The sequence below is a fragment of the Juglans microcarpa x Juglans regia genome, chromosome 1D, assembly GCF_004785595.1.
Source record: "Juglans microcarpa x Juglans regia isolate MS1-56 chromosome 1D, Jm3101_v1.0, whole genome shotgun sequence".
In the NCBI taxonomy this organism is placed as follows: Eukaryota; Viridiplantae; Streptophyta; class Magnoliopsida; order Fagales; family Juglandaceae; genus Juglans; species Juglans microcarpa x Juglans regia.
The window spans coordinates 7,082,798-7,136,141 of NC_054594.1; the positions used below are offsets into that span (position 1 = coordinate 7,082,798).

At 37.5% G+C, this 53,344-nt stretch overlaps 2 protein-coding genes, 1 non-coding gene and 1 pseudogene across 3 annotated transcripts; 2 read left to right on the forward strand and 2 right to left on the reverse strand.

Annotated features, from left to right (window-relative positions):
- Nucleotides 1–1,661: 1,661 nt before the first annotated feature.
- On the reverse strand, nt 1,662–8,546 carry LOC121241237 (annotated as a pseudogene).
- Nucleotides 8,547–19,625: 11,079 nt separating this feature from the next.
- On the forward strand, nt 19,626–21,911 carry LOC121258495. Its single transcript, XM_041160057.1, has 3 exons — nt 19,626–20,529; nt 20,647–20,846; nt 21,348–21,911. The coding sequence occupies exons 1-3, from the start codon at nt 19,626–19,628 to the stop codon at nt 21,909–21,911; spliced, it is 1,668 nt and encodes a 555-aa protein (XP_041015991.1).
- Nucleotides 21,912–29,747: 7,836 nt separating this feature from the next.
- Nucleotides 29,748–29,854, forward strand: LOC121243910. The gene has a single exon (XR_005936329.1). It is a non-coding gene; the product is annotated as a small nucleolar RNA R71 (small nucleolar RNA).
- Nucleotides 29,855–39,707: 9,853 nt separating this feature from the next.
- LOC121258585 (mitogen-activated protein kinase kinase kinase 20-like) lies at nt 39,708–40,929 on the reverse strand. The gene has a single exon (XM_041160165.1). It carries the CDS (start codon nt 40,830–40,832, stop codon nt 39,708–39,710), a length of 1,125 nt encoding a protein of 374 aa, XP_041016099.1. The 5' UTR covers nt 40,833–40,929.
- Between the last annotated feature and the right edge of the window lie 12,415 nt (nt 40,930–53,344).

Consider the following 53,344-nt stretch of genomic DNA (forward strand, 5'->3'; position numbering starts at 1 on the left):
AACTGTTTTTTTTTTTTTTTTTTTTAATAAAAACAGATGGGTTTTCCAAAAACAAATTTTCAAGGGCCGGGCTGAAAACTTGATTTAATCGTAAACATCAGACCCAACCATTTGAGTCCAGACCAAAGTCCATCACAATGGAACTCACTGTTCATCTTCTTCCTCCCAACGGTTACAGTGTTCTTGTAACGGAAGATAAAAAAATATTTTAGCGGCTTGTAACCGCTGCCCCAAGTGGCAACAAAAGATCACAGCAGCGCAGCCTCACTCGGCGCAGCATGCAACACAGATACTTCCGTCGCCTGTGCCGAGGGCAGCACCATGGGCTACTACCCACCTGGTGTGTGCAACCCATGGTGCACTGTTGCACCTGCACGGTCGCACAGCACCGTTGCACCTGCACTGTCGCACAACACTGCACGCCTGCATCCACCCGGCGTTGCTTGTCACACCGCACAGAAAACAATGGAGGTTCCGTGCTCTGTGCGCGGCAGCGCTTGCAGCACCACCATGGTGCGCGTTGCTCTGCGCGCAGCAGAGGACCGCGCCTCCGTCGAGGTGTGCGCAGCTGTGCATATAGCTTGGCCATGCCGCTCCTAGATGCTTCTCGCAACTGCAGGTGCTCCTCACCCCGTGCCGCTGCACTGTACTACACGGCCTGGTAAGCCATGGTGCAGCGCAGAGCATGGCTGGTGCGCGCAACTGCATGGGCGTCGCAGCATACAGCCGGTGTGCTCAAGTTGCACTGCACGCAGCACTCTCATGGGTGCGAGATCACTCTTCCGTCGTACCACGGTGCAGGTACGTGCTGCACCATCAAGGTGCGCTTTACCCAAGGATTTTAACCGCCGCAGCACCCTGGGCAGCGAAACACCGTGGGCTATGCTGTACACGTCCGGAGAACGCAGCCAGGTTCGGCTACGACACCAGTTGCCGCAGCAGCCTACCTTGCGCTGCTTCATACGACACTCGCAATGTAGCTCCTCTATCATGGCAGTGCTGCTGTCTTGTGTGGCCTAACACCGATGTGCACCACCACCTCTCAAGCAGCCATGGTTACAAGAAGAAAAAAAAACTTCTACCGTGCGGGAAAAAAATTTCCGTAAAAGAAATCACAATACGCACATTAAATATAATCGGGAACCAATTTTGGCTCAGATACCAATATTAGAAAAACTAGAAAAACTAAATCTAGAAAAACTAAATCAGAATATACAGCAAAAACGATATTATCTCGTCGAAAATATCTCGGATATAATACGGTTGTTGGACAGATTTTCTAACGTCGTTGCTCGTCCACGATCGTTACATCAATGATAGAGTGTACTACGTGGTAATATTATAGCAACACTCACACGTTCCATAACCTAGATGAGAGGACTAGAGAGAACCATTTGAGAGAGATTTTTTGTTTGTGACAAAAGCGTCTCATACAAAAGGGGAGGGGCTATGTAAACAACCCCTCTAAGTGTAACCCCCGGCTGGCCCTTAATGGCCAGCCATCAAACCTCATGAAGTGGTTTAAGAACCACTTTATAACCTCTAAGAGAAGGTAAATGAGTGCCCACTATAAATATTCTTTCACTATAATGAGTATTATAAGGAGTAAAAACATCAATTAAGAAGCATAGTGAACAATTTGTATTACAAACTATATGGAAATGTAGCTATTGGATAGACTAATGACTTCGAGTCCTAAGGACCTCCTCTATAGCAGCCATACGATCCTCCATGTCTGTCAGTTGAGTCATGATGAGCATAATGATCCTCTCCATACCCACACGATGCTCTTCAAGTGCTGCACAAATTTCTGTGCGCACAATATTAGCCATGTTGGGAGGATGACCTATTGATGTCTGTGTAGTAGCAGGCCCCGTAACAACTGCAGTAGGCGGCTCCTGTGCAGTATTGTCACCTGGGTAGCCAATTTTCCAAAATCTGAGTTCCAATATCTCAAAAAAATAAAACAGGCTATTTCCCCATAAAATAATACATTATCAAGACTCAAGAGATTACAGCAGTCACATTCACAAAAATAAGATATGATCAATGTTTTCTGGATATGATGAACCGTGACTGTATAAACTACAATTACATAATAATCGCTTGAAACGCCCTAATAATTTATTACCTTCAACGTTGAAATTGGGCACAACAAGCTTCGATGGCAACAGTTGTAGCACTCTGGTATTGCCTGCACCTTTCGTTCGTTCCTTAGTTGCACCAAGACTTCCTGAGGTCCCAGCTTCATTTGCCAAAGCATATTGCAATCTATTTTCTGCATCAGACAAAGCCCTTTCATGTTTTCTCTCTTGAAAATGGCGCCAAGCTGATTGGATAAAACAGGCCGCCCATGTCCTCTAAGGTTGTGCATCCGGACCGGATTTTTTTCCAGTCCGGTTAAAAATCTGAAAATCCGGATGATCCGGGCGGATAACCACCCGGATTGGATCCGGGCAGATACAAAATTATTTATATCCACCCGGATCGGTTATGGATCCGGTATTTAACCGGTGTTATCCATAATCGGCTTTAACAAAATTTAAAACCTAAAAGCATAACCCGTATGTTAAACGCGCACAACCACTTCCTCTCTCTCGCTCTCTCCCCGTCCCTCTCTCCCCAACGAAACCTAGCATCCTTCATCAAATCCATCGCTGCCGGTGACTAGCAGTGGCCGTCGTCTGTTAATGTCACTTTCTTCTCTCTACTTGGTAGTTTCCTCTCTCTCTCTCTCTAAGTTTGTATTTTTAGATTTGAGATTATGTGTTTGTAGATCTGCTTTTTGGGTTTGTTTATTTTTAAAATCTTCCAGCAAAAGCGTTTCTGTAGATCTGAGTTCATGTGCTTATAGATCTAAGTTTCTGTCGGCTTATCTATGTTTTTCCTTTTTCTTTTTTTTTTCCTTCTTTCGGGTTTGGATTTGTGTCTATGTTGGTTTTGTTTTTTCTACTGAAAATATTTTTTATTTACAAATTTTGTATCCTATAACGAGAAGACAAGATCTGATGTTGCAAATTTTTTTATATATGTAAAAACTCAAAACCCCTCATTTTTACATGCTCTGTTTTCACCGCCACCTCCAAACCCCACATTCTAATCCAAAATCGATTTTGACCTGACAAGAAAATGGCTGAAAACACCCAAATCGCAAGCAGCAAAGAAGACCCAAAAGCACCCAAAAGCCTCTTCTCGCAAAGACTTCCAACCCTGTCATTCTCTGGCAGGTCTGTATGCACTTTAAATTTCTCCATGTTCTTTGTGTTTGGTTGCTGGGAGAGTTCGTTTTTGTAGATATGGATTGATTAGATCTGGGTTTTCGTTTTTGTTTTAACTCCATAACCATTTGGTTTGTGAATCTTGGTTGCCATTCTAGATTTGAACGTTTTATGGGGTTTTTGAAATTTCATAGTTAGTTCTATCTAGGAAACATTGTAAGTGGAACTCTATAGAGTTTTCAACTACATCTCCCAACTCTTTGTCATGAAGAACAAAATCTTTATAGTATTTTGCTGTCACTTAATGACCCAAAAAACAAAAACCTGGTGTTCTTCTCCATTTGACAGTGTGTTTATATTATGCATTAGAATTATCTGAAATTCCATAAGCCATGACATGTTGAATGATTGATCTAATTAGAAGGGATATATGTTTGACCTACTGTAACAAGAATGCTGTAGAAACAGGGTTGTGATAGGTCATGTAGTTATGGATCAAGAAACAGGCTTTAGACTCAAATGAAATGGAATTTGAAACCCACTTCCCCACATGTATAAAAAAAACTCTTTTAACTTTGGAGGTCATCAGAAAAACAAGTTGGCATGTGATGTCCTTGTTAACAAGACAGACAAGTTAAGCACTTACCCATTTCTATCCTAGGACCTATGCTATATGTGAATCTGGTTTCTCTGTTTTGTTACCTGAGAATGATCTACACTGTCAACAGAAAAGCAAATGAAAGGAAGAATTAAAACATTAGCTTTGTTGTGCTCTTACAATAATATTTATGCTTTGTTGTGCTTTTACAATAATATTTTATTAAAGAAAAACCTGTTTACTAGTTTACCTTGACTGATTTTGTTATCATGGCATCTGCAGAGCATTGGAAATGGCATTCCCCTTGGGGCGGCACTTGCTGTGGGGTCATACCTGAAGACAGACTCCTTGTCCTAAAGGATAAATATGAAAGTAAACCGTTTTCCACAAGCCTTTGCTATCCATGTACGAGTACAATGTATGGCCATGTTGGGGGTATGCAGAAGAACATGAGATAACTGTGAAGACTAATGCATTTTGATCTTTGTAAATTTATGTTTTAGTTTAATTAGTTGTGATGTATTATAATTTCTTTTGTTCTTTGTAAATTTATGTTTTAGTTAATTAGTTGTGATGTATTATTATTTATTTTGTTTTTTGTAAATTTATGTTTTGCATTGTGATGTAACAACAATATTATTTATTTTGTATTTTTATTTATTTTGTTTGTTAATTTATTTTTTTTATAAAAATATTTTATTAAAAGTGTTTAAATTATTTTTTTAAAAAAATCTGGACAATTTAAGCATATCATAATTTTTTTAAAGAAAATAAGTGCTTTAAAAATATTTTTTTCAGTTTTAAAGTCTTTTTTTAAAAAAATAAAACATTAAACCCGGATTAAATCCGGTTATAACCCGGATATCCGGATCCGGATCCCGGTTGAACACCCCTAATGTCCTCCATTGTTGGGAGTAGAACCTGAAAGTCATTTTTACACAGTTCCAATATGAAATTCACGCAAATGAGAAAGATTATCAGAGTCCCAATAGCGATTATAGTTCTCTTTTCACTAAACATTTCAATATCTTTCCAAGTTATTATAAATAATTCTTGTGACAATTAAAGTACAACAAAGCAAGAAAAAAACCATGGAATAATTATCCAAAAAGTTAGTAAGCATGGCCTGAAGACTTACTTGAAAGCGTGCTGTAACTCCCTGCTACGAAGTTTCAGAAACTGAGAGGCCAAAGACCTCAAGTCTTCTGCCATTAGAATGAAGGCTTCAACCTCTGTTCTAGCCACCACTGTTCTAGTTGAAATGGGGAATGCGGTCGAGGACAGGAAAGGTAAGGCCCAAGCAAGAACCTCTTCACCACAAAAGTCACCAGATTTAAGTTCAGTAGTGTTGAAAAAACCAGTTGTTCCACCATTGGTAGTAAAAGTGGTTAGAGTTCCTCGCACGATAAAGATCATCTCATCTACTGGATCCCCTTCACGAATAAGGTAGGTGTTCTTTGTGTAAAGCCCTGTCTTGAGACGGTCCAACATTGGATCCCACAGTTGTTGATCGATCTCATTCAACAGGGGAACCTTAAAGAAAAAATTATCTCGATGAACACTGTAACTAAAAAGAAAATGGACAAAAAGATGCACAAAACATTGAAGGAAAGTACTCACATTTAGAAGAAGATCCAAGCAAAGATGGCGCTTTATGTCCCTTCTAACATCCTTAGGAAGATTACGGATGAGATTCTCTTCCTCCACACCTCTTATTTGTAGTCATTTGTGCTGTTCATATCGTCTAACCCGCTCCCTTAAGTCGTTAGGGAGCATACATCAGGACATCCATTGTTCTGTATCAGTCTTCCTCACCCTCAATTCTTGTATTCTCCTCACTGTTGTAGATTGCAGATATATCTATGACAGCAAGAAACATGATATCACCTTAGTCCATTTTAGAACTATGAGTGTTCCGCAAAGAGGTTTTTAGTTAAAGTTGGGTGCATAGAATTAGAAGGAACAAATCCATATCGTATTTCAGCAAGTAATCTAGCAGTTAGAAGTTTAAATAGAGCAGCATAATTATTGAGAATAAACATGCCTCAAAAGTATTTGAAGATGGTTGAATTAAGCAAATAATTTTGCTTTATATTGATAATTTAATGAAAATCTGGTTTTGTATAAAACCATCGGTTGGAAGGTTTAGATAAGGTGCATATGCATATGGATTGACAAAACTAGACGTGTATGGAAATGATCTCATAATGCCTGAAAAATAGATTTCCAAGAGAATCCATGAGGACCAAAATCTTACCTGCATATTGCCAATAAGTACTAAGAATAAGACCAACCCAGAGATGGCTATGCAAACAACAAAGACTATTTCCCAAAAAAATGTGCTTGTTTCCAGATTTTGGCCTATAGAACTGAGAAAAGATAAGGAACAAGTTAAAAATGCCTTGCCATATGTTTACAAGCTTATGATTATAACAAGATCTATAAGATCTCCTCAAGCGAGAGAGATATACACATGATGTGGGTCTACAATATTTATAGAACATTTAATGTTGTCCGTAAAATCTACATACATACGCGCCTATAGCACACTTCAGTTAATGCATCTCTCCCCCACTTCAAATCTTCAAATTTAGAAAAGAACTTGCCATGATCTTTTTCCTTGAAATTAGATATTACTAACCTCAGACTGCGAAATCCCCACCAGAAGCAATAAGAGAATTTTACTCTGAAGTTTCTTGATTCTACAACCCAGACTTCAAAACTCCAGTAAATATTCCATAGTCAAAGTGATCAGTTGAGTTTTTAGTTTCATTTGGTTCGACAATACGGCAAGCCTGACTTACTAGACCAACAAAGCCAGCTTGGTCAAGTTTATTTCCACAGTAAAAATCTTTATCTCGACAACCGTTAATTTTCCTACACATGTTCTGCCAGCACGCATCCTGTCGTTCAATGCCAAAATAGTACCAAAATGCTCCAATTACCTAGTGTATCTATCACATATATTTGTTAGCAAACAACCTTGGAGTAGGATGAAGAAATGGAAAAACAACGACAAAAAAGAAAAGTTCTATAATTTACATGACTGGCAAGCATGTAGACGAAAAAGTTATAAGCAGCTCCACCCCATGCTGTCTTAGTTAGTCTGCCAGAGCTTCTAATTACTTCTACATATAGTGTATAAATCAGCAAAAGCCTCGGCACATATTGGGAGAAGATACGTACTTCAGCATTTCCTTCCCCAAAATTGGAACTGCATTTTTGAATGAAGGAAAGATAACGAAAACTACCACCTAAATATAGTCAGCAGAACACAACAGAATTGAAATTAGCAGCATCATATATGGTTCCTTCTTTTACACCAATCAATTCAATTCACAAAAATTCAGCGTGGTTACAGCCACCAAGAAGTTGTTTAAGCATCTCAAGAATTTAATATCTGCATTATTTGAGTGAAGTATCATTCTGAAGAGCTAGCAAAAAATGAACTAACAAATCAATTCTGCTATTAATAACAACCAAATAGTTTGTCAATGTGTGCATAATCCAATGTCCTAACATATCCAGATGCATACTTCAGACGGGCATAAGTTTTAGTACTTATCATGTGAATGCTCTCCCTTGAGATATAAAATTGTTTCACTTCCTCATGTGGTGTAGCAGCAACAAAAATGGAAGTTAAAACATATGAACATGTCTGAGCAAAATAGTTTGCTGAATGCATAAAGACCATAGGGTTCGTGTGATAAACAAGCTTATAGAAATTGGATTCAATCCCAGGAACTCTAAGACTTAAAACTGGGAGAAAGATAAGAGCATGAAGTGAATCAATAATATAAGTGTTGTAAGATCCACATCATGTATCTATCTATCTATATCACTCCACTCTAGGCGTTAGAATTCAATTAGGGATCCAAAACTACAAAAACTTTATATTGATTGAATATCTAGATGCATACCTGTGGTAATGGAAGGATTGCTAGAACGTCGACAGTGAAATATGTGGACAAGTATCTTTTTGCTATTGTCATAGGATCAATAATCAACTGACCCTTCCAAACACTCGGGAAGAAGGTAGGACAATCCAAGTTCGAAATTGAAAGTATATATGAATTGCATAAAAAGCATCTGTGACTGAACGAAGAACACAAACAATAATTGCCAGCGTTCTGTCAATATATAAGCATGTCTCCTCGTCATTTAACTTCAACACTGGGATGTAAAAGAATAGTGGGTCCAATGCCAATGATATCGCACAAGAAAGCACAAATAGTTTGTTCCACCTTTGAAGAAATTGATCCTGCGGATCATGGACTCTCATCTTCTTAGGGATGCTAATTGTCTCAGACACTCTCTCAAATCCTCTCCGAAAACTCTAAAAAATTCTGCCTAATGTGGATCTAGAACTGTTTCTTGAATATTTTCCATCGTTCATGGAACTCTCCGAACTCCAACTTCGAAACCTGTAAGAAAGCATTTAAAGTGTCAAATTCCAAACCAGAGGAAACCGAGCGAATAAACGGAGACTATTGCGGGAAGTACTCGGGCTCGAACAAACTAACCTTACAAAGTTATTTTGCCTAAAATCCATTCCTGCGGCTAATTAGAACTCCAATAGGAAGAGCCCAACTCGTGATTTTGACACACTTTAGTTACAGAGATCAAAAGCTGAAATCCAGGCCCTGCAGAAGTAGAAGTTCAGAAAATTCGATATTCTCTACAATGAAATTACAAAATGTTCCATGCTACGTAATGTGAAAGACGAATAATATAAGAGCACTATTAATGAATTATCCATCTGCACATGTATACAAGTATTTGTATAATATAGCTATAAATAATATTTCTATATATTATTTACTTTTTAGATCTTATTTTATTATTTTTTTTTCTCTCTCTCATTCTTCTCTCTCTCCACTAACGGCTAGAATTTAAAAAAAAAATTATAATAGGTGCTAAATGATAGAATTTGCTAATTGTAAAATAAATAGATACAAAATTAGAAAAATAAATAAATAATAATATTTTATTATAGAAAATGATAGAGATTCCGCTAAGAGATCCTGTTCATTTATGCCGCTCTAATTTTTTTTTATTTTTTTACGTAGTGATTAAGAAATGTTGTTTAATAATATTGTAAATTTTTTTAAAATATTTAAAAGTGATAAAAAAATGATCTGAAAAAAATATTTAAAATTGTTTTTTTGGATTTTTTTTTACATCATTTTTTTAACACATTTAAATATTTTTTTAAAAAAAAATTTACAATATTATTAAAAAATATTTTCTTAATTAGTACATAAAAAAAAATTGGGATGCTTGAAGGGAATCCCAATGAAATCTCTAATATTGTCCTTTTATTATTATTTAGCTCAAATATGTATAATTAGAATTTTTTTTAATATACAAAATAACTAATACAAGTGCTCCGAAAGAAATGTGATAATTGTTGCAATTTATGACTAATATTTATTACTTTTCCGAGCAAGGACTAGTCAACTCTGAAGTCAGGAGACAACTTTAAATGCGTAACACGATTTGATCACTTTCTACCATTGAGAGTACTTCCAATGAATTCTTATCTTATCCTTGAAAATATGAAGAACGTATTGGATGAGCATCCATTTTAAAGAAACATGTATTACAAAAATATGGATTTTACTCCCAACTTTCTGTTTGTTTGCCGAGTAGAGTGAAAGGAAATAGATCAGATGAAGAAATTTATACTGTTATCAACTAATTTTGTCGCCTTGCGCATCAGAAACAGAAAAAATAAAATAAAAGCCAACCTTCTCAACCAAGCGAAACTGGTGAACCAAACAAACTCTCAATATCACTGTAAACTGTAAAGGGTCTTGCTCTCTACGGTTAGTATTCTTTTCTTTTCTTTTCTAACCGTTTCTTATCAACCAAACAAAAACTGAAACAGAGAGTGATCAACGAAAATGCATAGAACGGAGCATATTTGGACTTCCTTACGTTTGTGTTGCTTTAACGGGTGTTGAGAAACCAGAAAAATGGTCTTCCTTATTCAAAGAAGTTCCGTGAAGAAAAGGCGGAGAGCTCGGAAGAAAGCTCGCGCGAGCGATGACTCTGAAGTCAGCCACCAAAGTGAGCCTCCATGAAATTATGAGTTCTGTAACTTTGTGGTGGCACCTTCATGGGTTCTACTTTCTCCGAATCTCAATATCAATCTAACGTCCGCCGCTATCAAAATAAAAATGCTTCTTCAAATAGATAATAACTTGTTCAGAAGTCCACTGTCCTTTGGACCAATTGGCACAAAGGCGACTTCTACCAGCAGTTGAACTTGGGTTCGAACACCCTCCACTTGTTTAAAAAAAAAAAAAAAAAAAAAAAAAAAAAAAAAACTTGTTCAAAAGTCCACTTTTGATTATTGTTATAAATTAATTATGCACACAAAAAATTCCAACTAGCGTATGGTGTACCGATAGTATAAGTTTTTATTTAATTTTTTTAAAGTATTTTTTTAAAAAAATATATTAAAAAACTAAAAATATAATATTAAAAATAAACATAAACAAATCCTTAAAAAAAATAAGGAAAACAAAACAATCGTAAAAATGATAGATAATTTTCCTTCTCTTATATATTTGTGTTTGTTAAAGTTATATATCGTTTTGTCTCATTGACTTTTTATTGTTGCTAATGCAAAGTATGCAACTTGAATCTAGACACATTACGTTCGGCATATCAATATAAAAATATATTTTCATGTAGCTAGCAAATTGTTCAAAACCTTAACTTATTTAATCCACAACTTGATTATTGTTATAAATTATGCACCAAAAAAATTTCAATTAGGGTATTCCATGAGATATTCTATCTTATTTGTCTCTTAAAATTTTAAAATAAATTCTGAAAGCGTTCATATTTATATTTCTCCGAGTTTTTATTCTATTGGTATATATACACATTTATTTTCTTTTAATAAATGCTGATTTTGTTTATAATGTTAGAAAATTATAAAGAAAAGGAAAATGTTTGGGCCACAGAGAGGTGGTTCTGTGTAGGACTCGGTCCAGCCAAGCCCCTTTTATAAAAAATTAAAAAAAAAATCAATGGATTTGATAATTAAGTTGAAAATATTTTATGGGTCAAGAAAAATTTTGAACAAATTGATTTATTTTTAGAGTTGTATCGAGGCTCAAAACTCAAGAAAAAATCTATTAATTATTCTTGATTCACTACTAGACATGAGCCCAAATTTCTTTTTTGAAATGAGTCAAAAAGCCCAAGCCCGTTAGATCTCATGCCAAACTTCTCCACTTGCATGGTTTCCATCACATCCCTCCATAGTCCATACACGTCAGTTTCTCTATCACTTTCATGACAACCATTCGTATAATGGATATATACTCGATAAGCAGTTGTGCATCAGTTTTACAAACTAGGGTTGCCTTCACCACGTTCACCTCACATGCACGTCTCTCCCTCTCTTTTTCTTTAGGGTTTCCAGTCAACTATGTACGTAAATATGCAGATCTAGATCTTCATCAGCATGTAGAAAACTACCATAGCACTCTGCCGCTACTGCCTCTTCAAAACCGAGCACTTAATTTTCCCTATCGTGAACTGCGATTGTTCCACCAAACCATTAGCCACCTCCACTCACCAAGGCCCAAAGACCCACCGCGCACCACCTTCCCCTTCACAATCTCAGTGAAGCAACAAGCTGTTGCGTTGGGCCGCCTTTCATGAAGTTCAGCAACCACGTGCAACTGTTACACCATGTTATGAACCCACTAGGTAGACCTTACCCTTGAAAACTACCTTACAAGGGAAGAGTGTTTAGGGACTTATAAACCATCAACCAATCTCATACTTAGTCGATGTGGGATCGTAACAACCACCACACTCCGCAGTTGACGTCCACGGCGATCCCGGCGCTCACACGGGCTGGCTGTGTGCTAGGTCTTTTCCTAGCTCAGGGTGAACACTACCATGCCAGCATCACCCCCCGTGCCACATGATTGCAACCATTGCAACATGGCCTTAGACGTGGGGTGGCTCTGATATCATTTGTTATGAACCCATAAGGTAAAACTCATCCTTAAAAACTAGCTTACAAGGGAATGGTGCCTAGGGGCTTATAAACTATCAACCAATCTCATACTTAGTCGATGTGGGATCGTAACACACCACGGCTGGCCACCATCATCCGGAGCCAAGCATGTCACAAAACCTCACCGTCATAGCCCAGCCGTGAGCCCACGCGGAGTCATCGCTGGCCATCCGAGAGGCCTCTGTTTTTAACTCCATGAAACAGAGCATCCACCTCTCCTTTTGCCAGCCATTGCAACCACCACACCGCCACCACAAACTTTCTGGCACCCCAGTCCGTCGCACGTCCTCAGTCTCATGGTGAGCTTCATCTCTCTCCCTCACGCTTTGCTCTCTCTTTGTTCCCCTTTCCCCCTCATGCATCTCTCTCTCTCTCTCTCAAAAGTCCCACCACCATTGAACCCAGCCGTGCCGCCGTCGAGATCCACCCAGACCGCCAGCACACGTAGCCTCACGGTAAAGATCCGTGCATGGCTCCTCTCTACGTAATGAAGTTTGTTTTGCAAAATAGAAATATTTTTTTGTCTCTGGTAAAGGGGGAGTTGAAACTAATATTAAGTTTATGCCCTTATTTTTACAATTGGGTTTGGGCTGTTTTGTTTATGTACGACTTTATATTTTATACAAAAAGTCTATTTGCACTTGAGAGGGGTAACCCCCGCATACACGGGCCAACATGTGGATAAATGAAACGCTGCGTTTCATTTGCAAATTCCCTTCTCTGCGTTTCAATTGTAGATTCCCTTTCCTTCGATGCAACACAAAGCAAATCTCTGCTCCCATCTCTCTGCATTCATTTTTACAGGCAACAAATGTACCCATCCCAAGTAAAGAAGCTTCGCCACCAAAACCAAAGCCAAATACCAAACCAATACCACCATAAAAAGGGCAGGTTACAAAAGAAAACAAAAAACTAAAATTATGAATGAATATATAGTAACTGACCATGCTCCATTCTCTAAACACATAAATATTTTAATTTATGCAGCATCAAACGAGCAGAGACTCGATTGCAAAGGTAAAGGCTACCTCCAAGTACTCATTTTATGGATTCTCATGCGTTTAGCCATGCAACAATCCACTACTTGAACCAACTATTTTACCAACTTTTCAAGATGTTTGGAGCTTAAAGTGTCAAACAACAGAGGTAGCTTGCTTAATTCGATTGCATCCTCAGCCTTCCCTCTTAAGTCTTCCCAAAGTTTCAATACTTTATTTGTTGGACTTTTTTGTTTTTCCCCCATATTTATAAATAAAAGCTATTATTGTGTAAGGATTAATAAAGGGAGAATTGGTTTCATTCATGATGTGTTAACCAGTTCTGCTGTGGCCAGTAAGCGAGTCTTTTTATTCATCATGGGCTTATCAACTACAAATTGAGGGCTCCCAAACTCTCCGAGGCTTGTAAGACGAACAGGGTTTACTACAACCCCAATATTGTTACTTCCCTTATTTGCCTTCTCAAACGAATCAAACCTTTTTGGCTACCCACAACGATGACCACCAGTTGGGGGAAATTCAATGGATTTCTTTGCCTGGCTACCCACAACGACGCTAACGATGGCTACCTACAACGACGACATATTTGATGGCTTCCTTTGTCATGGATTTGGCTGGGTTTGTTTTCCTGGAAAGCACACGGGATTAATTTCGATTTGGCTAGGTTTGCGATTTCAATACACATTTCCCTCTCATTTTTTTTTATAATATATTGGCTGGTCGATTCCCTCATGTGTATCCAACCCGTGTACCTGTAGAAGAACTATATTTTATAAGTACACTCAGTTTTATTTCAAAATAGTCTAGAAATTTTATTTTTACAGTAAATATTTAAAGGATTTAAATTATGTTCTTAAGCATTAATTTTTTTAAGCTAATTTTAGAAGTAAATAGTAATCGTGTAATTTTATTTTGAACGCTTTAAATCTAATCTAGTTTATTTTTATTAAATGAAATTTTATTATTTACTATAATAGATTTTTTTTTGTATAATTATATTAAATAGTATTAAATTTTGAGAAATGATAGTTGTAGTCGTGAGTGTGCAAGTGCCGCACAATCACTTTGAACAAGTGAATAAATATGGGACCCACAAAAAAAATTAGTTTTTTAATAGTGGACCCCACTCTTTTTCAAAGCAACTGCATGGCGCTTGCATACTCCACGACTGCGTGTAACATTACTCTTAAATTTTATAGTTAGATTTTAGTGGTAAATAATTTAGATTTTAATGTCTTAGCCAGAGAAACTAAGTGGATATCGATGAATTTTGGGAAGTGATGGTATTTTAGGGTTAAAGGTTTTAAGGAATTAAAATAGGTAAATTTTAGCATTTCAGGTTTAAATATCGAAATACGCGTTCGACTGAAAATTTATGAAAATTACGTGATTATTTTATAGGTGAAGAGTAATTTTTGTTTAGCATTATTGAGGAAAATTTATGAAAAGCGAAGAAGTTTAGGTAAGCGGGGTTCCTATGCTAGACTTTGCATAAAAATAAAATGGGATGAGATTGATTTTTGAAAAATATGCATGTTTTGTTATGAAAAAGAAATGTGAAACTACCTCAATTATTTGTTCTGCATTATTCATGAAATATTATATAAGAATAAAATATTTTCTAGCATGACTGGTGTAGACATGAGCTTATTTTTGGCATTTTATTTTTGAACTATGCAAAAGAGAGCGAATATGAAATTTTGTGCGTAAATTATGTTTTTGTGATCTGATTATGTTCTGTTGTGAAAATGTTTTGTACTCTGATATAAAATGATGTGATTTCTAAAACCTTTAGCATGACTATGTAGTTCTATATCTAATTCTATTTATGCTCTATTCAGTTACGGCTCTGCCACTAGCGATAATAGTGGTATTTTGTTTCTGTTCTATTCTGACCCAACCACGGGTAATAGTAGTGGATACAACCCTGCCACGGGTTATAGTAACGGTCTCTATTTAAGTGCACACCTTTTAGGTGACAGAGTGATTTATGTTCTACTTGACTATCTGCAGATGCACAACAATACCACGAGGGTTATACATGGCCTCTGTTACGATAAGATCCTCTGTTATGATGATGATGACGAATCAGATATGTTATGCCAAATAACTTTTGAATATTCACATTATGTTTCTGCTCGGTTGGCCACCGGGATTTGCACAACTCTACCATGGGGGTTGAACATGAAACTCTATTATGATATGATGTTTCAGTTATGCTGTGCCAAAAGAATTTTGAATAAGAATATTTTTGAATTTTCACTCTGATATTTTTTTATAACATGTTCTGATTCTGCATTCTGTAAATAAAAATATTTTGTTCTGTATTTTGAACTATGTAAATGTTCTTATTTACACACTAGTATATGTTCTCTGCTTACTGAGTTGTTGATAACTCACTCATTATCTCCACAATATTTTTCAAATAAATTTCATTGTTCAAGTGAGGATCAAGAGTAGAAAGTATGTGTAAGGCTACATGAGCATAGTGGATTAAGTACAAAGATGGTACTTGGGTTATTGGAGATTTTATTCAATGGTTTTGTTTTGTTCTATCGATCTGATATTCTAAAAGGCTAACATTTGTTTTTAAGGCTTGGTGGTGTCTTACTTTAATGATTTTGAGATAGTCGATTTTGAACAATGAGATATATGTGTAATTGAGAAATTGGAGTTTACATCTGTATTGTGAAATATAATTTTAATTGAAAGGTAGTAACTCTCCAACCCCTCGCATGACCGGGGTATAGGTGTGCTACCCGCATGGTGCGGGGTGGGGGGCCATGCGGGGAGGGGGCACCCTTCCCGGCACCATGCTGGTTCCCACGCTCAACCCATTAGAGTTATATTTATACATTAAAAAAAATATAAACTTATTAGAATTATATTTTGGATTGCCTAGGCCTCCTAGACCAACCATTATATAGGAGGCCAAGGCAATCCATTAACTTGAAGTTGAATTCAAGTTTTTAACACATTGTATATATTTATATACAATATATTTATATAAATATTAAAAATTATAATTTTTTATATTAAAAATGGGAGGAGTGCAAAGCGGGGGGCGGGGGCGGGGCGAACGGGGATGTGGCCCTGTTGCCCACCCCTACCGGGGCATTATATCCCGAGATATTTTCTCGATTTTTTTTTATTACTTAGTAATTAAGAAAGTATTTTTTAATGATGTTATAAATTATTTTTTAAAAAAATGGTCAAGGATATAAAACAAGTATAGAAAACAATTTAAAAAAAAAAAACTAATCGCCTTATCGGGAGACTCTCTCCAGCTACACCCTCGTTTGATTGACATCACAAATTCGAATCCACGTATGATTAATGGACCCACTGATTAGGTAAATATAAAATCTTCTTAATATGATTAATTAACTATTTTTATTTTGAATTTAGATTTTTAATAATTCTTATCTTAATTTTAAAAAGAGATAGATACATAAATGTCGAGCAGAATTTACTGATCATTTAAAAAGTTTTAAGAAAATTATTCGAACAACTATAAATTCTTTGGAACCTATATTATGTATCTACTCGTCTAACAACTAAAATTTTAGATAAAAACTCTAAAGTTTAAAATTTTAGATAACAACTAAAACGTTTAAATCCTTGCATTGATTCTAACTGGATTAAGTAATATGGCGTGGTGATTTTTCTATAAAGTTAGCATTAAATCTTTTTATAAAGAATTAATATAACCAATAACATGTTTCAAAAAGCAAACTATAGCGCTGTATTCCTCAGTAAAGAATTTGGCAAAGATCTATGGTTCAAGGTGCTAGCTGGTCGAGGACCAGTCCTCTCTCATGAGCAGGTGGGGTTTTCTCTCTATGCTTCCTAGGAACATAGAGTTTGTGTCTCTTGGATCTCCTCGATACATAGAGTTTGTTGCTTGTCTCAGTTGATCTTACACACATGGAAGAGGAGATTTCTCATCTTTGTAAGGGCCTCAAGCTCTCGGAAGAGGAACATCAAGAATACTACCTAACGGAGGAGGAATTTATGCCTTCTCAGGACATCAGCAACTTGTGCCTTGTTGCACTGGTAGTTGCAGACAGAGAAGTGAATAAAGAAGCCTTCAAAGATTTAGGAAGAAACAAGTTCCTGCTCGAGTTTCATAACTCCACCGTGAGAACCAGGGTGTTAACTGATCGACCTTGGTCTTTCAACAGAAACTTAATTTGTATTCAGGAGTGTAAAGGCAAGCTAGCCTTAAAAGATATCGAGTTTTCTCTGAAACCGTTTTGGCTCCAACTCCATGATCTCCCATTTGCTGCTATGAACAAAAGAACGGGTGAGAAGCTCGAGACCAGTGCAGGTAAGGTCATCATGGTGGATGTTGATGAAAAAGGAAGAGCATGGGGGGGAGTCCTACGTGTGAAGGTGATGAATGACCTCTCTAAACCTTTGACAAGGGGTTGTGTAATTAATGTAGGCGATGCTCGTTCCTGGATACCCTTCAAATACGAAAGACTACCCTCATTTTGCTACCACTATGGTATAGTTTTGCACACTCAGCTCAAATGCTCAAGACATATCTCAGATGATAGTACCCATACTGCGTCACCACTTCAATATGGCCCTTGGCTCAAAGTTGATCTATCTCAAAAGCCAAATCACTAAAAACACAATCAAGCAGTCCAGAGGGGAAGACCACAAGCAGTGGTTGGCAGGCCAGTGATGATCAAGAGTCTGATTTTGGCAGGAATAATTTATCTCAAAAGCCAGCTGATTTCTTCGCCAATAGTCCCGTGTGATCCTGTAGATTTAAACTCTGCTTTGGAAAAGGAAAGGGGAGATGAAGAACTTTTGTCAAAAAAGGATAGTGTCAGGTGTCAACAGTCAAAAAAAGCAACCCCAACTTGTCTCAAGGGGTCACCAATTGAAGTAGTCAGGACATCACTTTCCAGCAGGCAGTCAGACTCAATGTTTTTGGATACCAATATGGCCCTCGTAGCAGATACTCACCAAGTAAGTCCTTCACTTCTGTACTCCCAGTTAGACCAAAAGTTACAAACAAAATCTCCCTTTTTGTCAAACTGGAAAAGAAGAGCTCGTGGAAAGACAGGCTTGAATGCTGTGTCAAGCTTGTCCAACCCCTATGCTGGAAATGCAACCACCAAAAAGAAAAAAGAATCAAGGGCTCGACAATTAAACCCACGGGATCTTCAAAAAGACTCAAACACACTTTGGCAGTGGCTATTCAACAGCACTGCCCATCTCCATGATCACCTTATGCTGGAACTGCTGAGTGCTTGGGAACCCTCAGACAGTTAGAGAACTCCACCTTTTGGTGAGAGTTAAGTCCCTATCACTAGTTTTTTTAATAGAAACAAAATGTAAAAGAGAAAAATAGAGCTCATAAGAAACAAGCTAGGATTTGAGTGCAGTTTCATAGTGGACTGCATAGGTCGAAGTGGTGGCCTAGCTTTTTTCTAGAAGCAAGAAACATCTGCCAATCTGTTGTCCTATTCCCTTAGCCATATATCTCTCCAAGTCCAAATGGAAAATGCAAGAAAATCTTTCATTATTACTGGCTTTTATGGTCAACCTATTACTGCAAAAAAAAAAAAAAAAAAAAAGTTGGAACCTTCTAAGACTATTAAAAGTGAACCTAGATACTCCCTGGCTATGCATGGGAGACTTTAATGAACTTACTTCTCATGGTGAAAAAAGAAGTGGTCCTCCCAGACCTTTTAATCAGATGGAAGCATTCAGACAGACCCTTGCCTCTTGTGGACTTGGTGATCTGGGCTTTGAGGGCTCCCTTTTTACCTAGTGCAATAACCGTGAGGGTCCTAACTTCACAAGAGAAAGATTGGATAGGGAACTAGCAAACTGTGCATGGCAAGACCTTTTTTACTCTAACTCAGTTTCCATCCTCCCTACCATTTGTTCTGATCACAACCCTCTTCTCATATCAAGCTCCTCCTTTATTCCCTCTTCTATCAGAAACAAAAGAGTTTTTAGATATGAAGCTTCGTGGGCCAAACAGGAGGGTTGTGAGTTTGTGATCAAAAGGGCTTGGCAAGGCTCACTACAATCGGGTTCTAAGGCAAATGTCACTAGAAGGGGACTTGAGAGATGCAGAAACCAACTGAGAGAGTGGTATAATTTCTTTAGAAATTCTCATCAACAAGAATTAAATACCAAAATTGAACTGTTGAGATCTTTGCAAGCTTCCAACTCTGGGTTAGATAATGATCAGATTTGAATTGTACAGAAGGAATTGGATGTGTCTTTAGAGGCAATGGATCTTAAGTGGAGGTAAAGAGCCAAGCAGAGATGGCTCAAAGATGGTGATAGGAACACCAAATTTTTTCATAAATGTGCATCGATTAGAAAACAGAAAAATCTTATACAAAAACTCCAAACTGATATGGGACAGACCTTGACAAATCCGGATGACATTGGGAGTGAATTCCAATCAGCTTTTAGAGACCTCTTTACTACTTCCAATCCTACAGCTCCTGACTCTCTATTGGAAGACTTCAGACCAACGGTCACGCAAGAGATGAATTCTTCCCTAACAAAAGCTTACTCTAGAGAGGAGATTGAGCTAGCCATTTTTCATATGAATCCTCTGGGCTCCCCGGGACCAGATGGATTCCCTGCTATTTTCTTCCAAAACCACTGGCAAACTGTTGGTGATGATGTGATTGCTGCTGTTCTAGAATTCCTTAATACCAAGTCAAATGAGCAAGGCCTATGATAGGCTGGAGTGGTCTTTTGTGCAGCATGTGCTTCGAAGGATGGGGTTTGTTAAGGAGTGGATTGAGCTGGTTGTGCAGTGCATTAGTACTTTACTCTATTCTTCTAAACGGTTCACCTCAATTCCCCTTAAGCCTTCGAGGGGTATTCGTCAAGGAGATCCACTCTCACCCTACATGTTCATTTTATGCTCAGAAGTTCTCACTAATGCACTAAATCAATCTGAACAAAAGGGCTTAATATCTGGCTTCCCAATTACTAAAGGCTCTTTGTCTGTTAACCACCTCTTTTTTTCAGATGATAGTCTGGTTTTTTGTAAAGCACAGTTGCAGGAATGGAATAGGCTACATAACATCATCTCTTTGTATGAATCAACTTCGGGTCAAAGGCTAAATCTTGAGAAGTCTTCAATCTTTTTTAGCAAGAACACAAGGCAAGAGATCCAAAATTCTATATTGTCCACTGCTGGAATTAAAGCCTCAGGGCCTTTTGAAAGATACTTGGGCTTGCCTTCTTACATAGGAAAGAGTAAATCAAGGGCCTTCTTTCCAATCCTTGACAGAATCAAAGTTCAAATGAGCAACTGGAAAACTAACCTGCTTTCCCCAGCAAGTAAAGAAGTCTTACTGAAATCAGTCATTCAATCCATACCTACATATTGCATGGGCATTTTTCTAATTCCAAAAGGCATATTGAGGAACATTAATAAACTGATGCAGTCCTTCTGGTGGGGCATTAAAAAAAACCAAAATTCTAAGATGCATTGGCTAAATTGGAAAGGTCTTGGAAAAGGCAAACAAGTTGGGGGTTTGGGGTTTCGAGATTTTGAAGACTTCAATAAGGCTCTTTTAGCTAAGCAAGGGTGGAGGATCATCACTAATACTCAATCACTGGCCTCTCGAGTTCTGAAAGCCAAATATTTTCCATCAACTGACTTTTTTTCAGGTAGAGTCAGAAGAGGTGACTCTTTTGTGTGGAAAAGTATCACAGCAGGTAGACAATTACTCCACTAGGGCCTTCTATGGATGATTGGTAATGGAAACATAGTGAAAATCTGGTCAGATAGATGGCTGTCTATTCCAACATCTTACAAGTCTCAGTCTCCTCCCAAGGTACTTAGTCCTGAAGCTACTGTTAACTCTCTCATCGATCAAGACAGTTACTCGTGGAATCTGCATCTGGTTCAAAATGTTTTCACTCCTGAAGAGGCTGCTATTATCTCTAGAATTCATGTTAGTCCATGCAACATCAATGACAAGCAGGTTTGGAGGTGCACTAAGAACGGGATCTTCATAGTTAAATCAGCTTACCATCTCCAAGTTTCTATGAATGATCTCAGTAAGGGACAAGCATCAGACATTGACACCAAACACGCAGTCCTTTGGAATCTACTGTGGAAGCTTAAAGTCCCTAGCAAAATAAAAATGTTTCTCTGGAGATCAGCTAAGGAAATCCTTCCCACAAAAGTAAACTTGCACAAAAGGAAGATCATTGACTCACCATTGTGTCCTATATGTTTACTTCATCCAGAAACCGTATCCCATATTCTATGGATGTGTAAAGCAGCTCAGGATGTTTGGAGTATTAGCTTAAGAAGAATACAGAAAAGTAAGACTGAGGAAGCACCATTTTATGATTTACTTTCAGAGCTTCTATCCACACTTCCACCAGAGGAACATACTAAATTAGCTCTCACAGCTAAGGAACTTTGGTTCAGAAGGAACAAGTTCATTTTTTAATCCAAATTCACCTCACCTCAGCAGGTCTTAAAACTAGTCTCCACTAGCATTACAGACTTGGAAGAGCTTGAAAGAAACCAGCAGAAGACATCTTCTCAGATTCAACGTACAGCCAGGTGGTGCAAGCCTCCAAACAATTTCTACAAATTAAACTGGGATGCAGCCATTGACAAGGCTAAATGTAGGGTGGGTATCGGGGTGTCAATCAGAGATCGGTTGGGTCTCGTGACAGCAACTCTCATAAGCCCTTGTAACTCCTTTCCTGATCCACTCTTGGGAGAAGCATTAGCTGCCTTGCGAACAGTACAGTTTGGTATTGAACTTGGTCTGAAATACATCATCTTCGAAGGGGACTCAAAACAAGTGGTACATGGCATAAATGGCGCAGCTGAAGACTGGAGCACGGTGGGGTTGATTTATCAAGACATCAAGAAGCTATTAGGCACTTACCTTTCTTGGTCTGTTTGCCATGTTCCTAGACAAGCTAACACAGTGGCACATTGTTTGGCAAAAAGTTCTCTAGATTTATCTGAGGACTCAATTCATGTAGAGGATTATCCTCAATATATTCACAGTTATCTCATTTGAGATTTTAATATGAAGTAGCTTTTCTATAAAAAAGAAAGGTGCTAGCTGGTCGGTAACACTCTGGATTTAAGTTAGGATTACGCACGCTATTTTTCACAAGGAATGCACGTGTAAGCAAAACATGTGTATATTAGAGCAGAATAAGTAAAGGGTTTAGCTAGAAACTAAACACGTGTAAGCAAAACATGTGTATACTAGAGTAGAATATTAGTGTTCATCCATTAATAACAGTAATATTCATATGTCACAGTCACTTCCCAAATAATATTATACTATACCATGTGTTCATTACTTATGTCACGGTATGACAAACTGAACATGATTTGTCACCTAATTAAATAATGCATCTCTAAAAAAATACAACAACTACTAAAAGTGAGAGGCCTCAGTTTCTACCACTAGGGCGGGGTTAGTCTTTCTTCCTCAGGAACCTCCTCTAGGGTTATGTTTGCATCAATATCTATGATTCTGATAGACGAAACCATAGGTAGATTAAATTAGCTATGACAAAACTGTTAGGAATCACGTGAAACTCATCATATCCCATCACATACATATCCAAGGAACCACTACATCATTCAACTTGGGTAATGACTCAATCCGGCCACGTGCGAGCAGATTCACAAATTTCGAATCATCAAACACAGGTAATCACTCAACCCAATCACACACACACACACTGAACACACATGATCAACCAGGTAAATCTCGCTACCCGGTCAACCAACTCGAAGATACCACACATGTTACGCCCGAAGAATCTCTCTACTTGTCTATCAAGTAAGGCCAATACGAAAGTATACCACACCAATCATCAAGGGGACTCTCTCTACTCGTATGAAACTTGTGGCAACGTTAGCGTAATCGGATTATAATCTGCAATGGAGACTGATTTTCCTTTTAATTTGAGGCATTTAGGAGCATAATTTTGAGAAACAGATTACACTATTAGACTTGTATGAATATTTATGATTTTATGGTACAATAAAAATTTTCAAATTTTTCATGTGAAAATTAAGTCAACCGAAAAGTGCCACGTGGCACCTAAACCAAACAGTTACATCGCCATCTAAGATGTCCAAATCAACCTAGGACCACTAGGAATATCATTGGACACATGCCACCATCACAACCCTCCATTCGGAGCATCCTTTACATTTGTCAAGTGGAGTATAAATGTGTAATGTGGATGGAATGAAAAACCAAGCAAACAATATGCCTTATTACACAGTCACACTATTCCAACTACTCAAGTACAACTATGGCCAACCACCAAAGAGCGTTTGAAACCCTAATGAAATCCCAAATCCTTGAAGGGAAGCCGAAACCCCAAACCGTTGAAGGGTAACCGAAAAGAAACTGGTGGATCAACTCAACGTCATCTCACCCCAACCCTCATTGACCTTCATAAATCCTCAAGCATATTTGGACAACCATTGTTGTATCTTCCTCTAAATGCAATAACATCGGAGTTGATCGCATGAAATAGGTAGTTCAAACCTACCCCAGGCCTTAGCCTTCATGAATCCAAGCCCAAATTTTCCAAACCCTAAATGGTACTCAATTGACATTTATGCTTCCCTCATTGGTTTAACCATTTCTACAAGTAGCCATCCACTAATGTACCAAGTACATTCTCTCACACTGACATCCACTACTTTACACCATAGTACACTCATTTTACCAAACCAATTGCAATTGGACTTGAAATCCTAAGTGAAACCATAACTATACCCTAAATGATGCCAATAGAATTGGTGTTTTTGTTCTACTTGAGATACTCGTCAATTTCCTTAGCTTTTCACACAAGCTTCCCCCCATAGAATGACCACTCTATGGTATGAAATTATACCCCTAGTTCAGCCTAAATAGTGTACTTTATGGCAAGTCAAACACTCAAACAACATCCCTCATTTTTAGCACTTGACAGCAAGCATTCTAGACCCTCCAGCCGATTGCTTCCCCACTTGCACAAGCCAACTTCCCATCACTTGTCAGGCCTTCCACCTACTCCAATTTAGCCCTCTCTATATCCCACGCCACTCTCTCTTATTCTCCCTCACTTTGCATTTTTTTCATCCTCCTTCCTTGAGATCAAATCGAGAGAGAGTATTGGAGAGGAAGTTAGTGCTTTGTTCCTTTGGATTTTCAAAGTTGTAAGTTTGTTTTACTAACTTTAACCTCTTGTAAGTTTTTGATACTTTGAGTCTATGATTTATTGGAAGTGTGTTGTATATTTTTATTTGAACTTTGAAGGATGGATGATAGTATTTTGGTGATGAAGTGCTATTTTGAGTGAGTTTTTGAATGACTTGAGAGTTTGTGTTGATATGTTGAGTAGTCTTTGAAATCTTGGTTCTATGATGTAGTGCTTTGATATTTTTACAAGTTCTTGGTTGGGTTTATGGCATATGAAGTTTTAATAAAATATATTTGCATGTTCACTAAGGTGTTAGAACCGAAACCCTTAAGCATGGAAGTTATTGGTCTAATCCTTTCAGCTTTAGAATCTTAAATCCATGGTTTTGATTTCTATAAACACTTGTTCATAAAGGTTTGATTTATGGTTTGAGTTGGATTTTTTTTAAAGCTTTATAACTAAAGTTTTTGTTGGATTTTGATGAATATGCAAAGAGGAATGTTTCTATACAAAGTTTGGAGGATCTCTGTTTAATGGATTCTTTGATGTTGTGATTTGCTATGATATGTTGAATATGGTGATCAAGTTAGGACATGAGTATGAAGTGTATCGATGTATTATTTCAAGAATATATGCATAAAACTTAGGGATTTAGTCTTTTTGTTCAAGCCACGCATGTTTAAGTTTTGGGTCCTACGGTATTTGTGGAAGCCAGTTTTCATATAGTGAAAAAAATTGATTTTTCTTGCTTAGTCATGCCTATTATCATCAATGATTGAGTGATTAGTATGTTAGAGGTTAGGATTTATGAATTTCTAGAATCCTTAGTGTCAAAATTCAAGTGAAAAGACATCAACATCTTTCACTGTTGGGCAAGAAGCCAAAGAACATAGATGATGCTGAGTGGACCCTATTAGATCGACAGGTTCTGAGGATTGTTCAGCTGACTTGTTCAAAACAGTGGCACACAATGTTAGTAAAGAGAAACCCACAGTGAATCTCATGACGGCTTTGTCATGCATGTATGAAAAGCCGTCGGTGAATAACAAAGTGCACCTGATGAAGAAATTTTTCAATATGAGGATGTCAGAAAGTATATTTGTGGCCCAACACTTCAATGAATTCAATACGAATTACAATCACAAATCAACTATCTTCTGTAGAACTTGAGTTTGATGATGAGATCAGAGCGATAATTATGTTGGCAAGTATAAAAGCAGAATTAATGCACGAGGAGAGATTCCAAGGTCATTTCCTCGAGGACAACAGATTAAACATACTTAATCATGCAAATATATGAAAACAGGGTAGCTTAAAGAGGGCAAGTGGGTTTATAATCAGTAATGTTATGCATAGGAATTTACAAATGGATAAATGGAATATGTGCAATGACTATAAACAAAATGTTGGATGTGTAGCTCAGATTGACAAGATGATGAGGAGTTGGAGTCACTTCTAAATCAACAAATTTACGTAACAAGGAAAAACCTTAAAACTATGTGCCTAATTTGAAAAGCAATAGTAAAAAAGGTCACTCATAGTTGATAATTGGATTTTAGACTAAAGCAATAGTTTAAATGTTAATTAAATGAACACTTGGGATGCAAGTTTAGGGTTAGTTCTACCCACGATAAAGTTGGCCTCTGGGTGCATCTGCTAATATTAACTCATTCAAAAAATTAATATTTCAACAAACAAACATGCATACTCGGATTAAAACACCATGGAAAGAAAACCCCTCATCGTAGTAACATCCATTTTCATTTCAAGAATCTTGGTCTAAAGGATCTTCAATTTTTTCAAGGTCCTGTTGTGCCCTGAGCCTACAACAGGTCAAGAACAAGAGATCCTCACAAAACCATTTAGCAAACCATCGATAATAACACAATGAAAGAAATAAACAAGAAATCGCAGGAACCAAACATGCATCGAGGTGAACAATTTCCTCACCTGCAACCCAAGTTGCAAATCTAGCCTAGAATCATTATATAGATGATGATTGCAAGGCCTAACAAAAACCCTAACAAGAATGAACAACCAAAAACAAATAGAGAGTAAAATAAATCCTATAACTTTCACCAAATCGATTGGCCTTTTCCATCGTGCCTTCTCTCCCTCACACTCTCTTCTCTCTCCACTAATTAATTCTTCTACTCCTTTCACGGATCTGCTCTCGAAGGGATCCTTTCCTCTCTCGCAACTATCCATGCCCCCTGCAAAACAGATTGTATTAGTTAGGCTTTTATAAAGTCTCTTTGCATAAAAAGGCCCAATTTTAATCAAATGCACATATTATTATGTGGCCTTTAAACAAAATCCATCTTTTCAAAATGTTATGTTATTTCACCCCTTTGTGATGCAAATTAACCTTTAATCAAACCAATTCAACAAGTAAACTAAACAAGATGTCTCAGTAATCACCCCCCCCAACTAAACTTTTGCTAGTCTTTTAGCAAATAAGGTGTCACACAAACCAAAATAAAATTGAATTTCCAATCGAGCACTTGTTACCTTCCTTCTAAAAATAAGGCTCGCCAATACATCAGATTTAAAGGGTACAAGAATACAGAAGTTAATTTCACCAGACATGTAGTTCCAAAAAGGGGTTTATGCACTGAATTGTCAAGCAACCCAGTTAAGTAAATATCCAAAAAAGAAGTGAGTACTGCTGACTACTAAGTGTATATTTGTGGGTATAGATTCCAAGGTTGACCACCAGAATTCCTTTGATCAGTTAACTCGATGAGACAATTAATGAATTCTGGTGGTTAATGACTAAGTGTATATTTGTGGGTATAGATTCCTTTGACAATCCTCAGTCCATGCAAAACTAACATCATGCATTAATAGATGGCATAGAGGATTTGAGATTGAACTAAAATTTCTAATGAATCTTCTATAAAAACCAGCATGGCCTCAAAAATATCTAACGTCCTTCACATTCCTAGGCACAAGTAGGTTTGAAATCAATTTTACTTTAGATTTGTCAACCTCAATACCCCTTGGAGACATAATATGACCAATGACTATTCCTTGTTGTACCATAAAATGACACTTTTCCCAGTTCAGTAGCTGCTGCTTTTCATCACACCTGGCTAAAACAATTTTCAAATTAGCTAAACAAGAATCGAATGTCTTTCCAAACACTAAGAAATCATCCATAAAAATTTCAACTATGTCATCAATTAGGTCACTGAAAATGCTTAACATATATCTCTGAAAAATAGCTGGGGCATTGCATAAACCAAAGGACATTCTTTTAAAAGTAAATGTCCCAAAGGGACAAATGAAAGTAGTCTTCTCTTGATCCTCAGGGGCAATTTCAATCTGATAGTACCCAGAGTAGTCATCTAAGAAACAATAATACTCATGTCCAGCCACCTTTTCTAAAATTGGGTCAAGGAAGCATAAAGGGAAATGGTCTTTCCTAGAAGCTGCATTCAGCTTTCTATAGTTTATACACATCCTCCAAACAGTTGTCATTTTTGGGGGTATTAACTCTTCCTTTTCATTTCTCACAAAAGTGACCCCAGATTGTTTTGGTACCACTTGAATGGAGCTTACTCACTGCTTATCTGCTATAGGGTAGATAATACATATGTCTAGCAATTTCAAGACTTCATTTTTTACTCCCTCCTTCATTTTAGGGTTCAATCCCCTTTGCATTTCCCTAGAAGGTCTAGCCTCTTCCTCTAAATAGATTCTATAAGAACAAGTTAGCAATAGTCCTTTCATGTCAGCAATAGTCCACCCAATGGCAGACTTGTGTTGTGCCAGCACCTCAAGTAGCTTACCCTCTTGCTCAATAGTAAGCTAAGATGAAATTACAATTGGAAAGGAATCTTCTCATTTGAAGGCCTGGTTGATTCTGACATAGGAGGCAAAGGCTCAAACTTAAGCCTCCACTGTGTGTCATTTGGGTTTCCTGTAGCAAAGACAATGGAAACATAGTGAGTGTCATCAAGCAGAGAATCATTAGAATCATAATTGAACAAAGAATTTTCAGCAAAAATGGCTTCCAAAGCGTTGACTTCTTGCACCTCCTCCACCTCTTGAGGTTGCCTACACAAATTGAAAATGTTCAGCTCCAAGGTCATGTTACCAAAACTTAATTTTAAAACATTACTTCTACAATTTATAATGGCATTAGAGGTTGCAAGGAAGGGCCTTCCTAAAATCACTAGGGCAGAGGAAGCATTAGATTGAGCAATTAGTTTCATGTCCAGTACTAGAAAGTCTACTGGATAATAAAATCTATCCACTTGCACTAGTACATCCTCCACAATCCCCTTAGGAAGTTTTATGGATCTGTCAGCCAATTGTAAAATTATAGAGGTGGGTTTCAGCTCACCCAAACCCAGTTGCTCATACACACTAAAAGGCAACAAATTTACCCCTGAGCTAAATCCAACAAAACCTGGCCAATCATTGAATTTCCTATGATACAAGAGATAGTGGGTGAACCAGGATTATTGTATTTAGGTGGTGTATGGTTCTGAATTATGGCACTAACTTGTTTAGTGAAAAAAGCTTTTTTTTTTTTTTTAACATTTAACTTTCGTTTGACAGTGCATAAGTCTTTCAAAAATTATGCATAGGCCGGGACTTGTTTGATGGCATCTAAAAGAGAGATATTTATTCCAACTTGCTTAAAAATTTCCAAAATCTCATAAGTTTGTTTTTCTTTTTGCAAAGAAATCAATCTTTGAGGAAATGGCATGGGCATGGTAGAAACAGGAGTTTCAGCATTTATAGTACTTGACTCACCCTTATCTAGCTTAAAGTTGGACTCCTTACCTGAGCTGCCAGTACTATGGACATGTTTGTCCTTGACCTTACCACTTCTCAAAGTTGTGATGGCTTTTACAGCCTTGAGGTTGCTGCCCTTGTGGTTTAGGTTGTGCTTGGGCTGGAAACTTTCCTTTTTCTTGGGCACTCATAGAGGTAGTCACTTTTGTGAAGGTCCCTCTAATGTCATTTATGGCTTGGGAGTTTTGGTTGTTTATGGTTGCTTGACTTTGCATGAACTGATGGAGGTTAACAATGAGCTGTTGTATAGATTCTTCTAGGTTTTTCTTTGGAATGAGGTGGGGTTGGTTGGGGTATTGTGAGGGTCTTGGTGTTGGTGGTGCTGAATAAGGTATATAAGGAGCTAGTGCTATAGAGGAAGAGGTTTGTTGTTCAGTTCTCCAACTAAAATTAGCGTGGTTTCTCCAACCTACATTGTAAGTGTTAGAAAATGACTCTGAGTAATTCTTAGAAATCATATTAAGAGCACTAGGTTGATCTAGCAGTATTTCCTTAAAAGCAGGTATGGTAGGGCATGTACTGGTACTATGCCCTTCATCCTCACATATACCACATTTATCAAGATTTGGAGGTATGACATGCATTTCATTAACCTTTTTAAATTCAATGGACTCTAATTTCTTAGAAATCAATGCTATCCTAGCATGCAAATCATCAGCCTCCTTAAGATTGTACTTCCCACCCCCAATAACACTTCTCAGATTTTCAAATCTATCCCAAAATCATAGACATCCCATGATTGAGCATTTTCAGCTAAATAATCAAAATACTCAAAAGCTTCTTCTGGCTCTTTGTTAAACAATTTACCATTGCACATGGTTTCAACAAACTGTCTCATTTTGGGTTGTAATCCTTCATAGAAAAAACTAATAACCCTCCAATGTTCAAAACCATGATGAGGACAAGCATTTAACAGATCTTTGAACATTTCCCAACATTGATAAAATTTCTCAACATCCTTTTGGCCAAAATTCATAATCTATCTTTTAAGGGCATTTTTTTCTATGCATTGGGAAAAATAAATTAAAAACTCCGTTTGCATTTCTTGCCAAGTCCCAATGGATCTAGGTCTTAAAGATTTTAGCCATGTTTAGCCTTATCTTTAAGGGAAAAATGAAATAATTTCAACCTTATCACCTCTTCGATACATGTACAATCCATGAATGTAGAGCATACTTCTTCAAACTCTTTAATATGCAAATAAGGATTTTCATATTCCATGCCATGAAAATGGGGTATCAAGGGAATCATCCCAAGTTTAAAACTAAAATTATTTGCATTTAAAGGTTGAATAATGTAAGATTGGGGACTAGTTCTAATAGGCTGTAAGTATTCTCTTAATGTCCTGTTTTGATTCATGATTTCCCTCTCCTGATGCCCATTCTCTTCCATGTTACTTAGATTTTCATATATGGACTCAAAAGATATGAATGCAGACTCAATGGATGAAAATGATTTAGACCTAACTAGTTGTGATGCTTGGTCTCTGGTCCAAACAAACATGCACTCCCAAAAAGGGAAAAATGAGAACAAGTGTAAAAAAACAAAAAAAAAAAAAAACAATAACAAAATCAATTAGCAGAGAGTAAGAAATGTTACCCAATTTGTGAAGAGATTCACAAAATCTAGCAACTCCTTTTTTTCTTTTACAAGAAAAAATATGTTTCACCAGTTCTTGCCGACAATGGTGCCAAAAACTTGATACTCTCCAAATTATGCTTCTAAGTATAAAAGTAGAATTAATGCAAAATGAGAGATTCCAAGGTCATTTCCTCAAGGACAACAGGTTTAACACGCTTAATCATGCAAATATATGAAAACATGGTAGCTTAAAGATGGCAATTGGGTTTATAATCAATAATGTTGTGCATAGGAATTTTCAAATGGATAAATGGAATATGTGCAATGATTATAGACCAAATGTTGGATGTGTAGCTCAGATTGACAAGATGGTGAGTTGGAGTCACATCTAAATCAACAAATTAAGTACTTAACAAGGAACAACCCTAAAACCGTGTGCCTAGCTTCAAAAACATTTGTAAAAAAGGTCACTCACAGTTGATAATCGGATTTTCGACTAAAGCAATGGTTTAAATGCCAATTAAAAGAACACTTGGGATGCAGGTTTAGGGTTTGCTCTACCCATCGATAAAGTTGACCTCTAGGTGTATCTGCTAATATTAACTCATTCAAGAAATTAATATAACACCCCGTATTTTAGTATATTTTCATTGAAGGATTATTTTTAATAATTCAAAAATTTATTCTCTTATTTTATAATTATCGGATATTTTAAATGGGTTATTTTACGATCTTTAAATTGTGAAAATTAAATTGTTATGTTTTCTTAATATTTATTTACTGTTGTACATTTAAATTGTTCTTCTTTTAATTTAATTGATTGTGGGATATAATTATTTTATTTTCATTGTATCATTACGTTTAATTTCATTTAATTGATTTATTATTTTAAAATCATTTTCGTTGGATCATTTTCTGTGACCCAAAATGTGAGGATTGGACCTCATTTCTTTCCCTTCATTTTTTTTCTTTTTCTCCTTTTCTTTTCCTTCTTTTTCTGTTCTCCCCAGCTTCCCCCCTCCCGCGCGACTCTCTCTCTTGTTCTCTCCATCCGGTTTCTCTTCCACCCAGCCCGCCGCTGTGAGCCGCCGGTGACCGACACCGCCCCCTCTGTCCAACTCCCCACCGGCCGGCGACCCTTCCCCGTAAATCTCAGCTCCTCCATCGTCGGCGTTCTCCTCCACGCACGGCTTGAAGCTATGGCCTTCTCTTCCTTCGCGCGCCGCCGTCGCGCCACCTCCGGCCACCATCTCTTCACCACTTCATCCCCAACCTCTTGGCAACCCAATGGACCTAACCCCGGCTCCGATCCGTCATCGGTGAAGCACAACCAAGCTCATCTCCGTTTCAGACTTTTTGGCCTTAAAACCACCCTTTGCGCCGTCACCTACGGCAAACCACCACCACCATTGGCTTCACCGACCTCTCTAGGCCCTACCCTATCAATTTCGGGTCTTAGTTTGTCCCCATTCAAAAGTGGGTATTTGAGACCCACGGCCACAGTGTATTTTACACTCTTACGTTGCTAAGCCACCACTTCTTGCAGCTTCGTGATCCTTCGGAAATTATAATATAGCACTGTAAGTATTTTTCCAAAGAACTTTTGTGATTTAAATGTATTTTTGCACTAACACATATTACTGTGAACTGGTTGGTTATGCCGGACTGAGTCTGAGGAGTTCAGGGGTCGGATGGATTGCGGACGGAGTTGATTGTATGTTTGGTTTGTGATTGGATTGTGTTGACATTGTTGGTTGTTGGATATTGGTGTCGTGTTTTATTCACTGCATATGCACGCATGTTCATGTTTGTAACTAAAAATTGGGTTTTCGCATGATTGCATACATGTTCATGTGTTTATTTGAAAACTGGGTTTTCATGTGAGAAATGATTTTTGGGTGTGTTTGAAACGACTGGATTGACTAGTTTGAGAAAAAGGAAAAGGAACTGTAGGGATGGTGGTAAGCAGGGATGGTAGTTGTGTCCCGCCTGTGATTCCCGCCTACGGTGCATGCGGTAGGGATGGTGGTAAGCAGGGACGGAGGTAGAGTCCCGCCTGCGATTCCCGCCTATAGTGTCCGACAATTGGTTTGTTTTGTGTGAATCATTTTCTGGAAAAATGACAGACTATGTTTTTGGGCCAAAATGGGATTTTGGCGTGTGTTGGAAATAATCATTTTTGGGAAAAAATGGTATTTTATGGATAAGTGGATTTTATCGTATGAATGCATGTTGGTTGCATTAATATGTTTTTATCTCGAGAGTTGTTTGGTTTATACTTACATGTGGTACCATTTTATGGTATCGCAGATTTTGATGCAGACGAGGATGACGAGCCTTAGCTTGGTTCCGTTGGTGGAGTGATCTGGGATTGCTCCTGTTTATCGAGTTTCGTTTTTATCAATTTATGTGTTATCTTTGTAATATATTTGGGATGACTGTATAACTCTTTAAAAGTAATTTGTTTTGAATATTTGTATTTAAATTTCTGGTATTTAGATGACTTATTTATATTATCCGCTACAATTTTTATTGTACACTCTTGCATGTTGCACACACTTGAGCACATTTCGTTGGGATGCGTGACCCGTATTGTCATCATCCTGACGTCATGATTCTCTTATTGTTGTACGTGGGAGTCGGGGTGTCACAATTAATATTTCTACAAACAAACATACATACTCAGATTAAAACACCATGGAAAGAAAACCCCTCATCGTATTAACATCCATTTTCATTTCAAGACTCTCAGTCTGAAGGCTCCTTGATTATTTCAAGGTCCTGTTGTGCCTTAAGTCTACAACATGTCAAGAACAAGAGATCCTTACAAAACCATATAGCAAACCATGGATACTAACAAAATGAAAGAAATAAACAAGAAATCGCAGGAATCAAACATGTATCGAGGTGAACACTGTCCTTCACCTGCAACCTAAGTTGCAAATCTAGCCTAGAATCATCATATAGATAATGATTGCAAGGCCTAACAAAAACCCTAACATGAATGAACAACCAAAACAAACAGAGAGTAAAATAAATCCTAAAACTTTCACCAAATCGATTCCCCTTTTTCCTTCGTGCCTTCTCTCATTTTATCCTTCTCTCCCTTGCACCTTTTCTATCTCCACTAATTGATTCTTCTTCTCCTTTCATGGATCTGCCCTCAAAGGGATCCTTTCCTCTCTCGCAACTTTTCATGCACCCCTTTGTTTCTCTTACGTTGAATGGTGCAAGGTAAGGTGGGGTGGGTTCTTGTGAAGGTTGGGCCAAAGTGGGCTTATCCTGCTCCGTGGTTTTGGGCCACGATCCGTGCAAAACAGATTGTATTAGCTAGGCTTTTTTAAAGTATTTTTGCATAAAAAGGCCCAGTTTTAATCAAATGCAAATATTATTATGTAGCCCTTAAACAATGTCCACTTTTTAAAATGTTATGTTATTTCACCCCTTTGTGATGCAAATTAACCTTTAATCAAACCAATTCAACAGTTAAACTAAACCAAATGTCTTAAGAATCAACTGCCGAATAGTTGGGAGGCCATGAGAATGACTGTGAGTAGTTCAGCTGGAAAGATGAAACTGAACTACGATGACATACGTGACATGATCCTTGCTAAAAAGGTACGTAGAAGAGACTCGGGTGAGTTCTCGAGTTTGGGATCGGCTATGAATGTTGAAAATCGGGGTAGGAGACATGGCAGGTCAAGCTTCAAAAGCAGAGAAAGAGCAAGACGAGATCTGGACAGCAAATCACATGTTGGAGTTGTGGCAAGCCGGGCCACATGAAGAGAAACTGCAGGAATCAAGAAAGTGCTGAGGATGATGCGGTGAATGAATACATGATGCCTTAACTCTTACAGTGCACAGTCATATTGATGATTGGGTGTAGGACTCTGAGGCTTCGTTCCATAGCACCTCGCATCGAGAGATCATGCAAAACTATGTTGTTGGTGATCTTGGGAAGATGTACGCGGTTGGTGAAGAGGCACTGGATGTAGTGGCAGTGGGTGATGTGCGCATCACACTTCCAAACAGAGATGTGTAGACTTTACAACAAGTCAGACACATTTCAAATTTGAAGAAAGACCCAATCTCTGTGGGACAGCTTGATGACAACGGTTATACAGTAGCATTCTCTAGAGGTACTTGGAAGATCACTAAGGGTGTGCTGGTCTTAGCGCATGGTAGGAGATCTAACTCTTTGTATTTAATATCGATGTCCAGTGATGTGGAGGGAAATACAAAAGTGCAAAAAGGTAGGCTTGATCACGCGAGATATATGAGGAAGCCAAAGGGAGTCAACTTTGTCGTTCCTCATGTAAGCTTGGGGAAGTTGGTTGAGGTTGCCAATATTGGTTCAAGATCAAATACTCCTAGTGCAGTGAGAGCTATAATCACCTAGCAGATGTGCTGACTAAGAGAGACGTACATAAGATAATGAAGTCGGCTCGACTTCAGTGAGTCTTCTAGTTTGAAGACGGGATCTATAAGTTGTATAGGTGGTAGGGCTTGGGCTAGAAACAATGGATGACATGTGGAGAACTAGTCTCCAAGTGGGCGATTGTTGGATTGTATGTGGAGCCTGGTTTGTGAGCAGAAAATTGAGAAACAGAGAGTTCGCTCACCTGTCTTTTGACCGGGTACTCAAGCAGAGCTGATGCAGAAGGATCTAAGTCACATGATACTGAGTTGTCAGATTGCACGTTGACTGCGCTGGAATACCTTGAGGTGGAAAATCAACCCAAAGATGCTAGGAAATCGTGATCTTTCCTTGATTGGGACATTTTTTGACACGTTTCGGTATTTTGGCCATAACTTTGGCTACGGGTATCAGAATCGTACATATGACCCCAATTCAAAAAGCTCTTTTCGGCGCTCACATTGTCTTCACTGAGCTATTCTCAGTGTGCATCATTTTCAATGCCAAATTCAACTATTTTCCCCTCTAAATTCCAAGAAGGTCTAGCCCCTTCCTCTAAATAAATTATGTGAGAACAAGTCAGGGGGCCTATACCTTTCATGTCAACAATAGTCCACCCAATGGTAGACCTGTGTTGTGTCAGCACCTCAAGTAGCTTACCCTCTTGTTCAATAGTAAGCTGAGATGAAATTACAACTGGAAAAGAATCTCCAAGTTCCAAATAAGCATACTTCACTGCTATCACACATTATTTCAAAATGAAGTGTCCAATCTGGGGGTTGAATTATGGGAGTAGTGGTGAAAAGATTTTAACTGTTCAAAGGAATTCTGACAGTCCTTAGTCCATGCAAAACTAACATCATGCATTAACAGATGGCATAGACGTTTTGAGATTAAACTAAAATTTCTAATGAATCTTCTATAAAAACCAGCATGACCTAAAAAATATCTTACATCCTTCACAATCCTAGGCACAGGCATGTTTGAAATCAATTCTACTTTAGATTTTTCAATCTCAATATCCCTTGGAGACATAATATGACCAGGGACTATTCCTTGTTGTACCATAAAATGACATTTTTCTCGGTTCAATAATAGCTACTTGTCTTCACACATGGCCAAAACAATCTTTAAATTAGCTAAACAAGAATCGAATGTCTTTCCAAACACTGATAAATCATCAATAAAAATTTCAACTATGTCATCAATTAGGTCACTGAAAATGTTTAACTTACATCTCTGAAAAGTGGCTGGGACATTGCATAAACCAAAGGGCATTCTTTTAAAAGCAAATGTCCCAAAGAGACTAGTGAAAGTAGTCTTCTCTTGATCCTCAAGGGCAATTTCAATCTGATAGTACCTAGAGTAGCCATTTAAGAAACAATAATACTCATGTCCAGCCACCATTTCTAGAATCTGGTTAATGAGGGGTATAGGGAAATGGTCTTTCCTAGAAGCTGCATTCAACTTCCTATAGTTTATACACATCTTCCATACAGTTGTCATTTTTGTGGGTATTAACTCTCCCTTCTCATTTCTCACAACAATGACCCTAGATTGTTTTGGTACCACTTGAATGGGGCTTACCCACTGCTTATCTGTTATAAGGTAGATAAACCTATGTCTAACAATTTCAAGACTTCATTTTTTACTACCTCCTTCATTGTAGGGTTTAATCTCCTTTTCATTTCCCTAGAAGGTCTAGCCCCTTCCTTTAAATAGATTCTATAAGAATAAGTTAGCAATAGTCCTTTCATGTCAGCAACAGTCCACCCAATGGCAAACTTGTGTTGTGTCAGCACCACAAGTAGCTTACCCTCTTGCTCAATAGTAAGCTGAGATGAAATTACAACTGGAAGGAATCTCCGGGTCCCAGATAAGCATACTTCAACTCTATTGGCAAGGGTTTTAAATCCAAAATTGGAATCTTTTCATTTGAAGGTCTAGTTGATTCTGACATAGGAGGCAAAGGCTCAAACTTAAGCCTCCACTGTGTGTCATTTGGATTTCCTACAGCAAAGACAGTGGAAACACAGTCAGTGTCATCAAGCAAAGAATTTTTAGAATCATAATTAAACAAAGAATTTTCAGCAAAAATGGTTTCCAAAGCATTGACTTCCTGCACCTCCTTCACCTCTTGAGGTTGCCTATACAAATTGAAAATGTTCAGCTCTAAGGTCATGTTACCAAAACTTAACTTTAAAACATCCCTTCTACAATTTATAATGGAATTAGAGGTTGCAAAGAAGGACCTTCTTGAAATCACAGGGGCAGAGGAAGCATTAGATTGAGCAATTAGTTTCATGTCCAGTGCTACAAAGTCTACTGGATAATAAGATCTATCCACTTACACTAGTACATCCTCCACAATCCCCAATTTTTATGGATCTGTCAGCCAATTGTAAAATTATAGAGGTGGGTTTCAACTCACCCAAACCCAGCTACTCATGCATACTAAAGGGTAACAGATTTACCCCTGAGCCTAAATCCAACAAAGCCTAACCAATCTTTGAATTTCCTATGATACAAGAGATAGTTGGTGGAACAAGATTTTTATGCTTGGTGTGCATCATTTTCAAGGCCAAATTTCACTATTTTCCCCTCTGAATCCCTATTTTTAGTTATTTTTTGTCTTTTATGGTAATATTTCATTTATCGTTTCGGAAATGATTCTGAACTCGATTTGGACCAGATTTTTGGCATATTACTTCTTTTATTACATATTTATTTATTGTGTGATTATTGGGATTCTATTATTTTTGGTAAAATTCTGATAAAGTCAATTTTCTGCTATTACAGCCCGGCTAGTGGATTGATTTCGTCATTCTTGAATATTGATCATTTTGAATTGAATATCATAGTTGCTTTCATAGTTGATTTCCTTCCATGTGAATTATCTATTGAAACTAGCCTGCAGAATAATCATTATTCTATCAGGCGTCAGAAGCTTAACCCGTGAGTTTGCTTGGGTCTCCTACGGCAGTAAACTCGAGCGAGACACAAACCCTAGCATTCGCTCGAGCCAATACTGATTGGTTGTTCTCTTGAGGCGCGCTCAACACGTCGCTAAAGCGAATGACCCAGTTTTTGCCAATTAGGGTTTCAACGTCGTTTACTATAAATATATTATATTTTGACTTCTTTGGTACGATTTTCAACATATTTTTCAGAGAGAACAATAGTCGAGTGAGTGCATATTGTATGAAAGAGTAAAAGTCCTAGAAAAAGTGAGTTGAGATTGAGTAATTGTAATATCCTCTGATTAATAAGATTTCTATAACTTTGTAGATGTAGGCAAGTTGTCGAACCGTCTAAATTGTGTATTGTGTGTTTGTTTGATCGTGTGCTTGTTTAATTTGGTTGCCATCATTGGTGTGTGTTTTGCACAACATGCTACCCAAGGAAAGTCTTTCCGGCCTCTTTTTTGTTTTGAAAGAAGTGTCTTCTGTCTTAGCATATGCATTGACAATCCATTTATTTATGTGTACTATAAAATACATATAGCCTGTGTTCGATAGTAAATACAAAGAAGTGGAAGGGCTATCTAAATTTCTGTTCTCTCAATTGGAATAGCTATTATATATATTTATACTCATTTATTTTACATGTTTCTTCAAGTGTTGTTGCATATGATAAAAAACTAGGATAAAATTTACTAATGAGATGAATATCTACATTTGTTAGGTTCGGTTATCTTGAGGTTTTTTGTCACATTGTTGTTGTGTTTCATCTTCTCATCCTTTTCAGTTTTATCTTAAGTCATCTGTCGCCCTTGCTGGTGTTGATGTCCGGGAAGAATTGACCTAGTAGTTAATGGTGAGACCAGAAATTTATTCTTAGATCTACTTGAACAATAATAAAAAGTGTTTTACAATGAGTTGTACCATATTTTAGATTAAAAATAATAATTTTAAATAATAAAAAAAAAGTATTAGCATGTTCATCAACTTAAATAAAGATGCTTAACATGATAATAATGCATTATGATTTATAAATTATAATTCTCTCATCTAATAGTTGATGATCTCCTTACCACTAATCGATTTTCCAATCTTCCAAATTAACTGATCATGCATCATCGGCAACTTAGCGAGATGCAATCACCGAAATACAATGAAAAAATAAAAAAAAAGAAGTGTGATTGTCAAATTATAAATATCAAAGGGGATACAAATTATTATATTAAAATTTTATTGAAATGCTGATAAATGTAGTGGATTGATCTTCTGTTGCAGTCTGCCTGAAATTCTTCAGTCCAAGAGCATATTATACAAACATGTATCTTATGTACATGTGTGTATGTATATGATGCTATGAATTATTTCATGTATCCAAATATTAATTTATAAACACTTTTTTATTTTTGCAAAGTCATCAATTAATGCTATAAATTACAAATAGTAGAAAGAAATTTGTTCCTTAAAATCAATTGAAACACCCTGATGAGTGATGATTTTACAGAGAGTGCTAAACGATCGGGAATTAGCTCAAAATTAGAAATCATTTACAAGATTATGAAATAAGAACAAGATCAGAATAATTCTTCCTAATACTTTCTTCAACTCCCGGCCTCGCGTTGTTCACATATATAGAAAAAAATGAAAAAAAAAATCCAACTTACAAATTAATCTTCCAAGACCTACGGAAAGTACATTAATTTACAACTATTTTTTTTTTAAGAAGGGAATAATACCTCAATTTTATTAATAATCCTCACTTATGGTGGAACAAAACCGTAGTTGGAATTATTACATTCCAATAATATATAGGCACTGTACATCAAAGAATTACTGCAACATTGTACCATTGAAAAGTTCATGCGGGCATATTTCTTTATAGGAACTGTATGTTAAACTCCAATAGGTTTGGTTGATGGGAGGGTGTTCAAAGAAGCTGCAAAAGCCTTTTTATCTGACCTTTGGACCTCCGAGTTTTCACCCTCTTCCGGCCAAGAAGATAGGGTCGAATCATCATCATCAACAGAAAACGAGCTGCAAATAGAAGAACCACTAAACTCAGAATCAGTCTCGTTCCAGGAAACGCTTGGATATGCCACTTCATGCTCTTCGTTCTTCAAGTACTCATCTTCGAGTTGATCTCCTACACCGGTCAGGAATGGATGATCCATTAGCATCTCAGCCGTGAATCTGTATGTAGGTTTCCTCGCGAGACAAGACTTCAAGAAACTCTTTGCTTCATCTGAAACACCACTTGGTATTTTGGGAACTTCACGCTCATCGCCAATTAGCTGTAAAAGCTCGTCTGCATTCAACTCTTCCTCCCTATCCCAAGGAGATATTCCAGTAAGCATCTCACAAACAAGACACCCAAGAGCCCAAATATCACAGGGAGGCTCCTGTACATTCTCAATCACCGCTTCAGGTGCCATATAGAGAGGCGTGCCTCTCAAGTAAACGTACTCCAAGTCCATCCTCCTCTTCTTTTTCTGTGCCGATCTCTTCGCCAACCCAAAATCTCCAATCTTTGCTACAAAATTACCGCCGGGGCTAATGGCTGGCACGAGTAGAACATTCTCAGGCTTTAAATCGCAGTGAACGAAACCACAGTCATGAATGTGACTGAGCCCTTTGAGGATTGACCAGGTATAGCGCTTTACATCAGTTTCGGGCAACCGACAGCCATCGGATTTCTCGATTGAATCTACTAGTGTTCCTCCAGAGGCATACTCCAATAAAAGATTGTAAACCATCTCGCCCTTTTCCTGGGTCGTAATCTCTTCCCCAAAACAGTCAATCACATAAGGGGAGCCTTTGACGTTGTCAAGAACCTCTTTCTCCTTCTGGAGCGAACCAGAAACAGACACCTCTGCAGATTTCACCGCCATGGTTGAAGGGAAACAGACGAACCTTGATTTGGATTTCTTCAAAGTGGCAAGAAACACGGACCCAAAACCTCCTTTGCCGATCAATGGCCCTCTCACCCAACTTTCTCCATCACCAAACGTACTCTCCATTTCCTTTTTCTGATCTGGAGTTAATAATTTAGCTTGATCTCGTGAGTATTCCCAAGACTCTTTAGAAATAATGAAAACAATGCAGAGGGAAGTGGAAATTAGCAGAAGATTACCTACCTTTAGGGATTCGTGCTCGGACTTTCTGCTCGATCGTGTCTCTTCCGCTTTGCTACAAAACAATAAAGAGGATCGTTGTTTGATCGATCTCAATATTTATACAACTTATGGTTAACCTAATTGTGTATAGAACACTCGGACGCGCGCGCGGTCATGTGGTTTTAAAGTTTGGAGGAATTGCTTCAATTCCTTGGTTTTGAAACCCATGCAGAATTCCAAGCTACAAGATTTTATAGTTTATATATATAACGTCAGCTGCAACACTTATCTACAAGCTCACCCAGGAGAAGACCTGTGCTCGTAAGGGGAAAAAATAAAAAAACTTATCTCCTTGTTTGGTTTCTGTTTTTACAGGTTTTTGTTTTTTCCTTTTCTTTTTTCTTTTTTTTTTTTTTTTTTTGTTTTTTTTTTTTTTTTTTTTTTTTTTTTTTTTTTTTTTTTTGCGTTCTGATTTGGAATTGGGGCCTTGTGGGTTATACCAAAAGTTAATATTTTTTACACTAATAAAGGGAAAAAAATAGATCAAAGTTCTAGGCAAAACTGATTTCTTTTGGGTATTGGATATATACTGATCAAATTGGTACTCTAGCTTGACTATTTCTGTGACTCTTTTATAGCGGGAAAATTCTTTGATGGTGTTCTCAATTTATAGGGGAGAAATTATATTTTGCTCCCTTGAATTACTACCATTTTTTTCAATTTACTCCCTAAAATATTTTCTTTTTTTTTTTTTAATGTCAAAAAATCTCTTCAAGATAGGATCCTTTGGACTGATCCCTATGGTGTAAATCTTGGTCCCGTACACTGCACCCTTAAAAATTTCCCTACGCAACATTAGTTAAATCGCTGACTTTTCACCAGAGATATAGCCCAAAGGATTGTTTGCAACTTTGCACCCTAAAATACTTTTTGCAAGTAATTTACTCCCAGAGATACTAAAACGGATAATTAGAACCCTAAGCTATCAATTTATTCAATTTGCATCTTGATTAGAGTTTTGACTTTCAAAATTGATGAAAACATGATGATTATTGACCGAGGGTACTGCAAATTGAGTAAATTTGATATGTGGTTTTGGGTGCAAACTAGAAAAAAAGATGGCGGTTAAAAACTGCAAAATGTATTTAATTTCCCTGAACTCCTAGTATATCACAGATATTGTTGATGGGTATTTAGCCTAGACAATGTTCCATTTTTATTGAAAAAGTAACAATTTGATCTAAACGTTTTAAGCTTCCTTCTTTCTTTTCCCCTTTTGTGCCCTGGCATCGGTTTCTAGCAAGCTTGGGAAATTGTCAGATCTTGTTTAATTTGAAGTTTTGTCATGGAATTTCTTAATTCAGCAACAATGGTGACAACTCTTGGGTGACCTATATGATTCGTTAGAATTTGAAGTCTAGTTACATGGAGGAGAAGGACAAGTTCAAGATTTGCTATGTGGTGGGTCCTTAATCATTTTGCAGAACAAAGCAACCTTCCTTCTTGAATTATTTCTGTTATAAATGATCAGGTCATAGTTTGTATGGCTTAATGATTCCCTTCTGGGGTGTTTGGATAGTTAAGATTCAGCTCACCTTTTTATGCTCTAATAAGCATGCCAATTCAAGCTTCCCAAGTGTAACTCAAAAGTCAGGTCTGGTCTAGCTTATTGATTTGAAAACACTTGATAAGCTTGATCTGGTTATGCATCCATGAACAGAGTCATATTTCCTTACTCTCAGAGATTCTTGGGTTGGCCTGGCAGGACTACTGTTGTCCTGACAGGTTTTCATTAGATTTGATATTTGCACTTCCATAATTTCTACGCATTTTTAAGTTTCTGTGATGCATTGAAAAGAAAAAAGATGGATTTCTTAGAATCTAGCAAATAGTAATCATCATTGTGTTAAATGTATTCTGATTAGTGAACTTATTTATGCAATTTACCCTCTAATCTTTTCTTGGTGCTATGCTATCACTTATAATCCATCCTACAACTCAGCATCATATCTTAGGGGTGGGCAGAGGGGCCCCCGCCCCCCTGCACTGCCTCGTTCGCTCCGCCCTGCCTAGGCGGGGAGGGATCAGCGCCGCAGATGCGGAGGGCCTTCTGTGTTTATCTCGAAGTTGTTTCAATGCTACCCCAGCTGGTGCGGGCAATGCAGAACACAAAGGTATGGTTTCAAAGTTATTCTCGCTGGCTTTCTTAAATTTTCATTCCGATGATCCGCCGCGCATGGTAGTTTAAGCTATTACTTTTTTGAGTTGTGCACATTGGCTTCTCCAGGTTTGATAATGAAGCTCAAAACTGCTATATATGCCAAATATGAGATACAATTCAGTTGTTTATATTCTGGTAATTAAGTGCGAATGTGCTGACTCAATTTTGCTACATAAGCTATGGCTTTTTCAGGAGCTACAAGCTATTGATATTGAACCTATGCTAAGAGTAACAATGTTCACTCTGTCTTAGAACATTATATAAATATATGGCAGAACGATCATGAATTGTTCTGATGCATGGCCGATGGATGCCCAAGTTTCTATATCCACATGTCGTTGCCATTAACATGTAGACAGAAACTAAGCCAGGATTTGCTTCACTGATTGTGGTCCTACGTGTTGAGTATTTGGAGTCTGGTTCACGCCGCTCGAGCGAAGCATCTAGCCGCTCGAGCGAATACAAGTCAGAGAGCTTCGTTCGAAGAGAGCTCGACAAACCGCTCGAGCAAAAGCAAGTCAGAGAGGTTCGCTCGATGACCGCTCGACTCACGGCTCGAGTGGAGGAAGTCAGAGAGCTTCGCTTAAGGAGTCGCTCGACTCACGGCTCGAGCAATTGCGAGAAACAGGTTCGCTCGACGCGGGCTCGACACGCCGCTCGAGCGAACATCATTAATTCTGCTGAATTTAGGGTTTCCGCCGTACAACATATATATTGAGTTGTTTTTTACTTGTACAGTACTAGAGTGAACAGTAGCCGTTCTACACGATTGTATTGTGATTCCTCAAGAAATAAAATCCTCTGCAGCCCCCGTGGACGTAGGCAATTTGCCGAACCACGTAAATACTGTGTCGTGTGTGATTGCTTGTTTTTCCTGTGTCTATATTCACTTTATTGTCATCATTTTCACAATAATTGGTATCAAGAGCCAAGGTTAGGGTCTGAGAAATACGATGGCCTGAGAAGAAGTGAAAGTATCGGGGATCAAGAAGTTTGATGGCACGGATTATGGGTATTGAAGGATGCAGATAGAGGATTACCTCTATGGGAAGAAACTCCATCTTCCATTGTTGGGGAAGAAGCCGGACAGCATGTCAGTTGCTGATTGGACTCTGTTGGATCGACAAGTCCTGGGGGTTATTCGTCTAACCCTGTCGAGATCCATTGCACACAACGTCATCAAGGAGAAGACGACTGCGGATCTCATAGCGGCTTTATCAGGTATGTATGAAAAGCCGTCAGCAAATAATAAGGTACATCTGATGAAGAAGTTATTTAACTTAAAGATGTCGAATGGTACGTCTGTTGCACAACATCTGAATGATTTCAATACTATCACAAATCAATTGTCGTCTGTTGAAATTGAATTTGATGATGAGATACGTGCACTGATACTATTGGCATCACTGCCAAACAATTGGGAAGCCATGAGGATGGCTGTTAGCAATTCTGCTGGTAAGTCAAAGTTGAAATATGATGACATCCGTGATTTGATTTTGGCTGAGGAGGTGCGCAGGAGAGATTCAGGCGAGACCTCAGGTTCGAGTTCAGCTCTGAATGTCGACTCTCGGGGAAGAGCACAAGACAGGAACTCAAACAGAGGCAGATCAAAATCAAAAAACAGGGGCAAGAGCAAGTCAAGAACTGGTCAGGAGGCAATTTGTTGGAATTGTGGCAAAGCTGGCCACATAAAGAAGAATTGCAGAAATCCCAAGAAGACAGAGAATGATAGTGCTAATGTGGTAACTGAAGAATTACAGGATGCATTATTGCTTGCAGTTCATAGTCCAGTTGATGACTGGATACTTGATTCAGGGGCATCCTTCCATACATCTTCCCATCGGGAGATAATGCAAAACTATATTGTATGTGACTTTGGAAAGGTGTATTTGGCTGATGGAGAAGCTTTGAACGTAATTGGAATGGGAGACATCGACATTGTACTCCCTAACAAGAACAAATGGACCTTGCAAAAGGTCAGACACATTCCTGAGTTAAAGAAGAACCTCATCTCTGTTGGGCAGCTTGATGATTGTGGTCACTCAGTGGTGTTCTCAGATAGCACCTGGAAGGTCACCAAAGGGGCATTGGTACTGGCTCGGGGTAAGAAAACTGGTACACTCTATATGACTACTGGTTTAAATAACATTATTGCCACTACCGTTGCAGAGAGCACAGCAGACTTATGGCATTGCAGGCTTGGCCATATGAGTCAGAAGGGCATGAAAGAACTTCTGTCTAGAGGCAAGCTACCAGTACTGAAGTCAGTTGATCTCAGTATGTGTGAGAGTTGTATTATGGGGAAACAGAAGAAGGTCAGTTTCTTGAAGAGTGGTAGAACACTGAAGTCAAAGAGACTAGATCTTGTGCACACTGATGTGTGGGGACCTTCCCCAGTGGCATCCCTTGGAGGTTCTCGCTACTATATTACATTTATTGATAATCACAGCAGGAAGGTATGGGTCTATTTTTTTAAACATAAATCTGATGTATTTAATGTGTTCAAAAATTGGAAAGCCATGGTTGAGACTGAAACAGATTTGAAGTTGAAATGCTCGAGGTCTGATAATGGTGGTGAGTATATTGATGGTGGGTTCAATGAGTACTGTGCAACTCAGGGTATCAGAATGGAGAAGACCATTCCTGGGACACCACAGCAAAATGGAGTTGCTGAACGTATGAACAGAACCATAAATGAGCGTGCTAGAAGCATGAGGCTGCACGCTGGGCTACCACCTACTTTCTGGGCAGATGCAGTTAGCACTGCAGTATACTTGATAAACAGAGGGCCATCAGTTCCTTTGGATTTTGGATTGCCTGAGGAGACTTGGAGCGGGAAAGAGGTCAAATTTTCTCATCTTAAAATATTTGGCTGTCTTTCTTATGTTCTTATTGATTCTGATGCTCGCAATAAGCTTGAGGCCAAGTCAAGGAAATGTTATTTCATTGGCTATGGAGACGAGGCATTTGGCTATCGTTTCTGGGATGATCAGGGTCGAAAGATTATAAGAAGCAGAAATGTGATCTTCAATGAGAAAATTGTGTACAAAGACAAGTCTAGTACAGTTGCTGAAGCAGCTCCTCAGGAGTTTGAGTTTGTGAGTTTGGATGATCTACCAGAGGTCACAGTGCAGTGCAGAGATGTGAGTGACGGGGAGAGTGGGTCTAGCACACCCATTCCCATTATTCCGCAGTCAGATCCAGAGCCGTCCACTCCAATAGCTGCAGTTCGCAAGTCAGGTAGGACTATTCATCCTCCACAGCGTTTTTCACCTTCTTTGAATTACATTTTGTTGACAGATGATGGAGAACCACAGAGTTACCAAGAAACCTTGCAAGATGAAAATTCTAGCAAGTGAGAGTTGGCCATGAAGGATGAGATGGATTCCTTGTTAGGGAATCAGACATGGGAGTTGACAAAACTTCCATCAGGGAAGAAGGCATTACACAACAAGTGGGTGTACCGGGTGAAAACTGAGCATGATGACAGTAAGAGGTACAAGGCCAGACTTGTTGTAAAAGGCTTTCAACAGAAACAGGGCATTGACTATTCTGAGATCTTTTCTCCTGTGGTAAAAATCACAACCATCAGGCTAGTTTTGGCTATGGTTGCTACTGAAGATCTATTTCTTGAGCAGTTAGATGTGAAGACAACTTTTCTTCATGGAGATCTTGAAGAAGACATTTACATGCACCAACCTGAGGGGTTTGTGGTACAGGGAAAGGAAGGTTCAGTTTGCAGACTAAAGAAGAGCTTGTATGGTCTGAAACAAGCTCCCAGACAGTGGTACAAGAAATTTGATAGTTTGTAGTGCAGGGTACAGCAGATGTCAGGCAGATCATTGTTACTATGTCAGACAGTTTGACAATTCTTACATTATTTTGCTGCTATATGTGGATGACATGCTCATTGCAGGGGCTAGTATTGATGAGATCAACAGTCTGAAGAAGCAGATGTCAGAGCATCTTGCAATGAAGGATTTGGGAGCTGCAAAGCAAATCCTTGGCATGAGAATTGTTAGAGACAGAGTCAGAGGCACGTTGAGACTCTCACAGGTTGAGTATGTGAAAAAGGTATTCAACCGGTTCAGTATGGACAAAGCCAAGTCAATTGGCACACCCTTAGGAAGTCACTTCAGACTCAACAAGGATCAGGCACCAAAGTCAGAAGAGGAACAAGACTATATGAGTAAGGTTCCTTATGCCTCAGCTATTGGGTCACTTATGTATGCTATGGTTTGCATTAGACCAGATATTTTCCATGCAGTGGGAGTTGTGAGTAGATATATGAGTAATCCTGGAAAACAACATTGGGAAGCAGTGAAGTGGATTTTGAGGTACTTAAAAGGCTCCTCAGAAACGTGCTTGTGTTTCTCAGGAAAGGGCTTAGAGGTGCAAGGCTATGTTGATGCTGATTTAGCTGGAGACATTGATAGCAGAAAAAGTACCACAGGGTTTGTTTACACTCTGGGTGGTACTGCAGTTTCATGGGGTTCTAATCTACAGAAGACAGTTTCTTTGTCTACTACAGAAGCTGAATATATTACAGTTTCAGAAGCTGCAAAAGAGATGGTTTGGATACAGGGCTTCTTGGAGGAATTGGGTAAAAAGAATCAGAATAGCACTCTCTACAGTGACAGTCAGAGTGCCATATTCCTTGCCAAGAACCCAGCATTTCATTCCAGGACTAAACACATTCAGATCAGGTATCACTTTATACGATCATTGTTGGATGATGGACAGTTGCTACTTGAGAAAATTTGTGGAAGTAAGAACCCTGCTGATATGTTGACAAAGGGCGTTACACTTGAGAAACTGAAGTTGTGCGCAACTTCAGTTGGTCTTCTAGCATGAAGACAGGAGCTGTGAGTTGCAGAGGTGGAGGATATCATGTTTGAGGCAGGGGCGACAATGTGAGTGTACCAGTCTCCAAGTGGGAGAATTGTTGAGTATTTGGAGTCTGGTTCACGCCGCTCGAGCGAAGCGTCTAGCCGCTCGAGCGAATACAAGTCAGAGAGCTTCGCTCGAAGAGAGCTCGACAGACCGCTCGAGCAAAAGCAAGTCAGAGAGGTTCGCTCGATGACCACTCGACTCACGGCTCGAGCGGAGGGAAGTCAGAAAGCTTCGCTTAAGGAGCCGCTCGACTCACGGCTCGAGCGATTGCGGGAAACAGGTTCGCTCGACGCGGGCTCGACACGCTGCTCGAGCGAACATCATTAATTCTGCTGAATTTAGGGTTTCCGCCGTACAACATATATATTGAGTTGTTTTTTACTTGTACAGTACTAGAGTGAACAGTAGCCGTTCTACACTATTGTATTGTGATTCCTCAAGAAATAAAATCCTCTGCAGCTCCCGTGGACGTAGGCAATTTGCCTAACCACGTAAATACTGTGTCGTGTGTAATTGCTTATTTTTCTTGTGTCTATATTCACTTTATTGTCATCGTTTTCACAACACTACGGTGTGGTAATTACTAGTTATTGCCTCTCTTAATTCCTTAGGTTATGGCCGGCTTCCTACTTTTACACAAGTATGGGATATGCATTATGCACATAGAATTTTTTATGTATATAATTCTCTCAGGTGAATAATAAAATAATAAGAAAAGGCCGGGACACTTAGATCTCGTTTATTTTCGCAGATGAAATGGGATAATTGAGACAAAAGTTAAAAGTTAAATAAAATATTGTTAGAATATATTTTTTTAATATTATTTTTGTTTTGGGATTTAAAAAGTTGAATTGTTTATTTTATTTTGTATGGAAATTTAAAAAAGTTGTAATGATTAAATGAAATGAGATAAGAAGTTTTGTAAAAGTGATTAAATGTCCATCTTTTACCAACAAAAGACTACATTGGGTTTGAAAAGAGATATATAGACCAGTGAAATTTCCTAGAATCAATATGTGCAAATACTCCTAATGGACATGATTTCTGGAATTCAAGTGTCAAGCAACATGTTCTAATTCAGGTCAGGAAATATTGGATGGATGTAAACTCCAAGAGGACTAAGTTTTCCTTAATGAATGCAGGAAGGAGATCCTGTCAATGGGAGTGTAATCGCGGCTCAAACTTATGAATTAGCTGAAATGTCTGAGAACAAACTACAATGGTGCCAAATTGATGGTTGAAGCTCTTATTACCCTTCTCAACTTATCTCATTCCCCAAGAATTGTCAATGTTTCCTCCTTCATGGGGAAGTTAAGGTACTTTTAATACATTGTATTATTTATGCCTCTAATATAGAAGCTCAAAAACTTCTAGAAAGTTGTGTTGAAACCAGAGCTGATAATTCTCCTTAACATTTGCTTAAACTATGTTTCATAAAAAACACTTGACAGTGTCTCGTTTGTTTTCACAACTCCTCTTATCTCATCTTATCTAATCATTATAATTTTTTTAAATTCTCACACAAAATAAAATAAACAATTCAACTAATTTTTCAAATCTCAAAACAAAAATAATATTAAAAATATATATTCTAACAATATTTTATTCAACTTTTAACTTTAATCCCAACTCATCTTAAGTCATCTCATCTCATCTCATCTTACAAACTTATCAGAATATTTCTTCCTAAACGTTTTTGCAGGAAATACCAAATGAATAGGCTAAAGGAGTGTTGAGTGATGATGAAAGCCTGAAACAAGAAAGAGTAGATATGGTATTAAGTGAGTTCCTAAAAGATTTCGAGGATGGTTCTTTAGAAGCCAAAGGCTGGCCTGCCTACATACTTTCAAAAGCGGCTCTGATTGCCTATACAAGAGTTGTAGCAAAGAAGTATCCTTCTCTACGCATCAACCGTGTCTGCCCTGGCCATGTCAAGACAGATATAATCTAAAATGTTGGCGTCTGAACGGTTGAAGAAGGTTTTGAAAGTGTCATGGGGTTAACACTGCTTCCTAATGAAGGTCCTTTCGGCCTCTTCTTTTCTCGGAATGAGGTGTCAGTTGTTTGATTGAAGTAGTCTATTTCCAGAGACTCTTCACAATTACAAGACAAACAAAAAAGTTGAATACAAGAATATTCTTGTTGTTTGGTTTTTGGATCGATTGATCCTTGAATACGGCTTGTAAATAAGCAAAGTAACATAACTCTCTGGATTCCGACGTTTGTGCCACAGGCGTTGAACGATCTACTCTACACAGGTGTGGGAATAGACAAATCAACAGAAATGCAAGAAAAAGCAGAAACTGTATGCACTGAAACTGTATGCACTTCAATCCTATATAGCGGGATAGAGAAGAGATGGGTAAGTCTGAAGAACAGTCTTGCTTCGAAGCAGAGGGAGAGAGGGATACCATTGAACCAATTGGCTCAGCTCTGAAAACTGACTGCACGAGAGAGTACTCATTTATTTTTACAACTCCTCTCAACTCATATCATCTAATCATTATAATTTTTTTAAATTTTCACACAAAATAAAATAAACAATTCAGTTTTTTCAAATTCTAAAATTAAAATATTATTAAAAAAATATATTCTACTAATATTTTATTCAACTTTTAACTCATCTCATTTCATATCATCTCATCTATGAAAACAAACGAATACGTCACAAACACGTGTAGGGTGGCAATATGTGACATGACACCAAACTAAACATAAACACGTCATGAAATTAGCAGGTTTAGATTTGATATAAATGATTTTAGACTAAAACAGATTGATCTGTTGAGACATAATTAATAAACAGGTTAACTCAGTTAACCCGAAATCAACATGTAATAAGTCATTTAAAGTTTATTTCAAATTTATAATTTTATTATTGTTGGATTGTGATATTTGTATTTCTCAGTATGCTTATGTTTTTATTGTTGGGATTGTAATTCTTGACCTATGCTCATATTTGTTATTATGAGGTTTGTAATATTGATTTTATTATATGTTAAAATCTGAAAAATATTGATTGTTTGTTAGTAGGTAGTCTTCTTTTTTTTTTTTTTTTAATATTGTGGCTACTTATAAATATAGATTTTAACTTTTATGTAAAATTATGTAAATCAAGTCAAATGGGTTGTGCAAGTTAGTTGAATTCATTTACGTGAAATGGGTTAAAATGAGTCTTGTCGTGTTGATTTATTTCTTATTAACTATTAAACCGGCCAAAACGGGTGACACGATACAATCCGTGACATGACACAAATACAATTTGTGAACACGAATTGCCACCCCTATCCTTATTTTGATCAAGTTTCTAATAACTTTAGTCACCCAAATCTTGCTTAGCAAGAAAATGAATAGAATCAAACTATTAGAGGAAGGAAACCATAGATGCATGGAAATTACTTGCAAGACAAGAGGCTCTTGGATCCTTATTTTTCAATTTTGAACTTTCTTATTGTGCTTTGAACTTGGGTGTAATCAATTTGGTCTGGGATTTCCCGGACCAAAAATTTCAATCCACCCTTTTTCTTGACCAAGACGTGATTGATTACCCCTATAGACCAGACCACACCGTTAACTATTGGACCATTAAGTTTAATTCGGTCTGGGCTAATATAAAATGGGCCAAACATACAAAAAGCCTAAAATCACTTCTAATATGTATTTTGACTATTTTCGGTCCAACAATAGAAAGAGTTCACAATATTTACACTTTTGAATATCAATTACTTATCTTTATTTGCACATTTTGTACTTCAAAATAACCTAAAAAAAGTTTGAAAATTTGTCAAAATTATCCATATCTATCCATGAGAATTAGCCATCATCATAATAAAGTTAAAAATAAAAAATAGAGAAAGTAATATTAAAAAATGAAATATCATCCAAATTCCAAATATATATGGTCAATGGTAATAAGTTAGATGAAAATTACATAATTAACTTATATAACTACTATAAAAAATATTATATATAAAAAAATATTTTAAAAAACTATATATATACTTCTATAAGTCCAGTCCAATCCAAAAAAATACTCTCTTAGACCAAACCAAAAATCGAGATTTTAAGATATATATATATATATATATATATATATATATATATATATAACCGAACCAAACTGATATACTTATCGGTTATGTCCGGTTCAATCGGAATTTTCAGTCCAAACTGAATAACTTACACCCCTAAACTTTAATTATTTATTTACTCTTCATTAGTCTCACTAATGGAGCTCATGGCACGCCCACACCAATGAAATTTCAACAAGTGTATATTAAAATATAAATATATTTTAAAATAAAAAATTTTATTTCACAAAAAAAGAGAAAATGAGAGTTCCCTATATTAAAAAATGTTACAATCACAATTAAATTCTACGAAACTAAGCTTCTAAACTTATATTACTTCGTATAATATGTTAAAAAAATCTAATTTTACAATCATCCAACCATTCACTTTAATCAAGCAGGGTGGTTAGCAACGACCCCAGATCCCGAAGATCAAGGGGCAGCATCCCACCACCCGTTGAGGTTTTTTAAAATTATTTTTTATTAGTCTTTTATTTCAATTTACATGTGTTTGACATTGATCTGCTGACGCTGATAAGCCATTTTTGCTAATAAGTGTGACCTCCGTAAGCAGAACTACCAAAAAAAGTGATGGAAGAATTAAGATGACGAAAAAACAAAAGACAGAGATCAGAAATTTCAATTTTTGAATAGATAGACAAATTTATCTCAAAATAAACCACAGGATCTATTTTAATACATATTTAACTAATTAAAAAAGTAATGATGATAATTAATATAAGTCTAAAGAAGTTCAAAATACTAGGCTATGAAATATTTTCTCACTTTCTTTTATGATTTATCATACTCTTTCTAGCAATATATATCTCTTTGAAAACCAATATTGTGTAATTTAGAAACCAAATGCCGGCTAAGAAATTATTTATAAGTCGCGACTACCCATACATATGTCGTGTGAGATATATTTAAGGAATTTGCTATACATTTATCAATATTCACTCTCACACCCTATATCTATAATTTTTTAATAAGGTGTGAGGGTATTTTTCATAGAGTATGAGAGTATTTCATAAAATGTGGGGTGTGGAGTGATTAATAGTGACTGATAAGAAGAATTTTTCTATATTTAAAAAAAAAAAAAGTGAGTCCTTTTATTTTATTAAAAATCTTCACTTATGAGGAAAGAATACCATGTAATTTAGAAACTTTAATGCCTTGGGAGTTATATGTTAATAAAGTCTGAACTAAAAAAAAAAAAATACAAATACAAC

What these genes read in the sequence shown, in the direction of transcription:
- LOC121258585 (XM_041160165.1), bottom strand. Translation starts at nt 40,832, where the DNA reads ATGGAGAGTACGTTTGGTGATGGAGAAAGTTGGGTGAGAGGGCCATTG.
- LOC121258495 (XM_041160057.1), top strand. Translation starts at nt 19,626, where the DNA reads ATGGGGTTTGTTAAGGAGTGGATTGAGCTGGTTGTGCAGTGCATTAGT. An exon ending in ATCAACTGACTTTTTTTCAG is followed by an intron (nt 20,530 to 20,646) that starts GTAGAGTCAGAA and finishes AAATCTGGTCAG; the next exon opens with ATAGATGGCTGTCTATTCCA. An exon ending in GCAACATCAATGACAAGCAG is followed by an intron (nt 20,847 to 21,347) that starts GTTTGGAGGTGC and finishes TCACCTCAGCAG; the next exon opens with GTCTTAAAACTAGTCTCCAC.